Source organism: Pseudophryne corroboree, chromosome 1, assembly GCF_028390025.1.
Source record: "Pseudophryne corroboree isolate aPseCor3 chromosome 1, aPseCor3.hap2, whole genome shotgun sequence".
Classification (NCBI taxonomy): domain Eukaryota; kingdom Metazoa; phylum Chordata; class Amphibia; order Anura; family Myobatrachidae; genus Pseudophryne; species Pseudophryne corroboree.
The window spans coordinates 400,132,143-400,204,231 of NC_086444.1; the positions used below are offsets into that span (position 1 = coordinate 400,132,143).

Sequence of the window (72,089 nt, forward strand, 5' to 3'; positions counted from 1 at the left end):
TAGTTAGTGAGGAGACAACGAATGAGTACACTTTAGCTACCAGACTAGGAGAAGGTATATAAGCCCCACATTTATTGTGATTTCGTTAAGTCTCATTATTATGCCAACTTACAGAGTGGGCATGCTCTCAGCATACTCAAGCAATGGTTCAAATATAATAGGAAAGCTGTGATGGACCACTTCATAATACAGTATTTCCTGGATAATTCAGCGCTCTTAAATATTTTCATTCTACAACAGGTTCTATAATGTGCTTATAGTATAGAAATGGATGTGTGTTCTCCATTGAGTGCTCTCCTCTTACATTAATACTTCTGCAGCCCACTTTCCTTCCTGGAACAGACCATAATGACAACACATGGGATTTGACAAGAGAGCTGAGAGTTATAAACCTAACAGATAAATAATTAGCGACTTTCCTGAATTTATGATTTATTGCATGCCACTTGGTTTTGGCAAGGCAGACAAATCTATCACTACCTCTACTTAAAGCCGCATAAACCAGACCTTTTACACCCTCAAGTGACTTATGCTTATCGCGTCCTACTCATATTATTCATCATTATTTAATGTACTCCAATTCCACAAACACTCTGCTTCATTACTAGTCAATGTCAAATGGAAATCAGACTTCTATACAAATCACCACAAAAGAATTAGTTAAGATAGGAAGTTTTATTACAGTAAGATCACAGAATACAAACACGTTGGAAAATCATTCAACTGAAAATATACCTTGAATCGTGTTGTTTACACCCCTTTCACACAGATAATGAAATTACCGGGTGAAGCAGTTCTACCTGGTAATTTGCTGAAAAACACGGGTCCTTTTTCTGTGTGAAAGGGTCAACCCGGGTTCAAATTCCTAGGACTTCAACCCAGTAATTTACCAGGGTTGGAGACCCAGAAATTTCAACCCGGGTTGACCCTTTCACACAGACGAAATACCCGTGTTGATCTGCAAATTAGTAATTGCCGATAGAAATTCTTGACCTGGTTAATTTGCTTCTCTATGTGAGAGAGGGGGGTATCAGGCAGAGACCGGCAAAACGACCCAGTACTGAAATGCCGGGTAATTGCGTGATTTCTGTTTGAAAAGGGTATCATTTTGCTTATAAAAAATGTATATTTGTATATTGTGTAGGTCAGTGGTTCTCAACCGTGGTCCTCAAGTACCCCCAATAGTTCATGTTTTCCAGGTCTCCTCACAGGATTGCAAGTGAAAAATTTGCTCCACCTGGGGGTCTTTTAAAATGTGTCAGTGAGTAATGAATACACCTGTTCAACTGCTCGGTGACCTAGAAAACATGAACTGTTGGGGGTACTTGAGGACCGAGGTTGAGAACCACTGGTGTAGGTTATGTCTTATCTCTTCAACCCTACCCTTCTTTTATTGTATCTATCTTGTTGCAGTTTGTTGCCATGCATTTTGTTGGTTCCCTGTTTTAGTCCTGTATTATGAATTTACTAAAAAATAAAAAATTATAATTAAACAATTAATATTCAACATTACACCAAAACAGAATTAACCAAATACAAGATAAAAATAAACCATGTGAAAATAAAGAGATTTTGGGCCTAAATCAGGTTGGATCGCAGTGAGCAGTGCGATCGCCTCTGCCTGTCAATCAGGCAAAGGCGGTCGCTGGCAGGAGCCATCCTTAGTTTCTGCTAACACAATAATACATAAACACACAGTGCTTATATAACCACCAAAAAATCTATTATCACTATCTGGTTTAATTAGTATCAAGTTTCCTCAGCTCCTACTGGTGGTACTGTTCCACCCACTAAATACCAGAAATACAATAGAGCTTATAAAGGAGCGCTAAAACAAAGATATTCAATTCAATTATAGTCAATTTATTTAAATACACTCCACATGGAGCACAGTTAAAATAGTATTCATAAAATGTGCAATTACGTCAATCCCATGCCCTTATCTCCAAATAAACGTCCATTAAAGCTTTTCTAAGTAGCAATCCGTAGGTCTACTTGTGACCAAATTATATCAACAGTTTATTGTGTGGACACAATAGTCCCTTTAGAATAAAATTTCACAGTCTCTGTGGTACCACTCAGATTTCTGTCCAAGAACGGGGGAGAGCGCTGTGTAATGCAGATGACCACAGCGGTGTGCTACGACCCCTTAGTGCCCTCCTTTCGCGTTTCTCCGCCAGTGGGGCAAGCGGTTTCGTCAGAGGAATATCATAGCTGCAGTGTCGGATCATTTTTTATAGCAGGACTAGCCAATCATTGTGCTGATTACCTTAATTGCACTCAGTTGTTGAACTATGCATGTGTGGCTTGTTAATATGTCCACCCAACACATACAATTGTCACTATTAAGAACAAACAAACATTTATCCATTGCAACATTTCTTGACAATTGTTAACATTTAATAATAGTTTTTAATAGTTTCTTTGGTGGTATGTATCTGCAACAGTTTCTAAAAGAAAAATACTTAATAAAATCAAAATAAAATCTAATTATTAGAACTGACCAGGAGACTAAAAATACTCAATGTACAATACTATATATTAAGAAATCCCTCCACAGGCCCAGTGCAGCCTCAGTAGCTCAGAGGGTGTTTACACTGCACGCAACACCCGGAGTCGGGTGGTATTCATGTGACCGGCGGTCGGGTGACCGACAGTCACATGACCTCCTCCACCATGCCGAGCGCTCACTATCCCGATGGTCGGCATGCCGACCAACAGGGACTATTTCCACTCGTGGGTGTCCACGACACCCATAGAGTGGGAATAGAACCCGTGGCGACCGCAGGTCACCACCGAGCCCGCAGCGTGGCGAGCGCAGCGAGCCCGCAAGGGGCTTGCTGCACTCGCCCCTCCCCGCCGGGATCCCGGCGTCGGTATGCTGCCGGGATCCCGGCGCCGGTCAGCCGTACTACACCCCCCGGAGTCACGGGTTCAAATCTGTCCAGGATCCACATTTTAACATACCATTTCTTACAATAGTGGTACTCCTGAAACTTTTTTATATGAATAGAAAAATAAAAAATATATAAATATATATACTCTCATTAGTGGTAATAGGTATGATAACATAGTTGTATCTTCTAGGGACATCTTAAATGTGTTATCTATACACAGAAATACCTATCCATTAATCTTATATCTTATCGTATCCAATCTAATAGAATAACAATTAAATTGTAGCTTTAGAATCATCATAGATACAATCCAAATGAATTCCATACCTGTTAGGGTTACAATTTATCTGAACTTAAAAAATAAAAATAAATGAAAAATGAAAGGGAGAGGAGAAGAGAGCGGTGGGCAAAGGGAAAGGATATAAAGTTTTGATTTCGAATACCTACAAACACTTTCTAGAGACCGAAAGGAAAGATATCATTCTAGATGGTATAACATATAGTAAAGGGGAAATTCAATTATATGGGAAAAAGAGGGGGGGGGTTAGAGATGTCACAATAAACTAACAACCCCCAATGTTGTTCAGTTCGATATTCTCATTGAGACCACCAGGAGTAAGGGTACCCAGTGAAAATATCCAAAAGGCCTCTCTTGTACACAGGCAATTGTATCTGTCCCCACCTCTTGGGGTAGGGGCTACTGATTCAATCCCCTGAACAGTTAGCACTTCAACGTTCCCAGCATGATGGTAAACTACGTGCCTTGATAGGCTATGTTTTAAATTCTTCTTCAATACGTTCCTTCTGTGCTCTAGAAACCTAGTATTCAAACTCCTGGTGGTCCTACCTACATATTGTTTCCCACATCTACAGCTCACTAAATATATAACATAAGTCTGTTGCAATTAATAGCAGTCTCTATAGCAAATGTAAGACCCAAATTCATAGATCTAAAACTCATACTTCTATTTATCATAAAGGGGCAAGTAAGACAGTTTTTTTCTACCACATTTGTAGCAACCTCTCAAGGGTGTTAACCAGCTTTTAGTTGTAGATATATCCTTCTTCTGTCCCTGAAAAGAACTCGGAGAAATAAAATTCTTAATATTTTTAGCCTTACGAAAAACTACTTTTACTGCCTCCCCCAAAGATGGTTTTAGAATTGTATCTAATTTAAGGATTTCGAAGTTTTTATTCAATATATTTTTTATTTCATTAGAACATGTATTGTATTTAGTTATAAATGGAAGTATTATATTATCATCGTTGGTATTATTAATTTGTACCCCATCCCCCTTAGTCTTAGACAAAAGAGAACTTCTATATTTTTCCACTACTTTTTCAAGTGATTTCTCCAATAATGCCAGGGGGTACCCTTGATCTAAAAAGGCCTCAGTGAGTGTAGTAGCATGTTTATGAAACTCACTAAGCTCAGTACAGTTCCTCTTCATCCTTAGGTATTGTCCAGCTGGTATATTATTCTTCCACTTTTGGTGGTGACAGCTATTCTAATTCAAATAGCTGTTACAATCAACCTCCTTCCTAAAGGTACCAGTTACTATATTACCTTCCCTGGCAGAGAGAGCAATATCCAGATAATTAATGTGAGTAGAGTGACAAGAAAGCGTGAACTTAAGCCCAAAAGTGTTAGAATTTATATAAGAAATAAAAGAAGAAATAGTAGAAGCCCCATCCCAAATCATAAAAAGATCATCTATGTACCGACCATATAGCACCAAGTTCGCCCTATATGGGCCCCCCCAGATGTATTCTTCTTCGAAGAGGCCCATATATAAATTCGCAAAACTAGGGGCAAACTTGGTGCCCATGGCGGTACCATGTACTTGAAGAAAAAACTGTGAATTGAATAAAAAGTAGTTATGTGCTAAAATATACTCTATTGACTCTAATACGAACTCACGTCGCTCGGGCATCAGTCCCACATCAGTAGTAAGGTAGTGGCGACACGCCTCTATACCCTCACGGTGTGGGATGTTCGTATAGAGGGATTCAACATCACAGGTCAAAAAGACATAGTCTTGTTGCCACTCAATCCCTCCCACTAGATTCAAAAAGTGGGTGGTGTCTCTGATGTAAGACTGAAGGCCCACGACGTGAGTCTGTAAAAAAGAGTCAACAAAGGCTGAAAGATTAGAAGTGAGGGACCCAACACCTGAAATTATGGGACGACCAGGAGGTGCTACCAGAGATTTGTGTATTTTAGGAAGGTGATAATAAGTGGGAATGATAGGATAAGGATTAAACAAAAACATAAACTCATCTTTGGTGATTGCTCTCTCTGTCAGGGCTTTGTCCAGAATTATCCTCAGCTTTTGGAGAATTTTTTCAGTGGGATTCATACACAATTTCTGATAATAATCTTTATTATAAAGTTGTCTTTCAGCTTCTTCTAAATAAGATAACCTATCCTGTATTACAACCCCCCCTCCCTTGTTGGCATTTTTAATTATAATGTTGTTGTCCTTTTTTAGAGAAATTAGTGCTCGACGTTCATTTCTACTTAAATTATCTCTCTTCAATGATCTTTTGTTCGTCTTATCACACAAAAGGTGCAGATCGTTCAGTGTTGACGTATAAAATGTCTCAATATAAGCATTCCTATGTTGCATTGGGTAAAACTCAGATCTTTTTCTAAATTTCCTATTCCCTTCTACCTTATCTGCTGTATCAAATATTTTCACTGATTGATTACCCACAGAAGATTCTCCTTCACCATTTTCTACCAGTAAGGAATTCAATATAGATAACCCTCTATCGTCTTCCTCATTCAAAACTATTGGTATACCTTCAATTTCTTTATTTTTGAGGGATTTATTAGTAAAATATCTTTTACGACAAAGATCTCTTGTAAATTTATTTAATGCTACAAAAAGTTCAAAAATATCAGGTTGTGCCGATGGTACAAATTTCAAACCCTTTGCGATAACCGCTTTCTCATGCTCACTCAAAATCCCAGTTGATAAATTATAAATACCCCTATTTCTTATCCTAGTCTTACGTTTTTGGCATTGTACCTTCTGTCCTCCCCTACATCCTCTATTTCTTCTCTTGATGTTTTTGGGGTAGGGGTGGTCCTTTGAAACTGTTCGAATCTGTTTTGAGTCTCCCACCTTTGTCTCTCTCTTTGACCTTAAGAAACTTGAGATACCTTGTCTTTACTTTTATGCATGGTGTCTCTTTCATTTTGAATACCCTCTTTAGGCCTGGCTCCTCTATCCTCATAACCATTCCTCTCTCTATTGGGAGGACATTCATTCCCTCCACTCAAGTCCGTGTAGTGGTGAGCCAGACTCCCCTTCTTCTCATATTTATCATCTAACCCTTCTCCCTGACTTCTCACCTTTTCATTATGGGAAAAATTCCTAGAGTTCTCATCCTGGCCATAGCGATTTGTTCTCCTATCAATATGCGTGTCTCTATAGGCAGGTGTCCTATCTCTTTTCACATTTCGGTATCTAGGGTACCTATTATGGGTACTCCTCGATCTAGTTCTATTAGAATGATGATAATCATCACTTCTTTCTTTTCTTTTGTTATAGGTCCTGACTCTATCAGATCTAAAATCATTATTATCCCTTTCTAGTTTTTTCTTTTTAAATCGGATAAGGGAGTGTTCGAATTCATTAATCCTATTATTGAGTACTTCATCACGCTCTTTAAATTCCTTGCTATTCTCATGTGGTTTTAAAAGTTCTTGTATCTTTTCGATCTCCTCTGAAACTTTCAATACTTTTTCTTTCCTATAAGTAATCAGTAATTTAATCAGGGAAAAAGAACAGCCATCAAGGATCTCATTCTATTGGTTAGTTAAATCCGGATCATCTTTGAATGAACAGGATTTAAAAACCCGTAACCCCCTTGTAATTTTTCTTGTATCTAAATATTTAGTAAGGGTTTCTTGATCCCACTAATGTCTTGTTTCTGCCTTTAAAAGGGATTCTAATTAATTAAATAGTTTCCCCATTTCTGGGGCTTCTACCAAACCATCAACATCATCAGTATTATTATCATTCAATAACATCTTTCTCCTGGTCAGTCTATCAGAAATGCTTCTAAATGAAGCCATAGTGAATATATTTAGTTTTACTCTTAAAAATTATTATAATTAATCCTATTATGGACTCTTAAATAAGCTGCTATGAAAAAACAGTAACCATAAAGAATAACACAATAATACATAAACACACAGCGCTTATATAACCACCAAAAAATCTATTATCACTATCTGGTTTAATTAGTATCAAGTTTCTGCAGCTCCTACTGGTGGTACTGTTCCACCCACTAAATACCAGAAATACAATAGCGCTTATAAAGGAGCGCTAAAACAAAGATATACAATTCAATTCAATTATAATCAATTTATTTAAATACACTCCACATGGAGCACAGTTAAAATAGTATTCATAAAATGTGCAATTACTTCAATCCCATGCCCTTATCTCCAAATAAATGTCCATTAAAGCTTGAATTTCCCCTTTACTATATGTTATACCATCTAGAATGATATCTCTCCTTTCGGTCTCTAGAAAGTGTTTGTAGGTATTCGAAATTAAAACTTTATATCCTTTCCCTTTGCCCACCGCTCTCTTCTCCTCTCCCTTTAATTTTTCATTTATTTTTATTTTTTAAGTTCAGATAAAATGTAACCCTAACAGGTATGGAATTCATTTGGATTGTATCTATGATGATTCTAAAGCTACAATTTAATTGTTATTCTATTAGATTGGATACGATAAGATATAAGATTAATGGATAGGTATTTCTGTGTATAGATAACACATTTAAGATGTCCCTAGAAGATACAACTATGTTATCATACCTATTACCACTAATGAGAGTATATATATTTATATATTTTTTATTTTTCTATTTATATAAAAAAGTTTCAGGAGTACCACTATTGTAATCAATGGTATGTTAAAATGTGGATCCTGGACAGATTTGAACCCGTGACTCCGGGTGTTGCGTGCAGTGTAAAAACCCTCCGAGCTACTGAGGCTGCACTGGGCCTGTGGAGGGATTTCTTAATATATAGTATTGTACATTGAGTATTTTTAGTCTCCTGGTCAGTTCTAATAATTAGATTTTATTTTGATTTTATTAAGTATTTTTCTTTTAGAAACTGTTGCAAATACATACCACCAAAGAAACTATTATTAAATGTTAACAATTGTCAAGAAATGTTGCAATGGATAAATGTTTGTTTGTTCTTAATAGTGACAATTGTATGTGTTGGGTGGACATATTAACAAGCCACACATGCATAGTTCAACAACTGAGTGCAATTAAGGTAATCAGCACAATGATTGGCTAGTCCTGCTATAAAAAATGGTCCGACACTGCAGCTATGATATTTCTCTGACAAAACCGCTTGCCCCACTGGCGGAGAAACGCGTAAGGAGGGCATTTCTGTTTTGATCCCGTTGCCCGTAGTTTCTCCATTTCATCTTGTGACCTTGCGGCGGGCCGGCGAGCCATTTGACCGGGGATGCAGCTGAAGCGGGACCTGGCTAATGAGGTCCGCTCCCCGTGTAGCAGGAGCCGCGACGGCCGTGAGTATCCAGCATCTCATACTACGGCTGGGAAAGATCTAAGGGGTCGTAGCACACTGCTGTGGTCATCTGCATTACACAGCGCTCTCCCCCGTTCTTGGACAGAAATCTGAGTGGTACCACAGAGACTGTGAAATTTTATTCTAAAGGGACTATTGTGTCCACACAATAAACTGTTGATATAATTTGGTCACAAGTAGACCTACGGATTGCTACTTAGGAAAGCTTTAATGGACGTTTATTTGGAGATAAGGGCATGTGATTGACGTAATTGCACATTTTATCAATACTATTTTAACTGTTCTGCTAACAAGCAGAAATTGCGATGCGTTCGCAATTTCTTCTTGTTTAACTGGGGAGGCATCGGCCAGCATGCTGGGTGGCCTTGCCCAGCGATGGGCGGCCCCTAGCATGCAATCCAGGGGATTGCAAATTCTGTTAATTAGCAGAATTTGCAATCCTTACTGAATTAGGCCCTTAATTTCCTCAATTCAGATGTGGTTTTCTTGCAATTATTGTTGCTCTCTATTGCCATTCACAACAGCTAATCTGAGCATAGGGATACCCACTACTGTCCCTAGATTTCTATCCATCGGCTTATAATTGCTGATACAGCGGTACCATTGTCGCAAATTGAATCAAGTTGCAGAGTCTGAGTGCTTGTGAAGACGCACAGGCTGAGCTGCTCCCTGGGATGCTGGGGGCTCTCTAGTAGCAAGTAAGATCGCAACTGCTAATTAATGCACACCCAGAAAACGCCATCTGTTCGGCCATGACATGCCTGCATTTACCCGAAAACTCCCCGTTACCACCTGCAAACGCTGTCTATCTGTCATTCACTTTGCAAGTAATCCCCTATTTGCGAACACCATTGCAATTCATTCACTTGTGCACTACGGCTCAGATGCATGCACAGTTAGAAAACATTGACCGATCTGCGAACAACAGCCACTTTGCAAAAGGATCTGACTTAGGCCCTGTGTTATAGCAGTTAAACTAACATTTTCATAAAAAATAAAGGAGACGAGAGTGTCCTGACACACCTCTTAGTGGGTGAGAATAAGTACAGTGGAATATGATTTATGTAACATCAAAAAAAAGAAAGTGATCCAATGGTTTTATATGGAATGTACATAAAAATTGGGTTCTGAAAACAGTTGGCTTGAACAAAGAACAATCATTGGTCTTTTTTCAATTGAGTGATTATCAGTGGTCTATGCATGTGTCTAAGTTGCACTGCAGGTGTGCCTCGATGGTGTTGCGACGGAGGTCACAGAGAGGATTTATATGAAAAATGATTGTGAGGCACCGTTTGGGGGATGTAAGGGGCAGAGGTGAGGAAAATGCAAGCATGTTGCAACAGTTTTCGTGGCTTCTGCAATCTCATATGCGGGTGGTTCTCAAACTGTGTGCTGTGGCACCCTGGGGTGCCTTGGGGTACTTGCAGCTGTACCCTTGGTTGGTGGACCAGAACCAATTCAAATTATTTACAGGTCAATATAATTTATAAAACCAGTGCTTGTGGCTTCCAATCATAAACTATGTGGACAAACAGAACTGAATCCTGTCCCTCGCCACATAACTGACCTAAGGATGACATATAAACACAATTTACTTGATTTCATATTTTTTCCTGATTTTCTCAATAAGAAACTTTTGGCCTAGGGGTGCTGTGAAAAAATTTCTGATACTCTAGGGCACCGTGACTCAATAAAGTTTGGGAACCACCGCCGTGTGCAGCTGCAATGTCTCTGGCGTCTTACTTCCTGTGGCCATGCTGTGTGACCATAGGCCACTCAAAACTCCTATAAATGACTGATCTGCGGCTTTGTACAGAGCCACTCAATACAAATCCCGTCAGCTGCAACATTTGAATATTTTTATAGTCACTGCCTACAATACAGCTGCAAATGCATTAGTGTACATCTCTGAATCAGGACCATTTTTCAGGCACCATGACAGTTTTCAATAAAATGACTTGTATAGCCACAGTGAGAGAGAGAACTTACATTTGGGGCTCAACACAGAAACTTACAGCACATCATATTGGCTACTAGCACAATAGACAAGTGCTCTTTAGAAATATACTTATTTCGGTCTGCAATTCTCCAGCACTTAGTTGAGGTATAGTTACAGTAGGTTAGCTGAGTTTGGATGTGTGGGAAGACTTGTCACACATTAAAGTTACAATAAAAGCAGCAGTGATTTGATATAAGCATGTGAATTCATGTAAAGTTTTGTTTTTGCCACTGTGTAACTTTTATTACACATAATCTATCCTTTCTATGCTGCTTTCTATTCTATATGCTTAGTATACGCACCTAATCAGTGCCGTTTCTTGCAGCAGACGAGCCGTGCAACCTCACGGGGCGCCCACTGTGGCACTTGTACCTTACTGCTCCTCTCCTCCCTCCTCTTCCCGAGTACTCCGCGCGGGGGGTGGAGTTTCGAGGAATGACGCGGTTGCATCGTGACATCACAACGCAACCACTTCATTCTGCAAAACTCTGCCCACCAGCATTCCCCTTGACAATGAGCATTCCCCTTGACAATGAACACTCCCCTTGACAACAAGCACTCCCATTGGCAATGAGTATGGATCCCAGAGCTTAAAACCATTGGCAACGAGCATGACACCCAGCTCATGAAACCCCTGGCAACAAGCATGACACCCAGTGCATGATAACCCTGGCTACGAGCATGACACTCAGTGCATGATACCCCTGGCAACGAGCATGACACACAGAGAATGAAACCCCTGGCAACAAGCATAACACCCAGCGTGTGCAAGCGCTGGCAATGAGCAAGTAATTTAAAAGTACAGGTTGAGTATCCCTTATCCAAAATGCTTGGGACCATAAGTATTTTGGATATCGGATTATTCCGTATTTTTTAATAATTGCATACCATAATAATATATCATGGCGATGGGACCTAAGTCTAAGCACAGAATGCATTTATGTTTCATATACACCTTATATACACAGCCTGAAGGTCATTTTAGACAATGGGGGTAATTACAAGTTGATCGCAGCGGGAATTTTTTTAGCAGTTGGGCAAAACCATGTGCACTGCAGGGTGGGCAGATTTAACATGTGCAGAGATAGTTAGATTTGGGTGTGGTGTGTTCAATCTGCAATCTAATTTGCAGTGTAAAAATAAAGCAGCCAGTATTTACCCTGCACAGAAATAAAATAACCCACCCAAATCTAACTCTTTCTGCACATGTTATATCTGCCTCCCCTGCAGTGCACATGGTTTTGCCCAACTGCTAAAAAATTTCCTGCTGCGATCAACTTGGAATTACCCCCAATATTTTTTAATAACTTTGTGAATTAAACAAAGTGTGTGTACATTCCAGTGACGTGTGGTGAGGTCAATGGCTGGGGACGCACTGGCTTCTCCAGTACAGGGGAAGATGCGCCTGGTGCGGGGCACCACACGCACTGGCTTCTATACAGTCACTATATTATAGTAGTACGCAGGAGTCACGCATCGTCTGCTAGGAGCTCAACATTCTATTCCGGCTGCCAGTCCCCATTCCCTGAGTACGTGTACTGAGGTCTCCCATATAGATGTGTTGGTATGTGACCCCTTATGTATGTGTATGGGCCATACACTTATGGGTGACTCTAGGGTACTGTCCCTGTGTGTTCTGTGTAGCGCCTGGTGATAGGCGGGCGCTGCTGAGAGGAGGAGGAGAGCACCGGGCGCCACTGCACAATGCACCTTTCAGCTTACCACCACCACTGCCTCCAGGTCCAGCACCGCTGATCATCTGCACTTTGCTCTCTGGCCTCCCCGGCACTGCCAGCAGCGGGGTAACGGAGAGCACCAGGCGCCGCTGCACAATGCACTCACAGCTTACCACCGCCGCTGCCTCCAGGTCCAGCAGCGCTGATCATATGCACTTTACTCTCCAGCCTCCCAAAGTGCTGCCAGCTGCGGGGTAACGGAGAGCACCGGGCGCTGCTGCACAATGCACTTACAGCTTATCACCGCCGCTGCTTCCAGGTCCGACACCGCTGATCATCTGCACTTTGCTCTCTGGCTGATGCTGTCAGGAAGGCTCACATCACCCCCAGCAGGACAGTAGTCATGTGGGATGAAGAGAGGGGAGCCTTGTTCTGCCGCCTTGTATCTGTAATTGGACCAGCGGATCCAGCACTGGATCCGCTCTCCAATCACATGTGCCTCGCTGGCAGGGGAAGCCCGTCCCTGTTAACGAGGCACATGTATAAGTGCCGCTTTCACTGCTTTTTCTCTTACGTCCTAGAGGATGCTGGGGACTCCGTAAGGACCATGGTGTATAGACGGGCTCCGCAGGAGACATGGGCACTATAAAGAACTTTAGAATGGGTGTGCACTGGCTCCTCCCTCTATGCCCCTCCTCCAGACCTCAGTTAGATCCTGTGCCCTGAGGAGACTGGGTGCATTACAGGGAGCTCTCCTGAGTTTCTCTGAAAAAAGAATTTTGTTAGGTTTTTTATTTTCAGGGAGCACTGCTGGCAACAGGCTCCCTGCATCGTGGGACTGAGGAGAGAGAAGCAGACCTACTTAAATGATAGGCTCTACTTCTTAGGCTACTGGACACCATTAGCTCCAGAGGGAGTCGGAACGCAGGTCTCACCCTCGCCGTTCGTCCCGGAGCCGCGCCGCCGTCCTCCTCACAGAGCTGGAAGATAGAAGCCGGGTGAGTATAAGAAGAAAGAAGACTTCAAAAGGCGGCAGAAGACATCAGGTCTTCTCTGAGGTAATGCGCAGCGGTAACGCGCCATTGCTCCCACACACAACACACACGGCAGGCACTGATGGGTGCAGGGCGCAGGGGGGGCGCCCTGGGCAGCAATTTTAAACCTCTAGGACTGGCTAAAATGAATATATAGGCTCCAAGGGCTGTATATAGTAAATCCCCCGCAAGTATTTAAAAAATCGAGCAGGACCGAAGCCCGCCGCTGAGGGGGCGGACCTTGATCCCTCAGCACTAACCAGCGCCATTTTCTCCACAGACACTGCAGAGAAGCTGGCTCCCCGGACTCTCCCCTGCTGAACACGGTGACACAGGGCAGAAAAGAGGGGGGGGGGGGGGCACTTGTAATGCGCAGTGGGTGTATTATATGCACATAATTATATAAAAGCGCTATTTATCTGGGAATTGGTTTTTCCAGTGTCAATTGGCGCTGGGTGTGTGCTGGCATACTCTCTCTCTGTCTCTCCAAAGGGCCTTATTGGGGATCTGTCTCCATATAAATATCCCTGTGTGTGTGGGGGTGTCGGTACGAGTGTGTTGGCATGTCTGAAGCGGAAGGCTCTTCTAAGGAGGAGGTCGAGCAGATGATTGTGGTGTCTCCGTCGGCAACGCCGACACCTGATTGGTTGGACATGTGGAATGTTTTAAATGCAAATGTGACATTATTACATAAAAGGATGGACAAAGCAGAGTCCAGGGAAAAAGCAGGGAGTCAATCCATGGCTTTGACTGTGTCACAGGGCCCTTCAGGGTCTCAAAAACGTCCCCTATCCCAAATGGCAGACACTGATACCGACACGGATTCTGACTCCAGTGTCGACTACGATGATGCAAGGTTACACCCAAGGGTGGCAAAAAGTATTCATTATATGATTATTGCAATAAAAGATGTTTTGCATATCACAGATGACCCCTCTGTCCCTGACACGAGGGTACACATGTTTAAGGAAAAGAAACCCTCTGTGACATTTCCCCCATCTCATGAGCTGAACGCATTATTTGAAAAAGCTTGGGAAACTCCAGACAAAAAACTGCAGATTCACAAAAGAATTCTTATGGTGTATCCTTTCCCGGCACAGGACAGGGTACGGTGGGAATCCTTGCCCAGGGTAGACAAGGCTTTGACGCGCTTATCCAAGAAGGTGGCGCTACCGTCTCCAGACACGGCAGCCCTCAAGGATCCTGCTGATCGCAGACAGGAAACGACTTTAAAATCAATTTATACACATACGGGTGCTTTGCTCAGATCGGCAATAGCATCGGCTTGGGTTTGTAGCGCAGTAGCAGCTTGGACAGATACCTTGTCAGCTGATATTGATACCCTAGATAGCAAAGAAATAAAATAAAGGTATTGCGCTGACCTCCTGGTGGAGAAATAACTTCTAATATTTCCTTCTTAGGGGTATCTTCAAAGTAATACTGCTGCTGCTACCCAAAATGAGGGATGTTTTGCGCCCCTCTTAATTAGGATAGAAACAAGAAAACAAACAGAATGCTGCTGGTATTACTGGGAAAAAAAAACCTTAATCGCTGATATAATTAATACTCATTAGCGGTGTGAATAAAATAGTGACCTTTAATTTATACCATAAAACAAACCAAAGAAAATAGAAAAAAACAGTGATAATAAAACAAATGATAAAATATATTGCTGAGATGGAAATATCAGACAGAGAGTATTTTATCCGATTCACCTGAAACAAAAAAGTCCTTTACAGGCTGTAATGATATTGCACAATGCCCCTGCTCAGTATCATAGTCTCATAAAGTAATCCAGATGATTAATTCTTGCTGGCCAGAAGAAAACATTGTTTCATTTTTGCGCATAAAATATGTGAAGATGTAGCACTTTTGAATAGTAACACTTTTGAATTAAATTCATCCACACATGCCACAATGTAGCAGTATGGAACCAGCTGGATACAATGTCCTTTGTTAAGGTGTTTAAAAATGAGGATCCCTTAATCACATAGTCTTTCTATAAAAGGTTACCTGGGTCCCACGGCACTGGTGCTGTTCCTCTTATTAACTCCTACTGGACCTGCCAGCGTTTTACAACAAGGGAGGAGGATGTAAGTCCGTGTAATCTCCGTGGTCCCGTTCTCTTCACTGACGTCAGTACTGTGTGCGGTGATGTGCACAGCGGCACTCCGGTGATCTCCTGTTACGCGTTTCTCCGCCTATTCCCTCGGCGGCTTCCTCAGACATCTCAAGCAAGAATTAATCATCTGGATTACCTTATGAGACTATGATACTAAGCAGGGGCATTGTGCAATATCATGACAGCCTGTAAAGGACTTTTTTGTTACAGGTGAATCGGATAAAATACTCTCTGTCTGATATTTCCATCTCAGCAATATATTTTATCATTTGTTTTATTATCACTGTTTTTTCTTTTTTTCTATTTTCTTTGGTTTGTTTTATGGTATAAATTAAAGTTCACTATTTTATTCACACCGCTAATGAGTATTAATTATATCAGCGATTAAGGTTTGTTTTTCAGTAATACCAGCAGCGCTCCCATTCTGTTTGTTTTCTTGTTTTTATACCCTAGATAGGGATACCATTTTATTGACCTTAGGTCACATCAAAGACGCAGTCTTATATATGAGGGACGCTCAGAGAGACGTCGGCCTACTAGGTTCAAGGGCCAACGCCATGGTGATTTCTGCTAGGCCAGCACTGTGGACCCGCCAGTGGACGGGTGATGCCGACTCAAAAAGGCATATGGAAGTTTTACCTTACAAGGGAGAGGTTTTATTTGGGGAAGGTCTCGCGGACCTGGTTTCCACAGCTACCACGGGTAAATCTACTTTTTTGCCTTATGTTCCCCCACAGCAAAAGAAAACACCACAGTATCAGATGCAGTCCGCTCCGGTGGGGGCACGTCTTCGACTCTTCAGCCACGTCTGAGTTCAGTCGGACGTGGATCCTTGGGTGATGGAAATTGTATCCCAAGGCTACAAGCTGAAATTCGAAGACGTGCCTCCCCGCCGATTCTTCAAATCGGCTTTACCAACGTCTCCCCCAGAGAGGAAGATAGTTTTAGCTGCAATTCAAAAGCTGTGTCTACAGCAAGTGATTATCAAGGTTCCCTTAATACAACAGGGAAAAGGGTACTATTCAACCCTATTTGTGGTTCCGAAACTGGATGGCTCAGTCAGACCCATTCTAATCTTAAAATCCCTGAACCTGTACTTAAAAAGGTTCAAGTTCAAGATGGAATCGCCCAGGGCAGTGATCTCCAGCCTGGAAGGGGGGAATTTTATGGTGTCACTAGACATAAAGGATGCATACCTTCATGTCCCCATTTATCCTCCTAATCAGGCGTACCTGAGGTTCGCTGTACAGGACTGTCATTACCAATTTCAGACGTTGCCGTTTGGGCTTTCCACGGCCCCGAGGGTTTTCACCAAGGTAATGTCGGAAATGATGGTACTCCTGCGCAGGCAAGGAGTCACAATTATCCCGTACTTGGACGATCTCCTGATAAAAGCGAGATCAAAGGAACATTTGCAGAAAAGCATGTCGCTCTCCCTGAGAGTGCTGCAGCAACATGGCTGGATCCTAAATCTACCAAAGTCACAGTTGGTTCCAACAACTCGGCTGTCTTTCTTAGGCATGATTCTGGACACAGAACAAAAGAGGGTTTTTCTCCCGATGGAAAAAGCCCAGGAACTCCAGAACATGGTCAGAGAGATGTTAAAACCAAAAAGAGTGTCAGTCCATCAATGCACTCGAGTACTGGGGAAAATGGTGGTGACCTACGAGGCCATCCCCTTCGGCAGGTTTCATGCGAGGACTTTTCAGTGGGACCTTCTGGACAAGTGGTCCGGGTCCCACCTTCAAATACATCAGAAAATAACCCTGTCCCCCAGGGCCAGGGTGTCTCTCCTGTGGTGGCTGCAGAGTGCTCACCTTCTAGAAGGTCGCAGGTTCGGCATTCAGGACTGGGTTCTGGTGACCACGGATGCGAGCCTCCGAGGATGGGGAGCAGTCACACAAGGAAGGAATTTTCAGAGACTGTGGTCAAGCCAGAAGGCTTGTCTACACATCAACATACTGGAATTAAGGGCCATATACAACGGCCTACCACTAGCTGAGAATCTTCTTCGCGACCTACCGGTTCTGATTCAATCAGACAACGTCACAGCCGTGGCTCATGTAAACCGCCATGGTGGGACAAGGAGCAGAGTGGCAATGGCGGAAGCCACCAGGATTCTGCGCTGGGCAGAAACTCACGTAAGCGCTTTGTCAGCGGTATTCATTCCGGGAGTGGACAACTGGGAAGCAGACTTCCTCAGCAGACACGATCTCCATCCAGGAGAGTGGGGACTTCATCAAGAAGTCTTTGCAGAGATAAGTCTTTGGGGACTTCCTCAAATAGACATGATGGCATCACGCCTCAACAAGAAGCTTCGGAGGTATTGTGCCAGGTCAAGGGACCCTTAGGCAGTAGCGGTGGACGCCATGGTGACACCATGGGTGTTTCAGTTGGTCTATGTGTTCCCTCCTCTTCCTCTCATCTCAAAAATATTGAGAATCATAAGTCGAAAAAGAGAACAGACAATACTCATTGTTCCAGATTGGCCTCGAAGGGCCTGGTATTCAGATCTTCAGGAGATGCTCACAGAAGATCCCTGGCCTCTTCCTCTCAGGGAGGACCTGTTGCAGCAGGGACCCTGTGTGTTCCAAGACTTACCGCGGTTACGTTTGACGGCATGGCGGTTGAACACAAAATCCTAGCGGGAAAAGGTATTCCGGAGGAAGTCATCCCTACTCTGATTAAGGCTAGGAAAGAGGTGATGGCGAAACATTATCACCGCATCTGGAGGAAGTATGTATCTTGGTGTGAAGCCAAGAATGCTCCTACGGAAGATTTCCACTTGGGCCATTTTCTCCACTTTCTACAGACAGGAGTGGATATGGGCCTAAAGCTAGGCTCCATTAAGGTACAGATTTCGGCCCTATCTATATTCTTCCAGAAGGAATTGGCTTCTCTCCCAGAAGTCCAAACTTTTGTAAAGGGAGTGCTACACATCCAGCCTCCTTTTGTGCCCCCAGTGGCATCATGGGACCTTAACGTGGTGTTACAGTTCCTAAAATCTCACTGGTTTGAACCTCTTCAAACAGTTGAATTAAAGTTTCTCACTTGGAAAGTGGTCATGTTGTTGGCCTTGGCATCTGCAAGGCGGGTGTCCGAATTGGCGGCCTTATCTCAGAAGAGCCCCTATCTCATTTTCCATGAGGATAGAGCAGAGTTGAGGACTCGTCCTCAATTTTTGCCTAAGGTGGTGTCATCGTTTCATATGAACCAACCTATTGTGGTGCCTGTGGCTACGGGAGACTTGGAGGATTCCAAATCCCTTGATGTAGTCAGGGCCTTAAAAATTTACGTAGCCAGGACAGCTCGGGTTAGAAAAACAGAGGCACTGTTTGTCCTGTATGCAGCCAACAAGGTTGGCACTCCTGCTTCTAAGCAGACTATTGTTTGCTGGATCTGTAACACGATTCAGCAGGCTCATTCTACGGCTGGATTGCCGTTACCAAATTCAGTAAAGGCCCATTCCACTAGGAAGGTGGGCTCTTCTTGGGCGGCTGCCCGAGGCGTCTCGGCCTTACAGCTTTGCCGAGCAGCTACTTGATCGGGTTCAAACACTTTTGCAAAATTCTACAAGTTTGATACCCTGGCTGAGGAGGACCTCATGTTTGCTCAATCGGTGCTGCAGAGTCATCCGCACTCTCCCGCCCAGTTTGGAGCTTTGGTATAATCCCCATGGTCCTTACGGAGTCCCCAGCATCCTCTAGGACGTAAGAGAAAATAAGATTTTAAACCTACCGGTAAATCTTTTTCTCCTAGTCCGTAGAGGATGCTGGGCGCCCGTCCCAGTGCGGACATATTTTTGCATGACTTGTATATAGTTATTGCTTACATAAGGGTTATGTTACAGTTAAGATCAGTCGTTGGCTGATACTGTTTTGTTCATACTGTTGACTGGTTGCGTATATTCCAGGTTATACGGTGTGGATGGTGTGGGCTGGTATGAATCTTGCCCTTGGATTAACAAAAATCCTTTCCTCGTACTGTCTTTCTCCTCTGGGCACAGTTTCTCTAACTGAGGTCTGGAGGAGGGGCATAGAGGGAGGAGCCAGTGCACACCCATTCTAAAGTTCTTTATAGTGCCCATGTCTCCTGCGGAGCCCGTCTATACCCAATGGTCCTTACAGAGTCCCCAGCATCCTCTACGGACTAGGAGAAAAAGATTTACCGGTAGGTTTAAAATCTTATTTTTCAATGGGCTTTTACAGCTCAGTGCTTGGCCCCGCCCACCCGCTCTATCCCCGTTACCGTTGTCAGCGGGAGGTACTTGCTATCAGTGCCTCCCAAACTTGTTTTATGCCTTAAAATTATTAGAATACTATAAAGAAGATACTTATGACACAGAATATGTGTCATAAGTATCTTCTTTGTATTACTGTAATCATTAATGACAGGGGAGACACTGCCTCCCCTGACTGCATGTCCCTGGTACAATCACACAATTCATTTATGTTTCATATACACCTTATACACACAGCCTGAAGGTCATTAAATACAATGAGGCAGATTTATTAAGCTCAGTGAAGTGATAAAGTGGAAGGTGATAAAGGACCAGCCAATCAGATTCTTACTGCCATGTCACAGGCTGGGTTTGAGAAATGAAGGTTAGTAGCTGACTGGCTGGAGCATTATCACCTTCCACTTTATCACTTCACCGAGCTTAATAAATCGACCCCAATATTTTTAATATTTTTGTGTATTAAACAAAGTTTGTGTACATTGAGCCATCAGAAAACAAAGGCTTCACTATCTCAGTCTCACTCAAGAAATTCCGTATTTCGGAATATTCCGTATTTCGGAATATTTGGATATGGGATACTCAACCTGTAATTAGAAGCTTTACTGTAGGGCATAATTTATCACGGGTATTGCGGTATGGCATAATATGGTGTAAGGGGCATTACTGTGTGGGGCTTAATATGGTGGGATTTTTTTTATTCCTGTGGTGGATGAGGTCTGTTGTTGCAGGGTCAAAAACTGGGGTTTAAGGTAGCATTTTCCTGCAAGGCCACGCCTATTTTTAGTGAGGCCATGCCCATTTTAAAGAGAACACGCTCCCTCACTGGGAGCACGTGCGCGCAAAATAGGTTTTTTTAATGTTTTTATGTCTATAGGGGAGAAGCGCATTTTTAATGTCTATATGGGGGGTGCGCACTTTTTACTGTTCGCACTGGGAGCCAAATTGTCTAGAAACAGCCCTGCACCTAATCCCTAACTGTAACATTTCTTAGTCTACAATCTATAGTGCAAGTCAGAATGAACGTCTTGTATTATATGCATCAAGGCTATGTTACTTATGGTCATGTATTGTTGTGAGTAAGTGTTGGCCTTTAGACCACTAGTCGTCTGTTAGTACAGTAGCTGAGGCATGGGTCAAACATTGGGTTCGGAGGAGGGAGAATAGTCCAATTCCCCAACAATGGGTTGGGAGAATCAATTCTTAGTTATTAGTCACTGGTCACTGCTAAACTGGCCCGTTTCATCTTCGACCTTGAACACTACTAGTTTAAGTATATTTACAAATACATAATTAATTATTATTATTAAATAAATACACATACAGTACAGGGAGTCATCAGGAGTTTAAAACTCAAAGCTTTTATTAAATTGTTTCAGCAGGTTTAGTCACACAGTGGCATGTGGGGTAATCATGCCATGGGAAAAACAGCAGCAGATCAGGTAAAACCCTTCCGGTATCTCTTTCTCTTCAGTGGCACTGGGGAGAGGAAATCTTTCTTTTAATTGGCGGGGTGGAAGGCTCCCCTCTGGTGCCACTGCATATCACGGATGCGCCTCACAGACTGGATCTGGGGGTGCTGGGCGCCAAAATCTGAGCTGTCCTTATAATCCCCCTTCTCAAACAGGTACTGGTAACCTCTGTAACCTGGGTACTGATAGCCAACCCACCTGCAAGAAATCACCACACTGATATGTTAATACATTTATGTTATCTCATATGTTTATATTATCTCATCTCATTGTCACATGAGTATAAGACCTCTTTGTGGGAATGTTTTTATTATTTTTACTTTATTGTAAAATAGGGCAATAGGGACATTGTTGGCTTGACTTTCCTATTCTACAATGAACTGAAATCAGGATGTTCAGCTCTGAGGCAACGGAGAGATGAGGCTGTTACATCAGCAATGGTTGGATATATACACACATATTCATAGCTGGTCTATTAAATGCCTTTCGGATCCTCTCTGACGGAGAGGATCTGACAGTTCAGTATTCGATTTGCGGGCAATTCCGACAGTTTTTTGCCCATTTTCGACAATGCTGATACGACTTTTTTTAAAAGTCGGATTGACATTGTCGAAAACGGGCCAAAAAAGTGTCGGAATTGCCCGCAAATCCGACAAAACACGTGGATCCACGGCTAAACCAACGATCCACGTGTTTTCCGAAAAGTCGGATTTTGTAAGAAAGTCAGAAAAACTGCACTATATTTGAATAGGTCCAAATTCGACCTAAAAAAGTCGGAAAGTGCATTTTTTTCAGATTTTTTTTTAAAATACAACAGTAATTGAATAGACCCCATAGTAGTCTGCTGAGTGTAGGTTTTGCATGCCTGATAACATGTTTCAATATGTTGTGCGCAGAGTTAAATAAGAGTTTTATTACATTGGATAGTAACAAAACCAAGACAATGGGGGTCATTCCGAGTTGATCGCTAGCTGCCATTGTTCGCAGCGCAGCGATCAGGCTACAAATTGACATTTCTGCACATGCGTATGCACCGCAATGCGCACGCAACGCACGACGTACGGGTACAAAGTCCTTTGTGGTTTTGCACTGGTTCTAGTGAAGCTTTCAGGCGCACGGCAGAACGCAGGAAGATTGACATGAAGTGGGCGTTTCTGGGTGGCAACCGACCATTTTAAGGGAGTGCTTAGAAAAACGCAGGTGTGTCGGGGAAAACGCAGGCATGGCTGGGCGAACGCTGGGCGGGTGTGTGACGTCAAAAGACGTCCCTCCATCGTTAGAAACAATGCACACGAAGAGTAACTACAGGGCTGGTCTTGTTTTGCACAAAATGATTTTGCAGGCGCTCTGCTGCACAAGCGTTTGCACTTCTGCAAAGCGACAATACACTCCCCGGAGGGTGGCGAAAATGCGTTTGCACGGCTGCTAAAAGTAGCTAGCGAGCGATCAACTCGGAATGACCCCCAACGTCCCAAATGTAATAGCCTGTGATTTGCAGGCACTGGCACAAATCTGGCAAGATACTGTAGCTGCTAAATTTACAAAGGCAATACGTTTTACGACAAAATCAGGTTGGTTTTGCTTTAAAACCTATTGCTACTTTAAAGCTAGCATTTATCTCGTATCGTGCCAGTGTCTGCAAATTGCAGGCTATTACATTTGAGCCACTTTCATAACCAATTTTCCTGACCAGCCTAATGTTTTAAGACTGTAATGAAAATGTAAAAACAAGGAATCATTTCCAATCTATTCCCAACAGTGTCTCATGTAAAAAGTTTCCAGAAGTTATGGAGAGAGCATAAATGAAAATTAAAAAATAATTAAAAGTATTACACAACTTATAGTTCCTTTTATTATATATCAAAAGGTTTAATATAAAATTGCGCACATTATATTTCAATGGTAAGAATTTAATATAGTACCCTTTAAGAGCACAGGGGCAGATGTATGATTCGGCTATATGGGAATATGCAGGGGCAATGTATGAATGGTCAGCATCGCTGAAAGTTCAGATACCTGCAGCTATCGACTTCAACAGCTGCAGCTGGCGTTGCCCTATCTCCACAGCAGGGACAGTGCCATTCCTGTCTGTGGAGGTATACGGACTCCAGGCTACACAGGAGATCTCATGTGAGTAGTGAGATATCACGGATGCCCAGTGAGCCAGCTGGGGGAGCAAAGCAGCACATCAGCATTAGGTTGATACACTGTGGGGAGGCTAGCAACGATTGCAGGAGGGGGGAGTTTTCATACATGTTAATAGTACATCTCGTCGCTGCTGCTTTCTGCTTAACCTTGGTAAACAGGCAAAGCAGGAAGGATTATACCCTCATATAAAGTGTGGGTATAATACTCACACTTACTGTATCTACCCCACAGTCCTCTAAGTTACTAAATTGAGTAACTTGTTGTTTATTTTCATTGATATTTAAACAAATTACCGTACAAGTGAACCCACAGCTATACCACCACACTAATGCTGTGCACACACTGGGCAAATGTGTTTATTGTTTTGGGATTGCTGTTGCTCTCTTTTGCCATCTCAGTTGCGATTACAGGTTGAGTCTCCCTTATCCAAAATGCTTGGGACCAGACGTATTTTGGATATCGGATTTTTCCGTATTTTGGAATAATTGCATACCATAATGAGATATCATGGCGATGGGACCTAAGTCTAAGCACAGAATGCATTTATGTCACATATACACCTTATACACACAGCCTGAAGGTAATTTTAGCCAATATTTTTCATAACTTTGTGCATTAAACAAAGTGTGTGTACATTCACACAATTCATTTATGTTTCATATACACCTTATACACACAGCCTAAAGGTCATTTAATACAACATTTTTAATAACTTTGTGTATTAAACAAAGGTTGTGTACATTGAGCCATCAAAAAACAAAGGTTTCACTATTTCACTCTCACTCAAAAAAGTCCGTATTTCGGAATATTCCGTATTTCGGAATATTTGGATATGGGATACTCAACCTGTATATGGTAATATGGGCAGAAGCTAACCTGTGCATAACTGCAGAAACATCAGTACCATTGTCGCATATTGGGGGTCATTCCGAGTTGATCGCTCGTTGCTGATTTTCGCAACGGAGCGATTAAGGCTAAAATGCGCATGCGCATGGTACGCAGTGCGCATGCGCTAAGTATTTTAGCACAAAACTTAGTAGATTTACTCACGTCCGAACTAAGAATTTTCATCGTTGTAGTGATCGGAGTGTGATTGACAGGTAGTGGGTGTTTCTGGGTGGAAACTGGCCGTTTTCTGGGAGTGTGCAGAAAAACGCAGGCGTGTCAGGGAAAAACGCGGGAGTGTCTGGAGAAACGGGGGAGTGGCTGGCCGAACGCAGGGCGTGTTTGTGACGACAAACCAGGAACTAAACGGACTGAGCTGATCGCAATCTGTGAGTAGGTCTGGAGCTACTCAGAAACTGCTTAGAATTTTCTATTCGCAATTCTGCTAATCTTTCGTTCGCTATTCTGCTAAGCTAAGATACACTCCCAGAGGGCGGCGGCCTAGCGTGTGCAATGCTGCTAAAATATGCTAGCGAGCGAACAACTCGGAATGACCCTCCATTGGGTCATAATGCAGATTCTGAGTACTTATGAAATGCACAGGCTGAGCTGCTCTCCCTGGTCGCTGAGGGCTCTCCAGTAGCAAGTAAGATCCTAACTGCTAATTTATGCACGCCCAGAAAATGCCATCTGGATAGCTATGACACGTCTGCATTTACGCGATCGTTCCCCATTACCACCCCCAAACTCTGGGGCAGATGTGATAGGACAGATAATTGTGAAGTGTGTATGCAGCACCAGGGCCCAACACTCTAAAACCCATCAGACTGGCGCCAATCATACTGTAGAGTAGGGGTGGGCAAAATACGGCCCGCGGGCCGGGTGCGGCCCACAAACCGATCATGCCCGGCCCGCTGCCGCCCACCTGCGCGCAATGACAAGCGGCCCGACCAGCTGAGCTGCTTCTCATTGCTCGGCAGTACTACCTCCAAGATACCAGCGCCAGTCCAGGGGCGGAACTGCCGGAGACAATGGAGTCTTTTGCTGCAGTGCTCCAGCCCTGATCTGGGCACTTCGACTCCATTGTCCCGGCCAGATTCCAGCCCAGGTCACCGGCAGCGGCTGCGAGCTGATGCCTGCAGCTGTGCGGCTCTATTAGCCGCAGCCGGCACTATGTGATCTTTCCCCTCCTGCTCCTTGTCAGCCTGCACAGCTCCTCCTCCTCCTTGGCCTGCTACTCTCACTTACCCTCCGAGTCCCAGCCAGTCAGGCAAAGATCCGCCTCTGAGACAAAGGGAAGGACTTTACTTTGCACTGCAGTTAGAGGTGGGCTCTCAGTCACAGGGGTCTCTCGGGGCATGTGTCCTGGGCCCCCCCTCCTTCAATGGGACATCACTGATTACCAGAAAGGAGGAAGCAGTGTCCCAGCAGGGGCGGGGGCGGGGCTACCTAGCACTGTGCACAGCCCTGATGCTCCTGCACTTTAACATGCATGGCACTGGCAGATAGGATGATGGACCTGTCAAAGTTTCCATGCAGTGACAGTCTTTAAGGCATACCTCCCAACTGTCCCAGTGTCCCGCGGTGGGAGGGGCAGTTGGGAGGCTCCTGATCACTCGCTGCTCTGCTCAGTTGAGAGCAGAGCAGCGTTGAATAGACGCTGTGCGCTTGCGCACAGCGTCTATTCCAGTGAGCTAGAGGGAGAGTGCTGGCCATGCCCCCTCAGTGCCGAAAATGGGGCGTGGCTCGAGATCACGGGCCCTCCGTAAAGCCACGCCCCTTTCACATAGGCCATGCCCCCTTTTCGGGCACAGGCGCGCTACGCGCGCCAAGATGTCCCTCTTCCCTGTTCTTCAGAGCTGGGAGGTATGTTTAAGGTATGAGGGACCATAAATGATATTATGTCTGTGTAACTGTATATGATAATGTGCCTGTAACTCTGTGTATGTGTCTGTATATGTCTCTGTGTAACTCTATATGTGTCTGTAGCTCTGTATGTGTGTCTGTAACTCTGTATGTGTCTCTGTAGCTCTGTATATGTGTCTGTGTAACTCTGTGTATACTGTATGTCTGTAACTCTGTATATGTATCTGTGTAACTATGCATCTGTAGTTCTGTGTATGTGTTGGATCAGTATGATTCACCGCCGTTTGGGATCCTGGCGGTCAAAATACTGATGCCGGGATCCCGATATCTCGAAACCGACAGGGGTGAGTAAGGGGTGTTCTCCCCTCTCCCCATCCCCCTAACCCTCCCTCCCCACAGCATAACCCTAACCTCCTCCCTTGGTTCCTAACCCTAACCACCCCCCATGGTTGCCTAAACCCAACCCCCTGTCCCCGTTGCCTAAACCTAGCCTCCTCCCCGTAGCCTAACCCTCCGAGGGTGGTGCCCAACCTTAACCTCCCCTCCTCGCAGCCTAACCCTAACCCACCTGGACGCAGCCTAACCAACCCCCCCCCCCCTTACAGTGTGTAAAAGAAAGATCTACCTGCTGTAATGTGTCATGTAAAAGGGAGCTTTACCTGCCGTAATGTGTAATAGGGGCTCTACCTGCAGTAATGTGTAAAATGGGTCTCTACCTGGCATAATGTGTGACAGGGCTCTGCTGGCGTAATATGTGTAAAAGGGGCTCTACCTGGTGTAATGTGTGTAAGTGGCGCTACTCTGTGGCGTAATTTGAATAATGGATACTATTGTGCAGCCCAATATGAATCTGTATTATGTTTTGACCACGCCCCTTCCACACGAAGCCACGTCCCTATATTATTGGCGCATGGGGGGGGGGCTGCTATTTTGTGTGCGGCCCCCGAATACTGACAGGAAAGTGTCAAGTGGCCCCTCAGCTGAAATAATTGCCCACCCCTGCTGTAGAGTGTGCTGCACAGCACGGTCCTGTTGTTTTGGCATCATTCAGAATGTGCAGTGTGTGCGGACCTTGGCTGATGTCTAGTGTATAGTGTACAAAGACACTAGGGCCCTCTGGGAGTGTATCTTAGCTTAGCAGAATAGCGAACAAAAGATTAGCAGAACTGCTACTAAATAATTCCCTGCAGTTTCTGAGTAGCTCCAGACCTAGTCCTAGACTACGATCACCTCAGTCCGTTTAGTTCCTGGTTTGACGTCACAATCACGCCCTGCGTTCGACCAGCCACTCACCCGTTTCCCCAGCCACTCCTGCGTTTTTACCTGGCACGCCTGCGTTTTTTAGCACACTCCCTGAAAACGGCCAGTTTCCGCCCAGAAACACCCACTTCCTGTCAATCACACTACGATCACTCGAACGATGAAAAAACGTTGCTCGAGCTTGTGTAAATCTACAAAGTTTTGTGTGAAAGTACTTAGAGCATGCGCGCTGCGTACCATGCGCATCGGCAGCGAGCGAACAACTCGGAATGACCACCTATATTGGCAAGACAATTTGGACTCAAAAGGATCATTTGGAACTAAGGGGTTTATTTACTAAACCTCAGATGGAGATAAGGTGGATGGAGATAAAGTACCAGCCAATCAGGTCCTAGCTGTCATTTTTCAAATGACTCATTTTCCAGACTGTGACATGGCAGTTAGGAGCTGATTGGCTGGTACTTTATCTCCATATAAGGCTTAGTAAATAGACCCCTAACTGATTATTGGGTAGTGTATGCTGTGTATACAAGCCATTCAGTCTAGTTAGCATCATTGGGCAAAATCTTATAGTATGTACCCAGCATAAGACTAACTTTTATTCTTTAATGAACAAGCTGTTCATCATACAGTATATTCCATAATGCAACAAGCTGAAAGCGTGTAGATGACTTTTTGTTGTATAGCATTTAATAAGAAATCTTTGGTAAATGGTATTTCATTAAAGTCATTAGGGCAGATGCAACTAAGCTTTTGAAAGTGATAAAGTGGAGAGAGAGATAAAGTACCATCCAATCAACACCTGTCATTTTTTAAACACAGCCTGTAACATGGCAGTTAGGAGCTGATTGATATTATATCTGTCCACTTTATCACTCTCCACAGCTTAGTACATCTGCCCCATTATCTGAAGCAAATACAGTAAATAGCAGGCCCGGCCGTCCCCCTTGCGTCGTAACTCCTCCCCCTTACGGAAAAGGTCCCTTAGGCCACTTGATTCTAGCATCTACCAGAAGTGAGGCAGCTCCAATCTGTGGCAGGTAAGAACAAGGGAGAGGTGGAACAATCACCCTGTCCTGGTATCACTGGTAGCAACAGATAGCCAGTTAACTAACAGAGGAGGCAGCAGAAGTGCAGCCATGCCAGTGCTCTGGTGTAAAGCATCCAGAGTTGAGGGCCAGTTGATTTGCGAAAGGTGGCAAAAAAGTCTGCACACAGGCAGCAGGTGGGCAGGCCACATGGGCCATGATGGGCCACTTATCCAATATGCTGCAGTTGAATTACGGTGGTAAAGTGTGTAGTCACCCGATACCAATGTGGACAGTGATCCGTGCTTATCCCGAGTGTTAATACCCAACCTGGGGATATTAAAAATGTATGATCTTCATTGATAGTGCCACCTGTGCTTAGCATCTATGACATAAAACCATTGACAGGAAACCATCGATGGCATGACCCATCAATGGGAATCACTGATATAAGCAGCTCTACTGTGCTGTGTAATGTGAATTGATACTGTTATGTGGCCACACCCCTTCCCCATGAAGCCACACCCCTATATATTCCTCTAAGGGGCGCCAAAATACATATTCGCATACCAAAAAAAATATGCTCGGGCCGGCCCTGGTAAATAGGAGTCTGTTCTGTTTGATATGTTCCTTCAGTCTGTGGTAAAGACTTAGCTATGAGATTCAGGTTTTCCCTAAAGGCAAAATCCATGACATAAGTTGCACAATTGGATTTAAATAGCTGTGAAGATATGCAATTTCTGTTCTGTCCTGATTGTGGTTCATGGAAAAAAGTTTAGGTATTCTCAATGCAGTCAGTCATGTACTTACGTTCCACTTTGAACTTTGACGGATGACACTTTTTCCTGGTAGCCGTGAGCGTGAAAGCTTGGGACATCATCATCGATTATCTCAATCTTCTTCCCAGAAAAAATTGGATTTTCATAAAGGACAATCTTATGTTCCTGGCTATCCTGGAAATGGTTAAGGAATTTAAAGCATCAATAAATGAATTTCACTCATTAGCACTGCAAACATGGGGGGGTAAATGTCACAAGCTGCGAGACTTTCTGCCCAATGTTTTAAAGGGGCAATAATTTAAAAGGTAAAACCTGGTTTTAGCCCGTTTTACAACATCAGGCACACTCACCGGGCACTTGCCGATGCCTACATCAGACAGGCTACTATACTCACCCCATGGTATGGAAATTATTTTTTTTATTCTTATGAAGTGAAAAAAAGAGTTTTGTATATAATATTTATTAACATTTATTTATACAGCGGCAGCATACAGCATTTCTTTGTGTGTTATGACTCGGAAAACAGTAATAAGAGGAATAACACAGGCAGAGAGATAAGAGGGCCTTGCATGGTTGTGTAAGTGTAGAAAATAACTTAGTTATATGTGGATATACTGTATAAAGAGGAGCTAATTGGGTAGAATACTCTTTGGAGATCAGGGCTGGACTGGTCATCTGCCAATTCTGGCAAATGCCAGAAGGACCTGTGGCCACCCATCAGGAGGCCTGGCTGTGCATCTCCGCCTCCCGGTGATCTGCTCAGCAAGCAGGCTTTCTCTAATTTGCAGCCACAAGATGTCACATTGTGCATCTGCATACTAGGGAACCTGCATGAAGACTAGGCGTAACATAAGGCAACGCCTCTGTGATTCATACCAGACCCCCTCATAGTCACACCCCCTATTTTATGTGTATTTGTGTGTCTACGGTCCACACACTGAATGAATGCCAAAACCGATTGTTAGTCCCGGTCCATCCCTTAAAAAGTGTTACAGTATGTTTGTATAAACAAATTAAATAATAGGTACAGTTTGGCATAACGTGTGTGTTTTTTACTTTACTTAACTTACCTTGCCTTAACTTACTTAGGTAAGAGAGCTTACAATCTAAAGGAGAGTGAAAGACAGAGAGTGGAGGGGAGAGACAGTGAGAGAGGAGCATGGAGCACTAGGATTGGATGAGAGCAGGAAGATTTTGATAAAGAATTGGGTCTTGAGAGCCCATTTAAAGCTTTGTAGATAGGTGGAAAGATTGATAGGGAGAAGGAGAGAGTTCCAGTGGTATGGAGCAGCATGAGGAAAATATTGGAGGCGGAAGTGGGAGGAAGTAATCAATTGGGAGGAGAGGTGGCATTCATTTGTGGAGGGAAGTGGGCAGGCAGGAGTGTGAAGGAAGATGAGGTGAGAGATGTAAATAATAGGGGACTAGGTGAGTGCTTTGTAAGTGAAGCATTTAAATTGGGCTCTGAAGGGGAAGGGGAGCCAGTATAGAGCCTGAAGCAAAAGGGAGGTTACAACAGTCCAGTCTAGAGATGACCAGTGAGTGTATGTTGCCTCCAGGGTGAGAAAGGGCCTGATTCTAGATATATTTCTAAAATGGAAATGGCAGTACTGCGAAAGGTACTGAATGTGTAATTTGAAGGAGAGGGTTGAGTCAAGGGTAACTCCAAGACAGCGCACTTGCGGGCTAGAAGAGATGGTGTTGCTGTCAATAGATAATAATGAATTTGTGGAAGATGAAGCTATACGGGAGGGTGAAAAGACCAAGCTCAGTATTAGACATATAGGGGGAGATTCAAATGTTTGAAAAGTCAGATGGGAGTCTGTTTTTTCCTATCTAATAGACAGGAAGAAAACAGACACCCAACCGACTTTTCAGACATTTGAATCTCCCCCCAGTAAGTTTGAGAAAATGCTGAGATATCCAGGAGGAAATATGGTAGCCGAGAGACAGCTGGTAGAGTGAAGAGAGATAAGGAGAGGTACTGTAGATCTAAGTGTTATCAGTGCAGTGGTGATATTTAAAGCCAAAAGATTTGATGAGATCACTTAAAGAGGATATTCAGTAAAAAGGGAGAATAGAGGAGTTCCAAGAACAGAACTTTGGGGGACTCCTACTGGTAGTGTAGACAGAGAAAGTGCAGTCAGAGAAGTAGGAGGACAGCCAGGAGAGGGGCAGTATCATGCAGACCAACGAAGTGAAAGATTTGCAGGAGGAGAGGGTGGTCCACAGTGTCAAAAGTAGCAGAGAGATCAAGAAGAATGAGCAGAGAGTAGTGGCCCTTGGATTTGGCAGTAAAAAGTTAATTGCTGGCATTACTGAGGGCAGATTCTGTGAAGTGGAGAGGATGAAAGCTAGAATAAAATGGGTCAAGCAGGGAGTAAGAGGGAAGAAAGGCGGTAAGGCGGTTGTAGACAATCTGCTCAAATAGATTGGAGATAAAGGTAGGGGCGGATTGAGATGAAAAACCAGCCCAGGAAATTTTTGAAGAAGGCCATCACGGAGGTTGTGTCTGTTGAGGGAGTGGGATCTGGCAAGGGAGGGCGAGATCCCTCCTCATAGGTCTTTGACTTTATGCTTCTGCAGCTTCAATACCCGTATACATCGTGCATTAAATATGCAATGACTGAGACGCCCATTTTCAGTGTCTACAGATGCTGCAATCATGTCTTGTGTGTCTTTAGACCTTGGCCTATACTACGAGCAGATCATCTGTCTGAGTATGGACTCCAGTGTGAGCAATTCAGTATCTCTATACACAAACACTTTCAGCAACATGCACATACTACATTAAATCTGCGTATGTTTAGCCAACTCCCTGTAACCACACAGGAATGCCCCACACATTTCTAATACACTTAGTGTGTGCATTTGAACCTATACTGCAAATCTGTACTGCAACGTACATCATCGGGACAAATGTGAGGTGCAAATCATGCGCAGACAAAAAGACATTGGCCTCCAGAGGAAAAAATTAAAATACACACATTGGCCCCACATACACACACAAAAAAAAACACATTGGCCAATGACAGAAAAAAATAAAACACTTTGGCCCCCTTAGGAAAAAATTAAACACATTGGCCATTACATGAAAAAAAATTAAACACATCGGCTTCCCACAGGAAAAAAAAAGAAAACATACATAATTACCCCAGTCCCCCCCACAGAAGACTGACCTGTCTGCAGTACTTGCTGACATGCTTGGAGGGGTAGTGTGGTTAGTGTTATGTATATCCCAGGGTTGGAAGGTGTACTGTATGTCTCAGGGGCCGGGTGTAGTGTGGAGAATTGATGTCACTGGCTTGGGGGACTACTGTGTCTAGGGAGTAATGTGGGAAGTGTATGTCCCTGGGGTCAAGGGGTAGTTTAGGTCTATGGGACCAGGGTGGGGGGGGGTAGATGTATGGTGGGTAGTGTATGTCCATGGTTCGGATAATAGTTTAGGTCTATGGGGCAAGGGGATGGGGGTAGTGTATGTCCCTGGGTCCAGGGTGGGGGGTGGTAGTATATATACCTGGGCGGGGGGATACTGTATGTCTAGGTGCATCCCCAGTAGCCAGTACTGCAGCTAGACACTTGCTGCTCGATGCTCACCTCTGTTTTAGATGCTGGTGCTGAGCCTTGACCATGATGTGTGCTGTTGGAGTGTGGTCCCGCAGTACAGATAATTTAGGCAGACATAGTGTGAATGGCAAGGCTGGTGGCAAGAGATGTCTCGATGAAAGTGGCCACAAATATCGCCCTCCACCAGAGCCACTGCTGCTGCTTTTGGCAAATGCCACCTGGAAATGCCTGCTAGCCAGAGCAGATGACAGCTTTGGGTTTGCATTCCCCAGTGGAACGCAAATCTTGGAAGCGTAGCAGCCAAGGCCGTCAAGCAGCCCCAGAAACAGTGTGAGCTGGACTGGCAGAGGGGACCATGGAACCGGCCCAGGGGATAAGAGATTGGACCATAATTAGAGAGAGTGTATGGTTAGCATCACTGAAATTTGTATACTGTTGTATATTGCCAGGGCTAATTTTACAATTAACGCTAAACTTGGAATTGTGGATCGTGTACTCAAATCACCATTGTTATTGGTAGAGACAAATAGTTCACTGATAAAGGGAAAAAAAGAAAAACGTAAACAGCTGATCATACATCCACATTAATGTCAACCCCTGTGTAGTCCTTTTCTGTGGATATACTGTACTTAGTTTATCTGTGTGGGAAAGATGTTGTACAGCAGGAGTTCCATTCTTACCACTTTGATTGGTCTCAGGGAAGAGATGTTGTTGGTTTTTCGGCTATTTGTCCAGGAGTCCCATCGTGGATATTCTCCCTTCTCAAAGACAAATTGTTCTCCCTTGCAGTTCAGTTGTTCATATCCTACCCAGCTGTGGAACAACAGGAATAGAAGAATAGGGTGAGATTTGCACAAAGTGCTGTTAGCTCACAGTAATTTACAAATTATCCTGAAAAAAAAAAATAATTGACATGTGGTTCCGGCATAATCATAACCAAAAACCATAGATGAAGCTAGTGCCTTACAAAGGACGTGTAAGCCACAATGTTTGTAGGTACAATAAGTTCTAGTCTCCAGGTACCATCTGTTCATTTAATAAATGTGCTGAAGAAAGTATTACAGCACAAACAAATGATCAGTAGGGCACATTGGGGTTAATTCAGATCCGATCGCAGCAGCAAATTTGATAGCTAGTGGGGAAAACCATCTGCACTGCAGGGGAGCAGATATTAAATAACATGTGCAGAGAGAGTTAGATTTGGGTGTTGTGTGTTCAAACTGAAATCTAAATTGCAGTGTTAAAATAAAGCAGCCAATATGTACCCGGGACGTGCGGTGAGCTACATAGCTCAGGAGGCACTGGCTAGCACCAGAGTCAGATTTACATGCAATATATGAGCCAAAATGTACATCTGGACATTATACACAGGTGCAGCAGTATAAACTCCTGGAAATTTGGTGAGATTTGATCAGAGATGTGCGGAAAAGATAGTCAGGTGAGGCACTGCCTGTCCTGCCATAGACTGTTTACTCCAGAGTTTTGGCTATAAAAATTATTAGAATAATGCAATGAAGATATTTCAAACATATTCTTTGTATTTGTCATATAATTTACGCAATCGAAACTCTGGCACAAATGTTAGTATGACAAGAAAGGCTCTGACTCAGCTGCCTCATCCTACCGCACATCACTGGACTATGTACCCTGCACAGAAACAATATAACCCACCCAAATCTAACTCTCTCTGCACATGTTATATCTGCCCCCCTGCAGTGCACATGCTTTTGCCCATTAGCTAACAAATTTGCTGCTACGATCAGAACTGAATTAGGCCCATTGTCCTGAATGAGGGATTTAATGCTTCTTTTAGCAATTTTGAAACCTGGAGAGTCAGATCTTTAGTGCCAAGCCTGGATGTAGATAGTCATTTCCCTCTGCTCATACTGTAGTTATGATTTGTATTTGGGCTAAGGCTATGCAAAAGTCTACGGTTAGAGTTAAAGCTTGTACTGCAGTAGGAGCAGTGTCGGACTGGAGCATGAAGGGCCCATCAGGGGGAATTCAGTGGTAGGTCTAAGAAAAAAGTTAAATTATCATATTACCACTGTAAACATAAAGCACCCACCATATACAAAAGTATCCGGTAACTTACACTACATGACAAAATATAAATACATTTGCACCCCTTGCCGTCCAACATGGTTTGTTCCAGATACACAGTTACTTGCATTTGCAGAATCCGCCACAATATGTACACTAAGTTCCCAGAATTCCTTATACAGTACATGAATACCAGTTAATATTGTGCTGAAGACTTTGAATCGGATTTATAGCCACACGCAAAAGCACATCCAGCACCCTCTGCAACTGTATGCAGAGGCTGCTACAAACTTCATCCCTAGTCTACATCCCTGTGGCCAAATATACAAAATCTGAGATGCCTGCTTTTAGCATCTGTGCACGCTATAATATGATTGGTGCATATAATAATGACTCGTGCATCCTTATACACCACAATTGGTCGCACCATCAAAACTTGCACCAGTGTCTGACTATTACCCACTAAATGGAGCACTAGTCGCCATGTCCCAGTCACTGCACAGGAATGCCCATCACTGAATAGATTGCAACAGCACCTTTGGTGCACCTGGTATGAACTACAGGGTATGGCTATGCCTTCACACTATTGGTAATAGTAATACATGATGTGCAAGTAATATAGCTGTGCACTATATGTACAGTTACTGTATGTCCATATATATTTGGACACTGACATTATTTTAATAATTTTGGCTCTAATGTATGTGCTACCACAATGGATTGGAAATGAAACAATGGAGATGCAATTGAAGTGCACACTTTCAGCTTTAATTCAAGGGATTGAACAGAAATATTATATTAAGAATTTAGGAATTGCACCCACTTTTATACACAGTCCCTTATTTACAGGGGCTCAAATGTAATTGGACAAATTAACATAATCATATAGAAAATGTTCATTTTAATACCTTGCTGAGAATCCTCTGCAGGTAATGACTGCCTGAAGTCTGGAAGCCATGGACATGGCCAAATGCTGGGCTTCCTCCTTTGTTATGCTTTGCCAGGCCTGTACTGCAGTTGTCTTTAGTTTATGTTTGTATGTGGGTCTTTCTGCCTTTAGTTTTGTTTCCAGCAAGTAAAATTCATGCTCAGTCAGGTGATTGTCTCGGACGTTGCAGAATATTCCACTTATTTGCCTTAAAAAACTCCTGGGTTGCTTTTGCAGTATGCTTTACGTCATCGTCCATCTATACTGTGAAGAGCCATCATATCAGCTTGGCTAAATTGGACTGAATCTGAGCAGACAGTATATCCCTATACATTTCAGAATACATCCGGCTGCCTCTGTCTTCTGTCACATCATCAAAAAACACTAGTGACCCAATGCCATTGGAAGCCATGCATGCCCGTGCCATCACACTGCCTCCATCTTGATTTATAGTTGATGTGGTATGCTTCGGATAATGAGTCATTCCAAGCCTTTTACGTTATTTGTTCTTCCTATCACTCTGATACAGGTTGATCTTAGTTTCATCTGTCCAAATGCTGTTTCAGAACTGGGCTGGCTTTTTTAAATGTTTTTTTTGTCGGGGTCTATTCTGGCCTTTCTATTCTTGAGGCTTGAACGGTCTGTACCTTCTGGTGAACCCTCTGTATTTGCTCTTGTGAAGTCTTCTCTTTATGGTAGACTTGGATAATGATATGCCTACCTCCTTGAGAGTGTTTTTCTCTTGGCTAGATGTTATGAAGAGGTTTTTCTTTACCATGAAAAGGATCCTACATTCATCCACCACTGATGTCTTCCGTGGATGTCCATGCCGTTTTGTGATCCTGAGCTCACCAGTGCGTTCTTTTTTTCTCAGAATGTACCAAAATGTTCATTTGGCCACTCCTAAGGTTCCCGCTGTCTCTCTGATTTATTTTTGTTTTTGCAGCCAGAGGATGGCCTGTTTCACTTGCATTGAGAGCTTGTTTGACCAAATGTTGTGGGTACACAGCATTAGTTTCCAAATGCAAATGCCACACTTGGCATCAACTCCAACCCTTTTGTCTGCTTAATTGATAAAGAACTAAATAAGAAATAGCCCAGGTCTGTACATGAAACAGCCTTTGACTCAAACAGCCTTTGACTCAAATGTCCAATTACGTTTGGTCCCTTGACTTACTGCACATATTAAATGGCTGTAATTCCGAAACCCTTCCTTCAATTTGGATATGAATACCCTCAAAATAAAGCTGATAGTTTGCACTAGGTGAACAATTAAATTAACAGAAAATGTTGCAGCGTCCAAATATATATGGACTTAACTGTATATGTCAGGATACATCCTGCTTCCAAAATCAGATCAAATCAAATCAATAGAAATCTGAACTAAATGTAATTTTCTTTTACATTCCATTGTATCTATGAGATGCTTCTTTTTTTTAAATTCCTTATTTCTACATGCCATCCTGACTGTTTTCCCAAACAAGTACAAGTGTGTCCTCATTCACCTAACGTATTTGCGCCATATGGCATAAGACACTTGGCATGACTTAGACGCCATGCTATGAGTATTTTCGCACATTTGCGTCTTATTCACACTCCACACAATCTTTTATTGCATGTATCTATTGAGATACATACCAGCAGACGCGTAGTGTGTTGGGTACTAAGGATTTGCACTTTTTCCACAATCATGGCAGTGTAAATTTGCACAATACTGTGTGGCAGGATGCATGGTGCAGGTCAGTGCCTTTTTTGCATGCTATTAGTACGCACATCCACTTGCAGTACATAGACACGCGTGTCTTGTCATTTGCAGTGCAAAAAAGATACATATTTAGCAAATACTGAGTAAAAGAGATGCATGTTGTACAGCGACTGACTTGGCCTTCGTTTCGGGCCAGGCATTTGTGAACAAGCGCGCACGCCGTGCGGGGGTGACACGCACATCACAGGGGGGGTGCAGCGAGTCAAGGGGGCGTGGACTTATGGCACGCCCTCATTTATATGGCAACGCTTGCTGGGGGTGGGGGCGCGCCGCGAGTCCGTGGGCATGGACTCGTGGCACCCCCCCATTTCCATGGAGACGGGGGGGGGGCAGCTAAACCAGAAGGCCAGAGGCTTGCGATGCACGCGGCCTTCCCGGCTTTCTGTGGGAACGGACCGGCCTACCGGCCCATCGGCCCTTCTGTCATTTGCCAGATGGCCAGTCCGGCCCTGGCCCAATATGTATATTTTCTAAAGGCTTTGTGAAATAGCTGTGACATAGTATAATGTTCATATACATACGGTCCAGAGTGCACAAGGACTGAGCCAACTTTCTCCATACCAGCTTCTTTTAGGTTGGTACAGGGTCCACTGAGTTCATGGCAGCGACCTTGGAAGTTTTCTTGCTCAAAGACGACAATCTGTAAATCAGGAATCAGAACATTACACACCTACTGAGTTGAGGGTAGAAACGTTTGTTTAGTATAACAAATGCATAGTGGTGTAATGAGACAGAGCCCCGCCCAGAGATGCACTGAATTGCGTGCATGCCTGTCATAAGCTACAACACTTTGCAGGTGCCTGATGGATGGTGTAGCTACAGCACCAGCTATCAGATTCTGATTGGCTGATTCACCTCTGAACCTGATTGGTGCTTTCTTCATTAATCGTACCTATGTTATATGATTTTGTTTGAATACTTTAGAACAAATTGTTTGTTCCATTAATTTGTACTTGGTAAGGAACATTATACCGGCTGTGTTACAGAGGGTTTTAATGTAAATCATATCTAAAAGTGAGTGCTTTTTTTTGCTTGCAAACCAAATGTTGAACCTTTTCATTTGTTTATACGGTGGTTGTGTGAATGTCTGGCCGAGCAATTCCACCTCCCGGTGCTCTGCTTGGCCATCTTGCAGAGTGCTGCAAGTTCATGTTCTCATTACTCGAATGGCCACGTACCTTTTTCGTGTGTGTGCAGAGAGGAATATTGGGGATGAAATACAGCTCTAGTCCATCCCTGTGTGTACAGTATGTGATGTAATAATCTGACATAAACATTATTTACATGCCACCTGCAGTAGAATAATCACTCAGGCTCAGGCAGCATATCAGCAAGGATTCATGCACATATACTAATCCTGATTTATCCAATAGGTCTAACGGCTATTGAATTTAGAGAATATTGATTTGCAGTGGCGTCACAAAGGGGATTCGGGGGGTGCGGCCCACAACCGGGTGTCACCCGCCGAGGGGTGACACCAAAATGCTGACTCAGTGACAGGAGCTGGGTGCTGCACTCTAACATTATGTGCAGCACTCGGCTCCTGTCACTGTGTTGGAGCAGGCACTGCAGCCATAGCACTCCCCGGGAGCAGCCCCCATCTCCCGAACCACTGGAGTGACGAAAATGGGGTCGGGACGTGAAGCCTAACCCCTCCCACTAAGCCCCACCCCTTTCATGCAGCGCCGCTCCGGGTGTCACCTAGGTGAGTGACACCTCTGTTGATTTGTAGCCACTTAACCCTAACAGTCTATTTAGTTCCATCTCATTTTTACAGGTTGATGTATATTTATTGGAAATAAAGTATTGGATTGCTTTTATTTGTGTTCACAATATATAACATAGGGGGGTAATTCTGAGTTGATCGCAGCAGCAAGTTTGTTAGCAATTGGGCAAAACCATGTGCACTGCAGGGGGGGCAGATATAACATTTGCAGAGAGAGTTAGATTTGGGTGGGTTATTTTGTTTCTGTGCAGGGTAAATACTGGCTGCTTTATTTTTACACTGCAATCTAGATTCCAGTTTGAACACACCCCACCCAAATCTAACTCTCTCAGCACATGTTATATCTGCCCCCCCTGCAGTGCACATGGTTTTGCCCAACTGCTAACAAAATTGCTGCTGCGATCAACTCGGAATGACCCCCATAGAGAGGTTGCATTGGAAAAAAGAATGGGTGTAAAGTCAGGGCCATCTTAACAGCAGTGTAGGCCCTTGGGCACAGCAATGCACTGGGCCCCCTACCCATCCTCCAGCGGTAGGGGTGGGGGGGTGCTATCAGCGGCAGCTTCGATGTCCCACGGGCGGAAGGGGGTGTTCTATCTTCCGCTCGGCATGTAGGACCTGGAGCAGTAATTTCTACTAATTACTCTTTTACTGCACAGTTGGGGCAAAACTGTAGAGGGGGCATTGGGTTGAATGAAGAAGCCCTGGTACATGACTTCCAGGGTGGTAGGGGGTGTTTAATACGTAGGGAAGGGGTGGATAGTGGAGTGGGTTTAATATTTATCATTTTCCAGTGGGAGGGCAGCTTGCTTGACTGCAGATATCTCAAGTTCCTGAAAATATATTTCTTAGCTTTGAAGGGATAAAAAAAAAACGAGAGAGTCCCACCTTTCAGGAGATACTGGGGACTTGGGGATCAGAGTTCAGAAGCCAGAGCAATTCACCAACGAAAAATCTAAAACTGCATATTAGGCGTGTGGAGCTGGAGCAGGGACCAGCTGCTGTTCAGGGCATAGTAAAGACAAGCTGCCAGTTTCCAGCATAAGGGGAGAGTCACAGTTTTTGGATTATACCCTCAGAAATAATCTAAGTCAGACAGAACCCAAGATATCTGGCTGGGAAGAGCAATTAACAGGCTCGGACGGGGGCCACTGCTTTCAAGTCGGATATCTCCGGTTCCCCAGGTCCGATTTTCAAAAATCTGGTACCCCTGGAAATAGGGGACCCTCAGCTATCAGCCTAGGGCCCTTATGCTCATGGGGCCCTTGGGCAAGAGCCCATTGAGCCCATACGAAAATACAGCCCTGCGTAAAGTGCTCAGAAAAATAGTGTTGATGTACAGTATCAAGCAGTGAATAGAGTGGGGGAGTAGATCAGTGGAGAAGATGCCCCTAGCAACCAATCAATGTTGGAATAGAATTCATCAAATACAAACTAGATACAGTAGTTAGAAGTTTTTCACTGCTTGATACAGCAACCCATAGTGGGGGGAAAAAAAATCACAATTCCAAAGCATATACAGTAGAATTCAGATTATCCAAACCAATTGGGGTTGAGAGCAGTTTGCATAATCAGTTTGTTTGGATAATTGGACATGTATTAAACTATGTATATTATTTGTTTGCAATTTTATGATACAATTTATTCTTTATATGTTAATACTGTATATCATAATGTATTATTTTTTTATTTGCTAATAAGGATAATTTGCTTCCGGAAATTTGCTTTTTACTGTAATTTAAAATAGTTTTGGATAAAATTAAATCACCGTACTCAGCACGGAAATGCTTTGCTTAACATACATGGTTGAGTCTCATTATTATGACCACCAGCTAGTAGCCAGAGTAACCGCCATGTGCAGCACGGACAGCAGCTAGATGGCCTGGACTGTCATTTTAGACACATGTCTTGTAGCTCCTAGGCTCATTATGACGGTGAGCTGCTCCACTATAGCGTGTCGGTCGGCCCTCACACACCTTCGTAGCCGACGTTCACCTCTCACATTAATGGCACATGGTGCTCTGCAGTTTCCACATTGGTTATTCGCAATGGTGCCATTTGTCCAGTCACAATACACCTTCACCACAGCCAGAGGCAGAACTCTGGGAGGCAACGGAGTCATCTGCCGCTGGGCTCCTGCTCTGTAGGGGGTCACCTCTCCTCCCATTCTGTGACACCATTGAATTAAGTTAATTGAGAGCTGCCGCTATCTCTTCAGTGGCCGACTCCCTCACTGGTCCCTGCACCTTACATGTCATACCCTTTTTATTATACTGTAGATACACATTTTACAAATGTAATATCCAGGATTAGAAACCACGACCTAGTACACTGGAACCAGACAACTTACTGATGAAGCTATTTGCTCCTGTATAGGAAATATGAGAATTCTAACTATATGAAGATACTTCTCTGACAATTACACGTAACTTCATATAGTTAGAATTCTCATGTTTCCTCTACAGGAGCAAATAACCCCATCAGTAAAGTGTCTGCTGTCCTTGTCAGTGTAACAGGTCATAACTTCTAATCCTGAATTATGACTGCTAAGAAATGTGTGATTTAAAATAAAAGACAATGAAATGTATGTATACAGTATTTTCAGTACACTCCATACACACACACTTATATATATATATATATATATAGCGCGAGTGCTGTGGTTGTATATTTGTGTGTGTGCATATGTGTGTGTGTATATGTATGTATGTATATATATATATGTGTATATATATATATATATATATATACAGGTTGAGTATCCCTTATCCAAAATGCTTGGGACCAGAGGTATTTTGGATATCGGATTTTTCCGTATTTTGGAATAATTTCATACCACAATGAGATATCATGGTGATGGGACCTAAATCTAAGCACATAATGCATTTATGTTACATATACACCTTATACACACAGCCTGAAGGTAATTTTAGCCAATATTTTTTATAACTTTGTGCATTAAACAAAGTGTGTGTACATACACACAATTCATTTATGTTTCATATACACCTTATACACGCAGCCTGAAGGTCATTTAATACAATATTATTAATAACTTTGTGTATTAAACAAAGTTTGTGTACATTGAGCCATCAAAAAACAAAGGTTTCACTATCTCACTCTCACTCAAAAAAGTCCGTATTTCGGAATATTCCGTATTTCGGAATATATGGATATGAGATACTCAACCTGTATATATTACATACACATGCATATATTTATCTAAAAACATTGGGTGGGGGGCACCAATATTTATCTTGCCTCCGGGCAACTGGGACAAACTTAGGCCACTGACCACAGCAGCATGTGAACACTTCACAAACTGCGCTGTTTCAGAAATACAGCCACTCTTGGCCCGAAAGCTGATAACCATCCCTTTTTGCAACTAGGATATATCACCCCTTTTACCCATGACCGCAACGAATGATATGTGTGCAGATCAACGCGTGATATACTTCATGGACTACACAGTGCCGACATCAAATGTGGAATGTGGCCATATTAATGTGACTGGACTGTGTATCATATAAATGGCATTGCTGATTCTCTATGCCTGTGTAAATGAAATGTAGACTAAAGCCCCTCTCCATCACTTTGAAGACCTACAAATCTGTAGTTTAAATGGCTCATCTTGAAACACTGGGAATCTTCATGAGAGCACTTTTTCATTTTGATGTATAGGTTTCACAGAATAACAAATACTGGTGAAAATGGAGGTTGAAAGAAACATAAGGACATAGAACTGCTTCTTGTTTTGGTGACAAAATAAGCTCATCCCCTACATTTCCGTTATAGTGATAGTGATGTAAGGTCATACAGGCTGATATCTTGTATATCTTCAGTCCGGCTTTCTGTTTCCTGTACAAACCATTACTATCACTTCCTGCTCTGTTGTTAGTGCTCAGCATCTACAGTAACTGAATTTATAAATCTGAACCTCCACCAGTAGGTTACATTCATAGCTAAAACAACACACAAAGTATCATCACGTCCTGTAGTACATAGTACAAAAGAATAGGACAGAGGTTCCCAAACACGGTCTTCAAGGCACTCTTACAGTCCAGGTCTTAAGGATATTCATGGCTGAGCACAAATGGCTAAATCAAACTGACTGATGTACTAATTGTGGAGGAGATATACTGTAATAAGAATTGGAGAGAGAGATAAAGGGGTCTATTCATGAAGCAGTGAAAAGTGTAGAGAATTGAGCCACTGGAGAAGTTGCCCATGGCAACCAATCAGCTGCTATGTGTACTTTTATAGAATGCACTTTATAAATGTTACCTCAACACTAATTGGTTGCCATTGGCAACTTCTCCACTTGCTCACTTCTCCACTCTTTTCACTGCTTCATGAATAGACCCCAAAGTGTACAGAGATAAAGTACCAGCCAATTAGCACCTAACTGCCATGTTACAGGCTGTTTTTGAAAAAAACGACAGTAATTTACAATACTGTATATACACAATATAAGCATAATTTTGATGTCATCTGGACTGTCACAGTACAGATACTGTGTTACAGTTACAAACTATGCAGGTCAAAGTAATGATAACAACTGGGCTGATGTTGTGTTGAATTTATGCCAGATTGCGTATTATAGAAAACACAAATAGATTTGGTATATGCCCCCCCAAAAAAGGCCACGTGCCTATGTGTATGCTGTGCGTATGCTGACACTTCGCGCCCGCTTGTGTCTGCAGAGGTGAGACGGGAGGGAATTACTTAACTGGCTAATATTTCTTCCAAAAATGTCACACAAATTGTTGATTTATGTTAAACATCCTAACGGCTGATGGATAACTCTGTGCAGTCATTAAACACTTAACTCTAAAATAAAGACTCTGAGACTTAATTGTACCCATACAATTGTGCGATGTCCCGCAACACGACATCGCGGGGCATCGCACTGGCAGTTCATCGCATCTGAACTGCCAAAGTGATTACCATGCGATCATGCGATAGATCGCATGGTAATCACGTGATGGGCACGTCACCGCCGAGTGGGAGCGGCCTCTGGCCTCTCCCGGCGGGTGCCCATCGCACATCGCAGTGTGATATATTGCATGTGTTAAAAAAATACATGCGATCGAACTGCGATGAAGAAATATTATGTGCAGCACATACTATCTTGAGACGCGAGATTCGACCGGCATGTCAGCGCATCGCGTCACAAGGTACCTAAAATGTGCATACAATCCTTTGATTTCTCTCACAGATGCGGTCGAAATCAAAGGATTGCACCTAATATCTCACAAATGTATGGGCACCATTAGATTTGGCAGAAATTGTTAGCTGATATATTCAATAACTTATAACTAAAATGTCTGAATAAAGATTAAATAGTGGTGGGCAAGAAAGAACAGCTAACTTCTACCCCCAACCCGTACAACTGTACCAGCTTAAAAACTCAGCCTAAAACAACAAAACGGTATCCACTCAACCTTATACCGTGACTACCCACACATCCGGGTGGTGTCGCTATCCCCGACCGGTTGATCCAGCAGATGCATATAGTCAACAAAGGTGAGTGCACCAACCAAACCTGAAATAATCATTAAGAACATCTAGATAAAACCTAAAATCAATTAACCTGCCATTCTTTCCAGCCAATCAGCCAACGCAACGATCCACCCCCAACTACCACAAAACGGGGAGGGAGGGCGGGAAGCACCAGAAAAAGAGGAAGCCAACCTTTATCCATATTGGATGTCTGATCACATGTCCCCAGAGTGTCAACCACAGCCTATGGATGTTTAACCCTCTCCATTCCTATCGCAGTCATTCCGTTCTTCTATTATTAAATTATGTAAAAACTATTTCAACCTGATTCAAGATGATTTGTTCAACAAAAATGCAAAATCACGTTTGTACAGCTATTATTTACATAATGTGATCATTTCAAAAAATCAAATAATTGTTTTAATTTTTTTATACTTTTATAGTTTTTAAAAAAAAAATTTTTTTTTAACTTTTCTGTATATACACACACACTCGGCACTTGATAAATAAACTTAAAATGTTGCCCTGGTATTCTGTACTAAGTGAGTATACTACCAATTATAGAGAAACACTGTTACCCTTTACAAACTTATGTATACTGTTTATATAGCTGTTTGCTTTTTTTAATTGTAAAACTTCTGTACTTCTTACAGAATTTCACAGTCCTGCAAGAGAAGTCTGAGGATGGCCCATCACAGCTGCGGTGATGCCTGGGAGAGATGCCGGCTGTGCTTATAGTGCAGATTCACACTGAGAAAGCCACGTCTACCATTAACGTGGCTGCTCTATATACAGTGCCGTACCTCCCAACTGTCCTGAATACAGCGGGACAGTCCCACTAATTGGACACTGTCCCGTTGTCCCATCCGTGGGCTGCAGTGGGGACAGATGGGAGAGCCAGTGATCACAAAGGCTCTGCTCTGCAAAGCAGCCGGAGATCACTGAATAGAGGCCGTGCGCAGCTGCAGAATGACAAAAAAGGGGTTGCTGCACTAGACTCCGCCATTCCACCCAAGGCCCCGCCCACCCTCCCAAGGCCCAACCCACTTTTTCAACAGCACCCGCGCTAGGTCCTGACTCCCTACAGTCAAATGTTGGGAGGTATGCAGTACAGTCATGGCTGCTGTGCAGCTGCTGGGTGGGGGTGGCGCTGGGATATTCGATCACTGTGGCAAGCAGTGATCGGGATGCACTGAGGGTGGAGCAGTGGGTGCAGGGAAGCCGGGATTTCCCTCTGAGATTTGCAGCTGCTGGAAGATTATTTTGAGGCAGCTGGCCAGTGGGCATTTTTAACTGGTTGTATCAGGCACATGGTTAATGGGGATGTAGTTATGTTCCCGACGGACGGGATCCCAGTGTCGGTATGCAGCAAGCCTGGAGTCTAAATGCCAGTGCCGATCGGGAGACCGGAGTCACAATACTGACAGCTGGAATCCTGGATGTCCATCCAGCGGGATCATTGGTTTAGGCAGGGTTAGGGTGCAGGGCGGAAAGGTTAGGGTTAGGGACTGGGGAAGAGAGTTAGGTTTAGGAAGCGGGGAAGGGAGGGTTAGGCACCCACAAGGGAGGGTTAGGTTAGGGGACAGAGGAGGGTTAGGGTACTTTAGAGGGAGCTGTTGAGATTCTAATGGATGGGATGCCGCTGTTGGTATACTGACCGCCGGCATCCCGTCCATCGGTAAATCATACTGATCCCGGTTAATGCACAGAGATGCATATACAATTCAAAGTTGTATCAACTCTGGGCAGGGGAGCAGGTACAAATTACCAGGCCCAGGCTTGTTAGGCCCAAGTCCGCTTCTAAGGGGGGCCCTGTTCCACTGGGTGATGCTAGCACCCCCTGTAACAATTTTTACTTTTTTGTAGAGGGAGTCGTCACATCTGCCCAGACTTGGCCATGCCTCCCACAGTGCCCGGGCCAGTGGCAGCTTTTGTCTGCCTTGATTGTGTGTGCCATCACATATATTGTTATCATGACAATGGTTGCTAGCACTAGCTAGCTGCTTTTGATTGGCTTATAGCTGATTCACTGCTGAAGCTGATAGAAGCTTTGTTCATGGCTCATTCATAAACGAAACAATTTTCTGAGTGTATTTTATTCGTATATGAGGAAGAGAATTAAGTACTTTCCTGGCACACCTAGGAGACTCCTAAGTCTGCGGGATCCCTGGACCCCTGGAAGAGTACGTGGCCCTCCCGCATGCCACCCACTTTCCTAATGAAATGGCTGAGATGAGGAGCGTAATGAGGATGGGCCAATATGACATGTTTCTATGAGAATCAAATAATATTGACTCAGCTCCCTAATGAAGAGATGCTCCCAGCCCCATTCCCACCCAGTAGCTTACAACCGGAGGGAAGAAATCAATGTAGGCAAATATGGTTTAAGTGAAACATTCTACATATGATACTGGTGTAGACCTGTATGCAACTAGTTATTCCTGCAAGTTTGCATACGCACACAATTGTGAGGGTGTTTTAGTGAACGCACTAAATGACTATAATTTTATGTTCAAATACGCTAAATCTCAACATCAGAAAGGTAACTTTCATTGAGTAATATGGAGTTCTGTTTTTTTGTACTTTCAATAAATCACACACACTTTGTAATAGTGATACTATATGGTCAAATTATTGGTTCAGTCGGGATTGGTTCAGTCGTGATGCGTTTAGCATCCCGGTGGTTGGGATGCTGATGGTCATGTGACCGATGCCGGAATCCCAACTCCCCTCAGGAGACTGGTGCTGGAACACTGACAGACAACATCCCGAAGATGAGTATCGGGGTGGGGGTTAGGGTTAGGACCTGTGGAGAGGGATAGGGTTAGGCACCGGGGGGTGGGGGTTTACAGTTAGGCACTAGGGAGGCCGTAGCCGACACCCCGGTGGGTTAGCCCTAGCCTACACCCACAGAGGGTTAGGGGAGGGGTAAAATACTTACCCCAGTCCAGTGTCAGGATTCTCTCTGTCAGGATACAGTGGTCGGTCATGTGACCGCTGACATCCCAACCGCCAGCATTTCATACCCAACCCGGTTCAGTCATGCAATGTACACATTGCACCACACTGCCAGATACACATTGCCCCACATTGTCAGATACACATTGTCCCACACTGCCAGATACACATTGCCCCACATTGCCAGATACACATTGCCCCACAGTGCCAGATGCACATTCCCTAGAGTGCAAGATACACATTGCCCCAGAGTGCCAGATACACAGTGAATTGATGATTAAAGTAGTAATACTACTGTACCTCAGGCTCCGAGAGATGAGCCTGCTCCTGCCGCCCTGACCCCTGCAACCTGCGCTGCTCATCAAGGAGAGATGCGGCCGCGGAAAGCCCAAGAAAAAGCACCACAACCCGCCCAGCCAGCCCCCAGGGTCTTCTGCATGCCAGCAGCGGGAGCGTGATTAAGTCACGGTCACATTCCCTGCAGGCTGAGAAGGGGAAGTGGAGCACAGCAGCGGCGTTTCCAGTAATAGCCACTACCCGAGCGTACTGCCACACTTGCAGGCCTAGCTGACAACACCCATGATGGGAGCATGTACGTGCTGAGCATGTATTGAATGTGAACATCTATTCTCAGGTCTGACTGGGACCCTAACCTAGGACAGCACTTTTCCAGTGGTAGGTGAGAAAAAGCTTTATGTCATCTGCCATTTAATATGCTGCCCTTCTCCCTGACACAATCTGGATGAAGCTGGTGCAATGTGTATTACTATAAAATGTATGGTGGTTATTGTGAGAGGTACGGTGGGTGAGGTACCTCAGTTTATAGCTTGCATTGGAGCCCACTGATCATTAGTTCCACCTACCTTTGAGCTAGCTTGCTGTTGTTTTGTGGCTGGAGCCTGATGGTCAGATGCCATTGTTACACTGATGTTTTATTCCTAAGGGTAAAAAACACATAATAAAATCAGATTTCTAAGTAATTGATTTAATGTACTGCTCACCATACACCAAGGGTTTTTCCTGTTTAGTCATATCAAACACAGGAACTAGGGAGGTTAATACAAAGAAATGTATTCTTAGACCATGGACATCCTCTGTCCCTTCTCTGTTAGGGACACTCAAAACAAGCTTTTACTGTAGGTGCAATTATCTGTACAGACTTTCCTGGACACAGAATGTGGGGTCAAACAAATTCTAAAAAAACATGGGGTCTTTACATGGAAACTTTAGAGGAAAGTGTTAAAACAAATATTAGAGTGTTTGAAACTACTGAGTGATATCTGATTCCATAAATATAAGACATGTTCATGATTCTTAGGGGCCTACTGTATTTAATAATGAGTGATTAATCATAAATGGAGTTCCAACCAATCAGCTGGTGTCATTTTTCAAACACATGACAGTTGGGAGCTTATTGATTGGAGCACCATTTTAGATTAGGAACGAGTAATAAGAATATCAGTGGTTATTGAATATGCCCCTTAGTATTTATCACTTCTGCTGCCTGAGAAGCCCCACCTTCCAATTTCCCTTCACGCCCTCCTCCCACATTTACTTTTTTTTCCTTGTTTTGCTATTACACCCTATACTGTAGTCTGAAATTTGTCTTCAGTTCTATGCTGATAATTAGGTTTGCTCCTTCTTGTAGCCTCCTTGCTATGCCTCATGTGAATATACAGTATGTGAACCTCTGTTAGTTGGTGGGTAGAGTACAGTTGCAAAGATAATTAAGAAATGTTCAAAAGGAAATGGCCACCAAAGCACTGTATTCAAAGCTTTATATTTTGTTGAAACTCTCTTTGTTGTGTTTGATATAATAAGTAAAAAGATTTTGATTAAAAAAAGTAAAAAATCAGAGGCATCATAATATTGTTCAACTGACATAAGTGTTGTTCTCTGTACAGGATGGTATCCCAGGGCGTGAAATACTGGCAGTCAGAAGCCCAACAGCGGCACCCCGATGGTCAGGATCCCGACACCTTTTAGGTACGTATATTAATTCTCCCCCGCTACCTCCTAGCCCTCTAACTCTAACCCTCTCTCCCACAATCCTAACCCGCCTCCTTATTGGCTATACTTAACACTCCCTTTTTAGTGCCTAACCCTCCCCCTTATTACCTAACCCTCCCCCTTAGTCCCTAACCTTAACCCCCCACCCCCTTTCCCCCCCGGCAGCAGAACCCTCCCTCTAGTGCCTAAACCTAACCCCCCCACACACACACACCCTCCGCAGCCTAACCCTACACGACATACATATGATCTGGATTGCTGGCAGTCAGGATTCCGGAGCCGGCATTGTGAATGATGTCAGGATCCTTGTGTCTGGATTCTGATTGCTGGCATCCTGACTGCTAGTATGTTAACCGGATCCCCTCTGCAAATACGTTTGGAACCATAACAGTATTACATATAACTCATACATATATGATTTGTGTATTTTTCTAAATCCAATCTCTTATCGGAAATGGAAATGAATAGTCTGCCTAGAAAAGATAGTTTAGCGTGACGACAAAGCTTGTGCAATCAAAGCTTAGACATGTCATGAGATAGCTGATACTGTTCTCCAACTGCTCAACACACAAGACTTAATGAATCAAGCATAATTCTCAGATAATAGTATCATTGCTAAATAATGAAGACACACTTGCAATTGCATAGACATCTAGGAAATGTCAGGGCACATAAATTAGAACTATGAGGCATATTTAATAACCGGTGATATTCTTGTTATCACTCATTACTAATCTTGAACGGTGCTCCAACCAATCAGCTCCTAACTGTCATTTTTTAAAACACATGACAGGTATCACTCTTTATTAAATATGCCCCTATATCTCACAAGCTTCTTCATAATAACTACTTAGTTAATGGTGGAAATCCTATTCCTCATGAAGGGTATGAGTTGGCGTTGCCGCGGTGTGTAAATGCCAGCTATTGCACCCGAACTTGCCCCCTTCGCGGCCCTTTCTAGTGCCATACTTGCACCCATGAATACATCGCGGGGAATAGGATTCCCCCTTATATTTAGTACAATTTAGCACAGTATGTGTAGTCCTTATAGTGTGTCAATAAAGCTTGCAATGTTTTGTACTAGTGGGTGATCTGAAAAAGAGTACAAAAGAAAAAGGCAGTGGAGGCAGAGGCCTGGGCAACGGTAAGTGTACTGCCTGCAATGGTATATGAGATGTGTTAGCAGTAGTCTTATTTTCACTTAAAAATCCCAACACAACCATTAGCAACTGTGATCAGAGTTAATGTTCACACATTTGTACACTTGAAAAACAGAGAGCTATCAACAACCATGATCAGGGTTAATACCGTACATTTGGGAAGGCAGAGTTGTCAGCAAGAACAGTCAGAGTTAATGCCAGACATTTGGTACACTGGAAAGTAATAGAACTATCAATAAGCATAGTCAGGGTAACCTGTCAAGCCAGAGAATTATCAGTAAGAACGGTCAGCGATAGCGCTAGTATTTCTATACACTTGGAAGTCAGAGAGTTATCAATAAGAATGGTAAGAGTTAATGGCAAAAGCTTGGTACACTTGTGATCAGTCTGGAGCACACAAATTAACACTAGACACTGTTACATGGACAAAATAATCCAGCAACTATACAGCTAGTTTGGTTAATAGAGCAGATGAAGTGCGTTAGTCACTGGTGATGATGTATCTCCCCAGCCCATTTAGTTACCACTGTCAGCGCACACAACATGATTTTACAGGAGCAACACTGCCAAACCTCAATGGTACACGTGTGTTCAATGCGAACAAATCTATCCAGTGCCACAACCAAAATGCTAAGGACAAGAAAGATTGTGGCAATTATTTCCAGGTAAAAGGTTTATCAAAGCTGGCACTTCAGACATAATACTGTATGTGTGGGAATACATCACAGAGGATTTTGGCAAAGTTGCTGCACTATGTGACACTGCTTAAGGCCTAACATACTATTAATTTGCCACTGTGCGCAATCTACTTCAAACACATCTGCAGAGCAGGGATAGTTGTTTACTTTTGCCACATCATATGAACAATAGAATAGAAGCATCTTACACGTTGCATTCAAAGAGCAATCACTTTCATTATCATCCGTTTCTGCTTATTGAAGCTCACAATCTGAATTCCCTACCACGTAAATTCATTCAGACACGAGGGTCCAATTTTTCAGAAACCAATTAAAAAATATCAGTATGTGTTTGGAATGTGCAAGGAAACTGAGGCATCCATGAAATATATAAAGATGAGCACAAGGAGAACAAACAAACTCCAGACAGATAGTGCCTTGGTTAGAATCGAATACTTGCCGCCATTGCTGTTAGGCAGCAATGCTAGCCATTGTGCTGCCAAGCCATTATGCTGCCATGATGTTTTACTTATAAACTGCAGTATAGTAGCTGCTGCGTGAGTTACTGGAAAGGCCTGTGTTCTTTTTTACTTTCATAAGGCCAAACAGCCTAAGTCTGTCATAGAGTTGTCACTTTTTTTTTTTTTTTATGAAATGTGCCAGATAGAGTTATGTCAGCACAATAAGAAAACATTTTTGCAATTCTGTCTAAGGATTGTTGGGCGTTGACGTCCTTTGACTAGATATTTAATTGTCACATATGTCAAGTTATCTTAAAGGGATATCCCGCTGTAGTGGGGTATCGTACATATAGTGAGCTTCAGTGTGAGTTTTATCCCACCCGAATTATAGTACAGTGGTAGCCATGCTCATCTCTGCTGCGATGCGGCATGCTGTATGGCGTGCCGGGCTGCAACTATTTGTAGCCGGAAATCACTCCAATAATTCCTCATCTTTGCTACATCGCAACAAAGATGAGCATGGCTACATCTGTATGTGACTACTGCAGGACTGGTAGTGACGTGAATAGGAGGACTTCAGCTTATTGTCCAATGTCATTTTAGGCAAGAGACTAAGGGGGGCATGTACTAAGTAGTAATAAAAGTGAAGAAGTGAGCCAGTGGAGAAGTTGCCCATGGCAACCAATCAGCATTGACGTAACATTTATAATTTGCATATTATAAACATATACAGAGCAGCTGATTGGTTGCCATGGGCCACTTCTCCACTGGCTCACTTCTCCACTTTTATCACTGCTTAGTACGTGCCCCCCTAAATACAGGTTCACCAATCTGGTTCCAGCCAGTGTCACTAGATAAAAATGTTGCCGACCAACAAAACTGAGCCCCTTGTATATAATGCCTCCTTACAGCAAATTCTGTTTGTGGCAATACCGGTAATGTCATTCATATAGTTCATACAAGATATTGTAATCTTTGTGCTATTAACATAAATATTTTATATTTATATCTTCACTGAAATGTTCTCATTGTGAGACCTCACTATGGGGGTAATTCCAAGTTGATCGCAGCAGGAAATTTTTTAGCAGTTGGGAAAAACCATGTGCAGTGCAGCTATAACATGTGCAGAGAGAGATAGATTTGGGTGTGGTGAGTTCAATCTGCAATCTAAATTGCAGTGTAAAAATAAAGCAGCTAGTATTTACCCTGCACAGAAACAAAATAACCCACCCAAATCTAACTCTCTCTGCAAATGTTATATCTGCCCCCCTGCAGTGCACATGGTTTTGCCCAATTGCTAAAAAATTTCCAGCTGCGATCAACTTGGAATTACCCCCTATTTGTATTGTTTAGAACAAATTGAGAAAAACCAAGTAAGCAGATCTTACCCGTATGCCAGTACCCGCTTGTTCCAGTAAAGGCCGTCTGGCTCCTGGTTACATTTATACTGAACGGGAGTAGGAGAATAGTGCCAGGGCTATTTACAAAATATTTCCAGCGTGATGCAAAGCGATAATACTGGATTACAGCTGTAATGAAAACCCAGCTCTGCTGATGCACAGTCCGCATTGTTCTAAGAAGCAGAGTTGGAGAATTATTTCATTAGCTTTCACATTCGGCTGGCCCAGCATTGTTTGGTCTGTTGGTTGGGAGATTTGAACTTTGCATGCATCAGCCCTCTGAATGCCAAGACCTGGAACATCTCATTTGAACAAATACACCAGCCAACCAGTCAGGGCTTACAGAGCAAATGATTCTGTCCTTTGTAACAACCTGCACCTTGCACAGCTCAGGATCCTACAGTAGGAATCAGTCATTGGAACACACTGTCATTCATTTTAACAGCAGTCATATCAAACCGTCATACACTCGGCATCCCAGCATGTACTTAGCTGTAGATTAGACAAGAAAATAACAACCTTTATCAAGATAACCTTTATTTATCTGTATATTTATCTGTAAGAGAGCATGGCTCATTGTGCGGAATAGACACAGAAATAATGATACAACAACTATTTTATGAAGAAGTGTAGATGCTCATGAAAAGGTGTAAACAGATTGGGAGCTGCACATTGTGGCCTGCTAAACCAAATGCAGATCTGCTGGTAAACATTTCACAAATAAAAAGTCCCCATGAGCAGGCTGAAACATTGATTCACTCGTAATACTGAGGATTCACAAATAGAAGTTGCTTCTGTAAACAGATCCATATAATAGGGTGATAAAGTATATATGTATACAGTATATGCTGGTCACCCAGAAAGAGATACTGTCACTGATTTTGCCAGCTTTACCAATATTCAGGGCCATCTTAATGTATAGACGCACTGGGCAGCTGCCCAAGGTCAGGCAATTCTTGGGTCCTTCGAGCAGAGGTAGGCGGTGGTGAGGCAGCATTCTCTGCCTGCCTTCCAGCCTGCAGCCAGACAGTGAATGGCTGTCAGCATGCTGATTGATGATTGACTTGAGCTATCATGTGCTGTCGACAGGACTGCTGGGCCCCGGTAATATTTTGCGTGTGTGGCCTAATTGCGGGAGGCATGGCCACATCCATTCCTCCCAACTTTACCTTGGAGGTATTCGGGTCTATCGAAAAGGAAACGTGACCTCGGTCATGAGTGGTGTGGTCTCACATGAGTGGGCGTGACCTCACGAAACTGACCTTTTTCCAGCCTTTTGGGGGCGTGCCCAGCACTCCCCGAGCAGCTGGGCAGCCCCCTGCTCCCCTCCTAGCACTAAATACATGCCGTGTGCGTATGCACAGCATGTATGCAGTGATCACAGCTGCTTTGCAGAGCAGAGCAGCAGATGATCAAAAGCTCCCCCAACTGCCCCCCTGCCCACGGGACACTGCGACGTGCGGGAGGGACAGCGGGACAGTGTCCGAATAGTGGGACTGTCCCGCTGGAATCGGGACAGTTGGCAGGTATGGCCACACCACCTTAGGAAAACGTGGGGGGGGGGGGGTATTTTTATGCTGATGAGAAGAAGGGATGCTTCTTGAGTCCCCCAGCCAGGGGCAATTCAAGGGGGAAGCGCAATCAGTGGGATCGCTCCCCTACTACCCGCACAGACAGAGGCTGTTGCAGTAGACTCTCTTGTATCACTGTAGCCAGGGACGGATTAGGGACAAAAAGCGGCCCTGGAAATATTTGTACTAGTGGCCCCACATGGGCAGCACCAGAGGTGTAAGGTCTAGCCATGGGCCATGGCAGCAGCACCCTCCCCCGAAGAATTTCCAGATAGTGGGCATGTCCAGCATCAAGGGGGAAGTTAAAAGGACCCTGGTCCCTTCATAAGGTCTGGTCCCGGTTAATTAGTACTAGCTCCCCCCCTCCCTTCTCAGTGGACCTGGAGCTATCCACCAAACGGAGTGCAGCTTTCTCTACCTGGCTCCTGGCCTGCTGCCAGACTGAATAATGGCTGTCAGCATGCTGATTGGTGGATGGCTGGAGCTATCCACAATCCAAATGCTGACAGCCATTCACTTTATGGAAGCATGTGCAGGGATGATGCAGGAACACAGGAGGGGCATGTTATGGTTCTTTTTTAATTGGTTCCCGTGAATGCATGTGTAGGGTCCCCAGTGCATTGCTTTGACCAGGACCTACAATGTTGTTAAGACGGCCCTGGTAATATTGTCATACAGTATATGGCTCCAAAACAGTGAGCTGAATGAAGTCTGCCAACTGCACCAATAGAACCCCCCCCCCCCCCCCCATGTGATTAATCTGCTCATCCTGATTGGATGCATGCCGCCTTCAATACAAATGTTACCTTTTACATGACAATATATTAAAATAGTTCTATTCTGAAATAAATATTTTCCAGTCGTACCAGACTTAGGGGAAAATTGATTATGATCGATTTAAAATCGATGAAAAATTATTAAAATTGATCTCAGTCGATGTTGAGTTGCAAGGTCTGAAACACACATTTGCTAACAAGTGATTTTTTAATATTCATTTTTAAATATTAAGAAATGTGTATTTTGTCCCTGGAAGTACATCGATTTTGATTGATTTTCAGCAATTTTAAATCTAACAAAATCAACCTTTAGCAAATTTTCCCCCTAATTTGAAAAGACTGACCCTCCCACTACACATGAATGTGAGGTCATCAGCAGATCTCTCTAAACCCATTTTGGCTCTTTGTAAATGGGCTGTTACCATTCTTCCAAAGTTCATGACCCCATCAGTTGCTGTATATTACCCCTTTTCCACTAGCTTTTAAAACACGGGTAAATGTGCGGGGCCGCGCATTTACCCTTGTTTTTCCCTAGTGGAAAAGGGTCCCCCTGCAAATTCCAGGATCAAGTGATCCAGGAATCCTTCCCGGGTAGCTTGCCGGGTTGAACACGTGTTCAACCCGTTAAGCTGTAGTGTGAACGGGAGCCGTGTCGAGGCAACACGGCTCTCGTTCACAGTGTATGGGAGGGCGGCGATGGGAGATCATGTGATCTCCCAGCGCCGCCCCTGCCGCGTCAGCAGCAGCGTCACCAACCCGGCAATATGCCAGGTTGGTGAGCGCTGTGTGAAAGGGGGCTGTAGCACGGGTCGCAGCCGTGTCAGGCGACACGGCTGCGACCCGTGCTACAGTGGAAAAGGGGTATAATATGAGGTACATTAAGGTCATTGTTTATTCCTGAATGTAATACTAAAATGTCAACAATTACCGGAAACATTTACATGCAGTTATTGCTGCAAAAGGGGGTCATACCAGATACTGAAAGCAAAGGTTCACAAAACAATCTTCACTAACTGAGATGGTATTGTAATAGACTATGGGACCTTTTTTATCACCATCCGCATCCAGGATGCGGATGACAAGTGATAAAATCACCCAAACTCCCACTGCGATAATTGATTACATCGCAGGGATGTATCAATTATTGCATGCAGGGACAGAGCTTGCAGCACTGCGCTATTCAATTTGTGGGCATTTCTGACAGGTTTTTGCCCGTTTTCGACAATGCTGATCCTACTTTTTTTAAAGTTGAATTGGGAATTGTTGAAAACGGGCCAAAAACCTGTCGGAAACGCCTACAAATTTGACAAAAAATGTGGATCCGTGGCAAATCCACGTGTTTTCAGACAAGTCGAATTTTTCAAAAGGTCAGAAAAACGGCACTGGAAATAAATACTGTAGGTTGAATCCAGATTCAACCTAAAAAAGTCGAAAAGTGCTGTTTTTCTGACTCGTCAGAAATTCCAACACTAATTGAATAGACCTAATAGAGTTGCTATTTTTGTTATTTAAATAGTGGAGCGCCACCATATTTTCCTCTCTCTCTCTCTCTCTCTCTCTCTCTCTCTCTCTCTATATATATATATCTATATATCTATATATATATATATATATATATATACTAGCTGAATACCCGTGCTTCACTACGGAATTTCAAGTATAATCACAAAGATTTTATTTTAAGAGAATCTATAGTCTCTGTGTTTTATTTTCACAATGGGATATACCTAAAGTTAACTGGTTAGTTTATCACAGAAGATCAGCAATTAGACTTAAACCGGACATGCTCCGCCCGCTTCTGCCAATCTGGCAAAAGGCTGGCTCCGAGGAGAATAATCTGCCTCCTTCTCTGCCCCTTCCCACCTCTGATGCTGCCCTGCTCAGTGCTGGAAATGCAGGGACGATAGGCCAAGCTCCGCCTGCTGTATGTTAAATATGTAAGGTCTCCTTACTTAGCTTCGTGCTCTCCTTATGGCTCCTCCTTTGAGGTAAAAAAGTTAAAGATTTTTGCACAACACTTAAGGTCACTGAGACATTTTATTTTTCCCCTTCTCACCCCCTTTCTGACGGGGGCTGAACTTGGACTGAAACGGCATCGGGAGTGTCAGTATTCATCTCAGCGACCCCGACAACTATGGATTTTTACATGTCACCTCCTTCGCACCCCCACCCCTAGGAGTGCTAGGGGTGTCTTACCCCCACAGTATTTTTTTCCAGAGTGTAAGTCAAGTTTGGTGTCAATTGTTCCAGCCATTCCACAGTTATGCTGGAACATACATACACACGTACATCCGTTTTTATATTTATAGTCGGCCGTCGGCCGACTTTGGATTTGTATTAGCCAAACCACCGTAACTGCCTTTGGATTTGGATTTTTTTTTCAAATTTACAAAAAAAAAGCTAAATCACTTAATTTGGGCCTTTTTTTGTTCCTAGAGCATTATTAACCTCAATTACATTAATTTCCAGTCATTTCCACTCAATTTTGACCACCTCACAGCTCACAATATTGTTTACACCAATATTGGCCAAAGGCTGGCTGGCTAAACTGCGGTGTATACAGTGTGTGTTCGATACAGTATGAGTCAGATACAGTGTGGGTTGGATATAGTGCGGGATTCAGGACAGGTTGGACACAGTGCGGGATACAGTGTGGGTTGGATACAGTGCTGGTTGGATACTGTGTGGGATGGATACAGTGTGGCATAAAACTCAGGTTGGATACAGTGTGGGATACACTGTGGGTTGGAAACTGTGTGGGTTGGATTTAGTGCGGGATACAGTGTGGGTCGGATACAATGTAGGATACAGTGCAGTGCGGATACACCAATAGTTCACTTACTGTGACAGGGGATGCCAGTGGTGTCCTCAGTGCGGTAGTGTCGGCAGTGCAGGGGTGCTGTCAGAGTCCTCGGTGTGGGGATGCCGGTAGTGACGATGGTGTACTCAGTGCGGAATTTCTAGTGGTGTTGGTACTGCTGGCTGTGTCGGCAGTGTGGGGGTGTCAGGGGTTTCTTCACTGCAGGGGTGATGGCAGTGTCGGCAGTATCCTCAGTCTGAAGTTGCCGGCGGTGTCTGTACTGGTGAGATGCTGGTGGTGTCGGCAGTGATGGTGGTCTCCTCAGTGCGGGGGTGCTGGCAGTGTCCCCGATGCAGAGTTGTTGGCGGAGTCTGTACTGCTGGCTGTGTCGGCAGTGTGACAATGCCAGGGTTGTCCTCACTGCAGGGGTACCGGCAGTGTTGGTAGTGTCTTCAGCGCAGGGTTGCCGGTGTGGTCAGTACTGCTGGGGTGCTGGTGGTGTCGGCAGTGCAGGAGTGATGGCGGTGTCCTCGATGCTGTGGTGGGTCAGCGGTGTCAGCAGTGTGTGGGTGCTGGCTTAGTCACAGTGTGGGTGGGGCTGGTTGTGTCGGCAGTGCAGGAGTGCTGGTATTGTCCTCAGTGCGGGGGTGCCGGCAGTGTCAGCATTGCCGGAGTGCCGGTGGTGTCCTCAGTGCAGGGGTGTCAGCATCGCGGGAGTGCCGGCAGTATCCTCAGTGCAGGGGTGTCAGCAGAGTTGGGGTGTTGGCACTGCAGGTGGCGGTGTTGGCATTGTGGGTGGCAGTGTAATTACAGCAGTGTGGACCTCCATCTAAACCTATTAAAGTCAATGGGAACACGCTGATTGGCTGAGAGCCGTGACAGACAGCTCTCTCAGCCAATCAGCGGTCAGCCCATTGATCTAATGGGGCTTTTGAAATTGGACACCTTATACACACAGCCTGAAGGTCATTTTAGCCAATATTTTTAAAAACTTTGTGCATTAAATAAAGTGTGTGTACATTCACACAATTCATTTGTTTCATATACACTTTATACACACAGCCTGAAGGTCATTTAATACAATATTTTTAATAACCTTGTGTATTAAATAAAGTGTGTGTACATTCACACAATTCATTTATGTTTCATATACACTTTATACACACAGCCTGAAGGTCATTTAATACAATATTTTTAATACGTTTGTGTATTAAACAAAGTTTGTGTACATTGAGCCATCAGAAAACAAAGGTTTCACTATCTCAGTCTCACTCAAAAAATTCCGTATTTCAGAATATTCCGTATTTCGGAATATTTGGATATGGGATACTCAACCTGTAGTGGTAATGTTTTTTTCATATTTTATGTGTGTGTGTGTGTGTGTGTGTGTGTGTGTGTGTGTGTGTGTGTGTGTGTGTGTGTGTGTGTGTGTGTGTGTGTGTGTGTGTGTGTGTGTGTGTGATCCAGTTTCAAACATTTTTTTTTCTAAACAATCAATAAGAACATAATTGATAAATTTTCTATAAATAAATCTATAAATTTACACTTGCAGAACATACAGTGAAATATTACAGTCACTGCTTTCTACCTTCTCTAAGGTGAAACACACACAGGGGCGGATTGGAAACAAAAAGCGGCCCTGGAAAAATTTGTACTAGTGGCCCCACATGGGCAGCACCAGAGGTAAGGTCTAGCCATGGGCCATGGCAGCAGCACCCACCCCCCAAGACTTTCCAGATAGTGGGCATGTCCAGCATCAAGGGGGAAGTTAAAAAGAAATAAAATTAAATATTCTGAGCACATTATATGATACACCTTCAGAATTTAGGAAACTATATCATTCTTTAGAAAGATATATTTTCTTGCTTATTACACCAACCGTATCCCAATCACTATTCACTCAGTGTTATATGTCAGCCAAACAGGCAGACAGAGCATACACTAGATCACAGGCTAAGTGGCAAAGTCATTTGCATATATGCAAATTATTTTGCATCTTATTCATTAGGTCTATAAATAGGACCACATGTCCTCAAACAAAACAGGCCCCACGGGTGCGTCGGCCCACCGGGAATCTTCCCTGTATACCCTATGGCCAATCCGCCTCTGAACACACATCAGCCCTGGCAAGATTACAGCCGGCACTTTTTGTGCAGGCCCTTTGTGGGACTACACAACGGGCCTGATTCATGTTTGTAAGTAAAGCAAAAAAGCAAGCACCTAGGATAAACCATGTTGCTTTGCAGGTGGGGCAGATGTAATGTGTTCAGACATATTTAGATTTAGGTGGGGTGTGTTCAAACTTAAATCTAAACTGCAGTGTAATAATAAAGCTGTCTAACATTTGTGTATTACATGCAAAAGCAACTAGTAAAATTTACTCTGCACAGAAACAATATAACCCAATATAACTAAATAAAAGGAAAACTGGACATTAGGGCTACTGGCGACCCCCCCCCCCCAAAAAAAAAAAAAAAAAAAACAACAACATTAGGCAGCCACCTCATGGGTGTGTTGGAAGAGCTGCTAAGCTGCTGATTACTTCTTAAAATGTTGGCAGTTACATTAAAGTCATTGATAACTTAAGTACTTGAAAAGTTAAACCCAGGCAGCACCGGGTACTTCAGCTAGTAATACAGGTTGAGTCTCCCTTATCCAAAATGCTTGGGACCAGAGGTATTTTGGATATGGGATTTTTCCGTATTTTGGAATAATTGCATACCATAATGAGATATCATGGCGATGGGACCTAAATCTAAGCACATAATGCATTTATGTTTCATATACACCTTATACACACAGCCTGAAGGTCATTTTAGCCAATATTTTTTATAACTTTGTGCATTAAACAAAGTGTGTGTACATTCACACAATTCATTTATGTTTCATATACACCTCATATACAGAGCCTGAAGGTCATTTAATACAATATTTTTAATAACTTTGTGTATTAAACAAAGTTTGTGTACATTGAGCCATCAAAAAACAAAGGTTTCACTATCTCACTCTCACTCAAAAAAGTCCGTATTTCGGAATATTCCGTATTTCGGAATATTTGGATATGGGATACTCAACCTGTATTATATAACAGATTCTGGCTGTATAACTGCTGAGCCCTCTGTCTCTGTCTCATCCACCTTTCCTGTCTGCATACCAGCAACGTGCGGTGAGCTAAATGGCTCAGGAGGCACTGGCTAACCCCAGAGCCAGATTTACATGCAATATATGAGCCAAAGGGCACATCAGGGCATTATACACAGGTGCAGCATTATAAACTCCTGGAAATCTGGTGAGTTTTGATTAGAGATGTGTGGAAAGGATACACAGGTGAGGCACTGCCTCCCCTGCCATAGACTTTTTACTCCAGAGTTTGGGCTCTAAAAAATATTAGAATAATGCAAAGAAGATATTTCAAACAAATTATCAGTATTTTTCATATATTTTATTTAGTCAAATCTCTGGTTTAAACGTAAGTATGACAGGAAAGCTCTGCCTCACCCCACCGCACGTCACTGGTGCACACACTGTCCTCTTGTATTTCTTTATCAAGACAAGAAGCTTGTGTTGTTATTGGAAGGCCTACATATACTCTATTTCTACACTTCACTTATAGAGTACATGTTCTAAAACTCATCATGCTAAGCTTCCTAGGGAATTAATTGTGTTCCTGGCTCTAATATGTCTTTGTTTTTAGTTATTAGACTCACAAGTATGGCAACAAACATTGCACAACTAAAGACTTTAAAAAAAAAAAAAGACTCTACAGTATCAGACCATCTACAGTATCAGATTAACAACAGGGCACCCGGGATTGTCAGTCACCCAAGCAGAGGTGTAGCTAGGTGTCATGGTGCCTGGAGCAAGGGTATGTTTTGGCACCCCCTCCCCTGTACTGAATTGGGGCATGTTACATTTGAAAAGAAAAATATTTAAGAATCCAAAATTGGTGACAGGGCCGGTTCTACTGAAGCTGAGGGCGAAAGTTTCCATTGGACGCCCCATGTTTAAAATAGGGAAAATATAGGGTTGTGGCTTCAATGGGATGGGGTGTGACCACAGAATAGTACCAATTCACATTATACCACACAGAAGTACCCCTTATACACTTTACGCTACACAGTGGAGCCCCTTATACAAGTTACACAATGCCATAGAACTACTTATACACGTTACACCACAGTAGAGCAGCTTATACATGTTACACCACATTAGAGACGCTTATGCACGTTAAACCACAGTAGAACCATTTATACATGTCATACCACAATAGAACCATTTATACACATTACACCATAGTAGAACCTGTTGGACCCCAGCTGAAGTTAGACCCGTATCACGAACTGGCTGCAGCATTCTTCTGCCTGGAATTTGTTTTCATACAAAGAGGAGCTGCTGACCGGTGCCTGCAAACGGCACGTAGAGGTGGATACTCGTGGAGCATCGCGACTGAGCAGGTTAAATCACAGCGGGCGCCATTGCAGGTGCCTTTATTTCCCGCAGCTCCAAGCCACTGCGGTGGTCGTCGGGATGCATTTGTGCTGATACCACTTGCTCACATCACACGTAAAGTTTCCGGTTACAAAAAGCTCATATCCATTCTATTGTTACATGTTGGATCTTCACATCATAAAGATCTTTGATACAAAGTGACTATCCATTGGGAACAATTAATATATGGGTCTTACCAACAGCCACACTTGATTCAAAACATTCTTTGACCTCATTAAGCCATATAGCTATAGAGCTTGTTTTTTTACACGTCTGTGCACAGAGTATGCTTAAGTCCACCTCCATGTATTAGAAAGTATACATATTTGTTATTATTTTTTGATGTTTTAAAGACCGGTCTTGTTTTATTATATGATAATTTATACAATAGTAAATATATTTTGAATTTATCAGGAGTTTGTCATTCTTGTCAGCCATATCTTGTAATTATATAACTATAGCGCAAGAGTTTTTTCAAATTGGAGTTTTGTGGTTAATTGCACTTGGGTGGTCCAGTGTAATTTATTTGACCTGTGAACCCCAGGTCATTAACTTTTTGCAGCTGAGTTTTACTATATTCAAAATGTTTTTTAACAGAAAATACTATTAGCGCCCGATATAAAGAGGTTTTTTTCATACCACAATAGAACCATTTATACACATTACACCATAGTAGAACCGTTTATAAACATTACACCACAGTAGAGCCACTTATATATGTTACTAATGCAGAGAGAAGTTCTGAAGCAGCAGAAGCTGGGGCAGAGAGAGGTGCTATGGCATCAATGTAGAGAGAGGTGCTGTAGCAGTCAGGGCAGAGAGAGGTGCTGCAGCAGCTGAGGCAAAAAGAGGTGCTGCAGCAGCCGGAGCAGAGAGTGGTATAGCAGGACACTATTAGTGTCTCCTGCTGTAACCACTGGCCTGACCTGTACCCTACCTAATCTCCATGCCAGTGTGCACCCCTCTGCTTCTCTGCTTCTGCGGCTGCCTGTATTGCGGGCAGAGGAAGGTGGATGTTCAGATAGCGGTGCGCCCTTTAGGTTTTCCAGCGCCCGGAGCTCATGCTCCACCGGAGCCACCCTCGCTACACCTCTGCATCCAGGGTCCCCACACATAGGGGCCCCCTAGACAATGCTGCATCACTAATATGGTGAGCACTATGGTATATGTGGACTGGGGGTTGTGTGTGCATAATGTGAACTGGGGCCACTACAGTGTGTTTAACACATTTGTGGTGCTGGGTGTATTTACTTATTAAAATATTGCCAGCATGTCATATTGACAATTTTATTGGTAGGGGCACCACAAACCTTAATCTTGCCCAATGCCACACATATAATAGGCTTTTATTATGACTGGACTACACACCCTAATACACAAACAGTTTGACCAAAATCAAGGTTCTCTGCAATTTTTTATTTTTTTATTTTTTTATCCCTCCATTTTATCCCTGATGGTTTATCTGATTTCTGTTGGTTTGAACAGTTTTGATGGTATTTTGGTATATTGGAAATTTAGTTTAGTTGATGTAACATACAAAGTAACATAGTTGGTGAGGTTGAAAAAAGACCAGTAGTCCATCAAGTTCAACCTGAATTATATTATATTCCCTATTCTATTCTGGTTAAATGCAATATCCTCGGTTATCTTTTTCTGTTAGAAATTTATCTAACCCATTTTTAAATGCATTGACTGTGTCCGCCATTACAACCTTCTCTGGCAGTGAATTCCATATTCGTATTGCACTTAAGGTGAAGAATCCCTTCCTGCGATGAGTATGAAATTTCCTCTCCTCAAGCCTTAGTGGGTGTCTGAGCGTTTTGTGTAGTGGTCTCTTAATAAGCAAATCACCTGATAGCTCTGCATATTGACCCTTTATATATTTGTAAAGATTAATCATATCTCCTCTTAGTCGTCTCCATTTCTAGTGTAAACATATCTAACCTAGAAAGCCTCTCCTCATAGTACAGTGTCTCCAACCTCTTAATCAATTTGGTAGCTCGCCTCTGAACCTTTTTAAATTCTAACATGTCTCTTTTATAGTGTGGTGCACAGAACTGTACACAATACTCAAGATGCGGTCATACCAATGATTTATACAGTGGCAGGATTACACCCTCATCCCTTGTCTCAATTCCCCTTTTAATGCATGCTAACACCTTATTTGCCTTTGCTGATGCACTTTGACATTGTGTACTGCTGCTAAATTTACTATCAATGAACACCCCCAAATCCTTTTCTAATAGCGTTTCCCCTATATTTTCCCCATTTAATTGGTAATTTGCGTGTTTATTCTTAGTCCAAAAGTGCATAACTTCATTTTTCCACATTAAACCTCATACTCCATTTCATTGCCCAAACTTCCAATTTAGATAACTTAATTACCCTACATATTTTAATATCATCAGCAAAAATTGACACTGTGCTTTCTAGTCCTTCTCCTACATCATTTATAAATATGTTAAACAATAGTGGTCCCAGCACAGAACCCTGCGGTATTCCATTGATTACTTTAGCCCAGGTGGAAAACATCCCATTAACCACCACTCGCTGTTCCCTGTTATCAAGCCAATTACTCACATGTACAAATAGTGTTTCCTATACCAAGCTCCCTTAATTTGAAATTCAGCCTTTTGTGAGGCACTGTGTCGAAAGCTTTTGCAAAATCCAGATACACCACATCGACTGTGTTACCCTGGTCAAGATTGTCGCTTACTTTCTTATAGAAGCTAATCAAATTAGTTTGACATTAGTTATTTCTCACAAAACCATGCTGGTTCTTATTAATAGCATGGGATTTCTCCAAGTACTCCTGTATACTGTCCCTTAGTATACTTTCCAAAAGTTTCCCCACTATTGATGTCAGACTAACCAGTCTATAGTTTCCAGGATGGAGTTTAATGCCCTTTTTAAATATTGGGACTACCTCTGCTATACGCCAATACTTTGGTACCATGCCTGATACAAGTGAATCAGTGAAAATCAGATACAGTGGCCTTACTATTTCAGCGTTTAGCTCCATCAGAACCCTAGGATGAAGTCCATCTGCACCAGGAGATTTATTAGTCTTAATTTTTTTTCGACTAATAAATCTCCTGGTGGACTTCATCCTAGGGTGTGTGTTAGGTATAGTGGTTGTGGGTCAGATTAGGCTTTGCTATGGTAGTACAGAATGGTAATCCGGTTCTTAAAATTAAGCATTAGGCTTATTGGGTACACTGTACATTGTAGGCCAATTGTGTTGTCCGGGAAATGGCCACACTACCTGAACGGGTGAGTGTTATGGTAAGTGGGGAGATGAATACCAATATTTTGCTTTGTATGCCGCCACCAATTTGTATTATTATTTATCAATAAAATTTGACATAATTGTAACACCAGCACTATTGTCTGTGTTTTATTTATACAGAAATCATTTCAATTGTGAGGTTACACATATTGTTAGCAAGTTTATATGTATGAAATCATTCACTAGCATTGTCCATGAGCACCCTTCCAAATTCATGCTGACTCTCCAGCTATCAATTTTGATAACCCCCAATTGCCTACTAGCTATTGCTAGATTCCATTATCTGTTTCTCACTGAGCTTACTTCTTTGAGCACATTATTGCCAGGCAGAGCCGTAACTAGACTTTTTGGTGTCCTGTGCCAGAAAGAGAATTGGAGCCCATTTTTCCAATAGGAACATAAGGTAAATGTATCATGGTGAAGGGGCATGACAAAATTGATCCAAGAGAAAGCCCATGCTATTATACCCATTACCACATTTTGTTTTTTATAAATATATATATATATATAATTATATTATATTATACACACACACACACACACACACATTTATAGAAAACTGAAAGAAACTGGATTTGGACACAATACACTTTATTAAATAACACATTTCAATATACTGTCATACAGAGGATTAAAACGTATAACCTGTTTCATCCCAGTCAAACACCCATTTTTTTCACAAAGTACAATATAAGCTTCAAATGGTTAGATTTTTTTATAGTAATATAGTTGTTAAGGTTGACAAAAGATAGTTTGTCCATCGAGTTCAACCCATATTTAATCCAATTAGAGCTTTATCCTTGGATTTCTTTTTCCGCTAAAAATATTTCCAACCCTACTTTAAACTTATCAATTGAGTCAGCCAAGACAACCTTCTCCGGCAGAGAAGTCCACATATTTACCACCCTCACTGTGAAGAAACCCTTTCTTCGCTGATTTTGAAAAGTCCTCTCCTCTAACCTTAGGGGGTGGCCACGTGTTCTGTGATCTTTTGAAAAACAGACCGCATGATAATTCCCTATATTGCCCCTCAATGTGTTTATTAACAGGGCTGGATTAAGGGTGAGAAAAGAAGTTTTGGGGGTCCCCACTACTATATCCCTGAGCACCACCCCTTCCCCCGATACTCAAACCCATATATTGCTAAAGTTATTGTGCTCTCCATCCCCATCCACCTTATGCTCTCCCAGCCCCCAGTTTACTTGTACTTACCAAATGAAAGCTTCAGTCTTCTTCGTGCTCTAGCCTCTCACATCAGTCCTGCAGTCAGCTCCAATGTCAGGCAACACCTCGGCGTCAGCACATAATTGGGTGCTCGATGCTGCCAGAAACAGCTGCTGTATGCCACATGCTTCCGGGGAACACAGAACTCCTCAGCCAACTACGGGCATGTGGGGGCTCTTCCGCTGTGGGGTAGGATCTGGTTGTGGTGCTGCGATCTTACCCACCCATGTGTGTGGTCCATTGGCGATTTCCCTCTTGCTGGTAGCTGTACAGACTGAGGTGAACTTGGTGCAGGAGGAAGCCGAGCCCTAGAGGTACTCCGGCCTGTTGCAGTCACACTCACAGCAGTTACGCAATTGCTGAAACCACCACATCCACGACAGCAACTCGTTCAAACTTACCGGCTTTATGTGTTTACTTATGCGCATGCACAGTAGTACATGTTGCCGGACGGATGCCTGCTGTTAGAGCCACGGCGGGTCCTAGTGCCCGCCGGCTTTAATAGAACTGACGGAGACAGCAGCACTGCTGCTCGAACCTCATGTGCATCACGGAGCACCTCCAGCAGCGGACATGGGCCCTCATTCCGAGTTGATCGGTCGCAAGGCGAATTTAGCAGAGTTACACACGCTAAGCCGCCGCCTACTGGGAGTGAATCTTAGCTTCTTAAAATTGCGACCGATGTATTCGCAATATTGCGATTACTAACTACTTAGCAGTTTCAGAGTAGCTTCAGACTTACTCTGCCTGTGCGATCATTTCAGTGCTTGTCGTTCCTGGTTGACGTCACAAACACACCCAGCGTTCGCCCAGGCACTCCCACCGTTTCCCCGGCCACTCCTGCGTTTTTTCCGGAAACGGTAGCGTTTTCAGCCACACGCCCCTGAAACGCCGTGTTTCCGCCCAGTAACACCCATTTCCTGTCAATCACATTACGATCGCCGGAGCGATGAAAAAGCCGTGAGTAAAATTACTTTCTTCATAGTAAAGTTACTTGGCGCAGTCGCAGTGCGAACATTGCGCATGCGTACTAAGCGGATTTTCACTGCGATGCGATGAAAAATACCGAGCGAACAACTCGGAATGAGGGCCATGGTTGGCTCAGGCTCAGTGTCTCACTATACATTAAGGATCTCCTCAGTGGCATTATATGGGGGCCCCTAATGTGTGGGGTCCCCCAGGACGACCGCCCATGTTGCCCCAGCTTTAATCTGGCCCTGTTTATAAATATTAATCATATCTCCTCTTAGTCGCCTCTTTTGAATCGTAAACATATCTAACATGGTTAGCCTTCAATTATAGTTCAATGACTCTGTGCCCTTGATCAGTTTAGTAGCTCTTCTCTGAACTTTTTCGAGTTCCAATATGTCTTTTTTATACTGTGATGCTGTATACAGTATTCCAAATGTGCCCGTACCAAGGTTTTATATAGTGACAGGATTACACTTTCTTCCCTTGTCTCCATACCCCATTTTATGCATGCTAGTACCTTGTTTGCCTTTGCCACTGCATACTCACACTAGGCACTAGTACTAAGGCTATTGTCGATGAGTACCCCCAAATCTTTCTCCATTACTGATACGCCTACCATTTCCCCATTTAATTTGTAAATAGCATGTTTATTTTTGTCCCAAAATTCATAACTTTACATTTCTCTATATTAAACCTCATATTCCACTTTGCAGCCCAAACTTCCAATTTAATTAAGTCATTCTGTAGACAGTCAACATCTCTATCTGTTTTAATTATTTTACAGTTTATTGCCATCTGCGAAAATTGACACTTTTCTCTTAAGACTGTCACCCAGGTAATTTATAAATATGTTAAATATAAGAGGCCCTAGTACAGACCCAGTTGGAATATTTACCATTGACCACAACTCTCTGCTCTCTATTTTCCAACCAATTTTTGACCCAAGTACAAATTTTGTTTCCCAGCTCTCTTAGTACCCCCTATCCTGCAGCGCTATGTGCGGTGGCACTCTCTGCACATACCTAGTAACGGCCCTGAGAAATTGTTACATTTAATAATACCACGTACAGACAAGTTCTGATTTGGATAAACACGTCCCTTTGATAGTCCAGTTATAGGGCCTGCTGCAGAGTAGATAATGATACATTTTGTGAACAAACAACAATCTAAAAAAATCTAAAACATCATCTAAAACATAAAAGGTATCTGATAAAACAACATATTTCTTGCTTTCCCTGTCAAGCATAGCCCTGTGATCCCATTAGGCTTAGAGCCCACCTGTGACTCCTCATCCCAAGCCTGAGACCACAGATAACATCTGGTACACAATATAAGAATTACACATCATAAAATGTGCTATGTTTGTGTTTCACTAAACTGGAAAAGTGGACAGAACAGGATTTTCTGTTCCCTCCCACTGTGCAAATGTGTGAGGAAGAAGCTGACACTGCCGCTATTTCAGTTTGTTATTTCATCACCTTTGTGGTTGCAGAGGGAGGAGACGGTCTTTAGCACACATCCTGTTGTGCAGTCTGTGCAAGAACCTTCAGAAAGCGTTACATTTAGTGTTAAATATTATAATATAGCAAACTGTAACCCTAGCAATTTTCTGTTGCCAGTTACAGCACCATACAAATATTACATACTTGTATTTAGTGGAGGAAGCAGGAAGTGGAAGTAAATTGTTTTTTTTTTTTTAAATTGTGGTTCACTTTAAATATTCCATAAATAAAAATAAATAAAAAAAATCTCATCACTTGTACTCATTCAAAATCTGCAGGATTCATACTAGTAAATTAACTGCATCTTTTCAGATCGCTTTGCTAAATGTGAACAATCCTCCAGGGGAGACAACAAACAAAATAATACTTTTACAAGGGGAAGCAGTTATTACTGTATGCTATTCAAATCTAGGAAAACATTAGACTACTTGGACTATCTTGCGCTCTATTTATAACAACTGTACCAGCAAATGCACACTGATTTGGTTAAAAAGAAAAAAAAAACTTATTCAAAGTACTGCAATTTGTCAAATCACTCAAGTATTTTCATGTTTAATTTCTAATTCTGTTTTTCTATGATTCGTATTCCAGAAAATGTTTCTTCATAAGAAGACCCAGCTGATTGCCACCCAAGAGTTTGTTCTAAAGGTATATTAAAACTGGTGTCACAATATATATTTGTAACTAGAGACTAGTGTATTTGAAGTAAATATACACTTGAACATTTTGTGCCACCAATATGTTACACTGACTCCCCCTGCTGGACAAAGAAGATTATTGTTCTATTTTCTCTATCAGCCTGGAAACTCCTGATCACAAGTGAGTTTTGCCTATTCCCTACATTCTGTTCTTGCATGTGAACCTGGAAAGTCAGGACAGGGAATTTATGTTTAGCCCTGCAACTTATGTATTATAGGTACCTAGCAGGGAAACCATTACTTATAGTCTGAAATAGAACAGTGTAATGTGGACAACCAATAGCTTAGCAGTTTAGTTCATGTGTGTTTTTATTGTGCCACAGACCCTCTTGGTTTTCTTGCCGAGACAAGTACAGTTATTCATTCAATATGTGCTTTAGGGGATTTAGTTAAATCATGGTCAACAGTTATGCTGTCAACAATCAAAATTATTATTGACAGAATAATGTTGAGGGCAGAATGCTGACACAGTAGTTGAGCAAACATAACAATCCCACGCTTTAGCTATCATTGAATATTCCATCTCCACATCACTGATGGCAGTTGACTCCTATGAGTACTCTGGACAAGCCCCTTTAGGTGTCACACCTCAGACGTCATAAGCGCTGACATCAGTCATAAGTGGTGTCCTCACACTGCAGGAGTCGATACTTACACTACGTATATAATATCGAGCCACTTCTACAAAATTTTACAGGACCACTACACCCCTGGACTCAGACACAACTTCAGCAATAGTCACAACTTCAACAATAGTTGCAAGGAAAGCTGCAGTTGCGTACAGTCAGGCCTTATGAAGAGAGATCCTGCCCCCTCAGCAGACCCTCACCCCCTCATCAGGTCGCACCCCCAGTAGGGCTGCTTCCATCAATTTCTCAGGCTGGTTTTCCATCCCAATCTGCCTCTGGACAGGAGGGAGATGGGAGAGACACAAGAGGGAGATGGGAGAGACACAAGAGGGAGATGGGAGGGAGACAGGAGGGAGATGGGAGGGACACAGGAGGGAGATGAGAGGGAGAAAGGAGGGAGTTGGGACAAAGACAGGAGGAAGAACAGCGGCAGATGGGATGGGCGGGAGGAACAGAGCTGGGAGAAAAGATTGAGAAAGGAGGAAGACAGGAATACAGGGGAGACGGAAGGCTCTTCCGCAACAGTGGTTTATAACTCACATAACAAAAAAGCTGCAGATGCCCATCGGACCCTATGCGGTATATTTGCTCAGGTAGGCAGGGAGAGTTGGGAAGAACAAGAGGAGAGAGTAGACACACAGTAGGAATATCAGGAGGTGATGGCAAATGGGTAAAGTTTATGAGCAGGTCCAAAGTTCAATAGTTCTAAAACAATATATAGCAATCGCGAGAAAAAACTGGAGACATCTTCCATAAGGTCAGACCTGCTGCGGAACATGTGCAAGGTACTATTTGGGAAAATGTAAAAAAAAAATGTCAGCACGGTTTTGAGAAATTAGAAGCTTTTTGGTGTCCGGATGACAGATCGACAGTGTCTAGGTCGACAGTCAATAGGTCAACATCATATTGTCGACATGCATTATGTTGACAGGTACAAAAGGTTGAGA

At 43.2% G+C, this 72,089-nt stretch overlaps 1 protein-coding gene across 1 annotated transcript; it reads right to left on the bottom strand.

Annotated features, from left to right (window-relative positions):
• Positions 1-20,893: 20,893 nt before the first annotated feature.
• CRYBB2 (crystallin beta B2) lies at positions 20,894-53,455 on the bottom strand. The gene is made up of 6 exons (XM_063913436.1): positions 53,182-53,455; positions 48,349-48,423; positions 37,821-37,939; positions 33,244-33,376; positions 29,028-29,170; positions 20,894-21,228 (listed from the first exon to the last, which is right to left on the bottom strand). Exons 2-6 carry the CDS (start codon positions 48,400-48,402, stop codon positions 21,060-21,062), a joined length of 618 nt encoding a protein of 205 aa, XP_063769506.1. The 5' UTR covers positions 48,403-48,423; positions 53,182-53,455; the 3' UTR covers positions 20,894-21,059.
• Between the last annotated feature and the right edge of the window lie 18,634 nt (positions 53,456-72,089).

What these genes read in the sequence shown, in the direction of transcription:
- CRYBB2 (XM_063913436.1), bottom strand. Translation starts at nt 48,402, where the DNA reads ATGGCATCTGACCATCAGGCTCCAGCCACAAAACAACAGCAAGCTAGC. An exon ending in AACAGCAAGCTAGCTCAAAG is followed by an intron (nt 37,940 to 48,348) that starts GTAGGTGGAACT and finishes CCTGATTTACAG; the next exon opens with ATTGTCGTCTTTGAGCAAGA. An exon ending in CCCTGAGACCAATCAAAGTG is followed by an intron (nt 29,171 to 33,243) that starts GTAAGAATGGAA and finishes AACCATTTCCAG; the next exon opens with GATAGCCAGGAACATAAGAT.